The sequence below is a fragment of the Triticum aestivum genome, chromosome 1A, assembly GCF_018294505.1.
Source record: "Triticum aestivum cultivar Chinese Spring chromosome 1A, IWGSC CS RefSeq v2.1, whole genome shotgun sequence".
Classification (NCBI taxonomy): domain Eukaryota; kingdom Viridiplantae; phylum Streptophyta; class Magnoliopsida; order Poales; family Poaceae; genus Triticum; species Triticum aestivum.
The window spans coordinates 301128738-301200826 of NC_057794.1; the positions used below are offsets into that span (position 1 = coordinate 301128738).

Below are 72089 nucleotides of genomic sequence, written 5' to 3' on the forward strand. Positions count from 1 at the left end.
CCCATGTGCTCAGCCGGAATCTATCCCGCCCACATTTGGGACACCTGACATGACTGTCCTACCCCCAACCCGCAATATGTCTGAAATTTTAGATGGGGGCAAAGTTTGTAACTTTCCCCAAATTTCAAACAAGCGCGTCTCAAACCGAAACACTGTTCCCCCTTAGTTCCCCTCCTCCCTCCGTTTCCCCATTCATACTCCGTGGGCGCGAAAACGCCCTCTCCACCAGCCGCGAAACCCCAGCCTCCTCCGTCCTCCACCCCATAGCGGCCAATCCACTGCCGCCCTCCTCTAACACGCCGGAGCCGGTACCCCGACGTCGTCGTCCAACGCAACCGCAACTGCAATGCCCTCAAGGACTTAGCAACTGAAGCCGAGGCAGAGCTGCCTCCACGATGCTGAGGCAGAGCTGCCTCCATGACACCGACGGCGACGTGCGCCGTACCAGAACCAGTCCGACCACGTCGTCCTGTGCCTCACTGCTGCGGCTCCACTGTCGCAACCGTCCACCGCACCGGAGTTGTTCCCACTATGCCGTCGTTCGCTGCCTCGGATCCGCTTCCCCGCCGCCGACAGATGGCCACCGCACCACACTCAACAACTTGGCCATGGGTTCGTCCAAGGCTGCATCGTCCTCCACAACTTCTGGTTTTCGGCGAACAATAAGAAGATTGTCGGAAAAACAGAAGGAGGACACATCACTGCTAGAAGAAAGAGGTACCCCTCTTCCCTTATTCGTGCAAATCTTACGTCTCCGCTCACACCGTATTCATCCCACGAAATAAACTAGTTGAGCGCTTCTTACTGCATCTTCTTCGTGATACTAAATGGACAAGGTTTCCTCCCTTTTACTATTTCACCTTTGCTAGAGGTCAGTAGCCCGCCTAGATTTCAATTCAGGGTCAGTCGAACCGCAATTAAAAGAAGCAGCATCCGCTTAGGCGCGCGGAGCACCTAGTCCGCCTATTCCCCAGGGAAGCGGCACATCGGTGTCTATCATAGGGGTGTGGGGCGCAGGAGCTGCTTGCGCCCGATCTGGAGGTCAGAGGGGCTTGAATGGATGGTCAGGGTGGTGCCAAGCATGGCGGTCCGGTGAGGTCGAGGGGAGGGCACATGCAGGGGAGGAATACTGGGCTAGTGGTCGTTGGCGTTTCGAGGAAGATCGTCAACACTGACTGGCTGGAGGTAGATGAAGGCGATCTGCCCATTCTTTGTACATCGGACAGTGCAGAAAAAATGTACTAACCTATTTGCTTTCAGTCGACTGTTATTTTCATAGAATCCTGTAGTAATTTAGTGTGCCATGCATGTTGTAGAGCTATCATATGTCTCTCGTCATTTATTTCTCACCGACCTGCTATCTGCTACCTTTACACTGTACTAATTGTGCACACACTTCACCCATACTCACACTATTGTTTTTTATGCATGGGTATTCCAGTCTCTGATGCAGTGTTGATGAATGCAGAAAAGAAAAGACAGAAGTTGCTCCAGTGTAATTTGAAGATAAGCACTAAGCGTTTCAGCGCTCTAATGGGTGCAGTGTCAGCAGTTGAAGACAATATACGTACCCCTGCAGTTGATGATCGCAATTGCCACACACAACCATCCCAGGTGCTTGCTTTAACTTCGCGCTATCAAATGGTGTTGCATGTTGCATATGGTGTCTAGCTTGTATTGCTTCCAATTTGGTTAAATTGCATCTGCTTACTTTACACATTATACCTTTGATAATGACATGCCTTCCTGTTTTTGATACATACTACATATGTCTATTAACAATGTTCGTACATCAAACTAATGCTCTTTTGTATCCCTCGTCAATCACTTATGATGAGACAGTCACCCGAGTGGGTTACTGTGAGATGCCCTACTCGTTTAAAGAGTTCAGTGTCATCCTCCCCACATGATTCTCAAGAAACAACAAGGCTAAATGAAGATATTCAACGTAGCTCTCTAGTTGATCACCGCAATTCCCCTACACCACCATCGCAGGTGCTTGCTCTTACTTGGCAGTGTGATATGTGGTTGCATGTTGCATATGGTGTCTACCTTGTAATGCTTCTAATTAGGGTAACACATTATACCTGTGAATATGACATGCCTTCCTGTTTTTGGTACATACTATGTCTTTCTATTAACCATGTTCTTACATCAAACTACTTTTCTTGTGTATCCCTCATCAATGCTCCTAATTTGTTAAATTGCATCTCCTTAGCTTACACATTATACATGTGAATATGACACGCCTTCCTGTTTTTGGTACATACTACATCTGCCTATCACACCATGTTCTTACATCAAACTACTGTTCTTGTGTATCATGCGTCTATCGCTTATGACGAGACAGTCATGCGCGTGGGTTAATATGGGACGCAATACTCTTACAAAGAATGCAATTTCATCCTCTCCACATGATTCTCAAGAAACAACAAGCCTAAATGAAGATATTGAACGTAGCTCTGTACCTAAAGACCGCACTTCCCCTACACCACCATCATAGGTGCTTGCTCTAACTTCGCAGTGTGATATGTGGTTGCATGTTGTATACGGTGTCTAGCTTGTAATGCTTCTAATTAGGGTAAATTGCATCTGCTTAGTTTACACACTATACCTGTGAATATGACATGCCTTCCTATTTTTGGTACACACTACATCTATGTGTTAACCTTGTTCTTACATGAAACTACCTCTCTTCTATATCCTGCATCAATCACTTACGTTGAGTCACCTTTATTCGTTGCATATTGCATATTATTTCTAGCCCGTTGCCATGTATTGCTTCTAATTTGGTCAAATACATCTGTTAGGGCACCCTTTTAATTTGGCAGAGTGATATTGGTTTCATCTTTCATATGGTTTCTAGCTTGCATCGATTCTAACAAGTTCAAGCACCTTATGCTTAGTTTACACTTTATACATCATACATGTCAATATGTCACGCCGTCCTATTTTTCATACATATTCCATCCTCCTATCATGCGGCTGCCTTACATGAAAGTAGTGTTCGTCAGTATCTTGCATCAATGAGTTTTGAAGAGCAATTTTTATTCCTTTTTCTTGTGGGTTTGACTTGACAATGCAAAATCAAGAAAGAGGAAGGAAAAGATTAAGGAAGGCGATGATTGTTGTCCTCTCCAGCAACGTAAACGGAGCATCCGTACCGATTCTCCTTGTACTGATAGTGCATTACAAGGTCCAAGTCTCCGCTCCCCTACTCCACCATCCAAGGTGCTTGCTCTAACTTGGTAGTGTGATATCTCGTTGCATGTTGCATATGGTGTCTAGCTCGTATTGCTCCTAATTAGTGTAAACTGCATCTGCTTAGCTTACACATGATACATGTGAATATGACACGCTTTCCTGTTTTTGGTACATACTATATCTGTCTATCACACCATGTTCTTACATGAAACTACTCTTCTTGTGTATCCTGCATCAGTCACTTATAATGGGACACCTTTAAGTTGGCAGTGTGATATTGGTTTGCGTCTTGAATATGATTTCTAGCATGTATTGCTTCTAGTTTGATGAACGCCACCTATGACAAGACAGTTTTAACTTGGCAGAGTGATATTGATTGCACCTTCCATATGGTGTCTTGCAGTGTTTCTAATTGGTTGAAGTGCCTTCTGCTTAGTTACCACATCATAGGTGTGAATATGTCAAGCCGTCCATTTTTTCGTACATATTCCATCCTTGTATCATGACTTTGCCTTTCATCAGAGTAGTGTTCATCAGTATCATGCATGAATGAGTTCTGAAGAGCGAATGATATTCCTTTTTCTTGTCGATATGACCTCACAATGCAAAATCAATAAAGCTGAAGGAAATTGGCAAGGCATTGGATGATGGTGGTCCTTCCGAGCAACTGAAACGGAGGTTCTCTACAGATTCTACTCCGCCGTCCTCCCAACAAGATTCGCAAGACAACGCAAGGCTAGACAGTCAATGTAGCTATGTTGATGATGAGCACATCTCCCCTACTCCACCATCACAGGTGCTTGCTCTAACTTGGCACTATTATATGTGGTTGCATGTTGCATATTATGTCTAGCTTGTATTGCTTCTAACATTGTTGAATTGCATCTGCTTACTTTACACATAATGCCTGTGAATATGACATGTGTTCCTGTTTCTACATCAGACTACTATTCTTGCATAGCCAGCATCAGTCACTTATGATAAGGCATCTTTAAGTTGCCATTGTGATATTGGTTGTGTCTTGCATATGATTTCTAGCATGTACTGCTTCTAATTTGTTGAAACGCCATACAATTTGAACTTGGCAGAGTGATATTGGTTGCATCTTTCATATGGTGTCTAGCTTGCAGTGCTTCTAATTTGTTGAAATGCCTTCTGCTTAGTTTCCACATCATAGGTGTGAATATGTCACACCATCCTGTTTTTCATACATATTCCATACTCGCATCATGTGTTTTCCTTTCATCCGAGTAGTGTTCGTCAGTATCATGCATGAATGAGTTAGGAAGAGCGAATTTTATTCCTTTTTCTTATCGGTTTGACTTCACAATGCAAAATCATTACAGCTGAAGGAAATTAGTCCGGCAGTGGATGATGGTGGTCCTTCGGAGCAACTCAAATAGGGGGTCTCTACAGATTCTACTCCGCCATCTTCCCAACAATATTCACAAGACAACACAAGGCTAGACAGTCAACGTAGCTGTGTAGATGATGAGCACATCTCCCCTACTCCACCATCACAGGTGCTTGATCTAACTTGACCTTTTATATGTGGTTGCATGTTGCGTATGATGTCTAGCTTGTATTGCTTCTTACTTGAATTGCATCTGCTTACTTTACACATAATCCCTGTGAATATGACACGTGTTCCTGTTTCTAGAACATACGTGTACATGATGAGCACATCTCCCCTACTCCACCATCACAGGTGCTTGCTCTTACTTGGAACTGTTATATGTGGTTGTGTTTTCCGTATGATGTCTAGTTTGTATTGCTTCTAATTATGTTGAATTGCATGTGCGTAGCTTACAACTTATACCTGCAACGATCACTTACCCATAAGACACATTTAACTTGGGACTGTGATGTAGGTTGCATCTTGCATTGTCTTCTAGCTTGTACTGCTTCTAATTTCTTGAAATGGCACTTACGACAAGACACTTTTTACCTGATAGAGTGATATTGGTTCCATGTTCATATGGTGCCTACCTTTCATTTCTTCTAATTTTGTTGAAATGCCCTCCGCTTACTATTTTTTCATACATATTCCATCCTCCTATCGTACGTGTGAATATGAAACGCTGTCTTTTTTTGTATATATTCCATCCTCATATCATGCGCTTGCCTTACATCAAAGTAGTGTTCTTCTGTATCATGCATCAACCAGTTATGCAGAGCTAATTTTATTCATCTTCTTGTGGTTTTGACTTCATAAGGCAATATCATAAAATAGGAAGGAAAAGAGTAAGTTAGGGGATGTTGGTGCTCCTCCGCACCGACGCAAACAGAGACTCTCTAGATTTGCCACTGCTACTGCTAATGAAGTTGGAGTCCCAAGTCTACATGATGAGTTCATCTCCCGTACTCCACCATCGCAGGTGCTTGCTCTAAGTTGACAGTGTGATAATTGGTTTCATGTTGCATATGTTATCTAGCCTGTACTTCTTCTATTTTGATTAAATTGCACCTACTGAGTTTATACGTTATACATGTGCATATGACATGGCTTTCTGTGTCTAGAATACACTGCATCTATCTATCATACCATGTTCTTACATCAAAGTACTGCTGTTGTGTATCCCGCATCAGTCACTCATGATTGGACGCTTTTAACATGGCAGTTTGATAGTGGTTGCATCTTGCATTGATTTCTACGTTGTACTGCTTCTAATTTTTCGAATTGCCACTTATGACAAGACACTTTTAACTTGGCAGAGTAATATTGGTTGCATCTTTCATATGGTGTCTAGCTTGCATTACTTCTATTTTCTTGAAAATCCTTCTGCTTAGTTTGCACATTGTAGCTATGAATATGTCATGACGTCCTGTTTTTCTTACATATTCCATCCTCATATGGTTGTCTTACATCAAAGTATTGCTTGTCTGTATCATGCATCAATGAGTTCTGAAGAGTGATTTTATTCTTTTGTGTTGTGGGTACAGCTTGACATGGCAAAGTCAAAAAAGATCAAGGAAAATAATATAGTAGGGAGTGTTGTTACTCGTCGGGTGAAACGGAAAAGGTTCTGCCATCGAGATTCTGCTGGTACTTATAGTGTAGTAGAAGGTCCAAGTCCACCGCCTAAATCTACAAATACAGTATCACCTGCTCCACCAGCTGCATCATCCTCTTCAACTGTACCAGCATCTCAACCAGTTACTCGTTCGTTTGCTCCGGAACTGGCCAGTTCCCAAGCTGCCTTCACACCTAACACTACTTCCGAAGCACTGCTGATACAATAGGACTTGGCAAGATCAGATGAACCTCATGAGCATCAACACCAAGACGATACCTAACCGAGTCAAGTTGCAGTTGCATGCTCCTTTATATGTACTCTCACATTTTGATGTACACTAACACTTTCCATATTCGTTGTTGAACTAGCACCACGGCGCAAGCGGAAACAGACATCAGGGATAATGCTTGACAGATTAACAAAATCTAAAGGAGGAAGGATGGAGATCCATTTTGAGGCAGGTTTAAAAAGGCCACGTGATGCTACAGAGTCAGCCAAGTTAGTATCAAAGGCAGCCATTGCCGTTAGGTGTCATGCACGTATCCTACCAACGTGGATCCAGTACAAGAATGAGAAAGACAATACCCAGTTTAACACCTTCCTTGACCATTTATCCGTAAGTAATGTTATTCATCACAATCAGTAATATTGTCTTGCTCTGTCCCATACTTTCTAGCTTCCTCCTAATAAGACTCACATTCTTTTTTCAACAGATGCGGTTCAAGTTGGATCCAAAAGATGATGCAACTAAACAAGCATGCACTCATGTTTTTCAGTCTGCTCTGCGACAGTATCGGTACCACCTTAGAAAATCTCACTTTGAAGGCAAGGCTAACAATGAAATCGCCCAAACATCTCCAGTGGAATATATTATAGATGAAGACTGGACAGCACTCGTTAAACACTGGTCTGATCTAAAGTATCAGGTAGGCTATATGTATTTGATCAGACCACATATTGAACTTGTATTTATGTATGTGCCTTACAAGTGTATCTTCTTGTAGGCTAACTATTTGAAGAACAAAACCAACCGCTCTAAAGTGAAATTCCAATAGACAACAGGATCTCGTAGCTATATTGCACACTGCGAGGCTCTTGTAAATAGCTGCTACTTCCTTCTTTTCTGTGCCATATTATCGTATCTATATTGACTTGTTCCAAATACAGAGCAAAGCCCGTGCGGACCAAAAAGAACCTGAACCGAATGTAGTGCAAATCTTCAAGGATTGCCACACCAGCAAGATGAAGGGCATGAGCACACCAACTCAAGCCGCTCTTGTAAGTCCTTACTCCTCCTGCCTTGAACTGATTGGTATTGTGATGTGTTCATTTAACTACTTGGTTTGCAGCCAATGTCAGTTACTCTGTTCACTTTTATTCACAGTTGTCTTAACGTATCATTTTACCTTACATGGTTTAAAATAGATGAAGGATATTCTTTTGGTCTTGATCTGTAATCTAGTTGTTATGTTCACGTGCGCACACAAGGATAAAATAGCCTGTTTGTTTTATATCTGTTTGCCCATGATATGAATGATGTCATACTATGTTCATCCTACTTTAAACCATGTCTCTTGATCCTTAGATGTCAACGAATGTGAGGAAATAGACAATACAGTAGGCATGCTACATGGACATATGTTCCGAAAGTGATTTTATTATGTAGTTGGCACTACAATACATGCTAATGTATTACAGTAGTTCACCAAAATAAGTTATGTATAAACATTTAACCTACTTTGTTTGTTTCTGTCTCATTAGTAACTTATCTGGTACACTAATCTACAAGTTCAAACTTTCAGGAAGCTATGGAACAAATGATTGAACAGCCACAACCACCTGAAGGTGGCGAGGCTACTACAGGCACAATGTCACCTCTTGCTGCAGTGCGTCAGTATCTCTCCACTAACAATGCAAAAAGCACCTTCCTGCGTAATTCTGGGTTGCTTGTCAAGGTAACCTCGTCCAAATTGCCTACTGAACAAAATCTTCCTCTTAGACAGAGTGATATATCTGTGCTCCAGACACAAGTCCAATCCCTAATGGACGTTGTTTCGGAAACAAGAATAGTGGTTGAGAAATGTCGTCAAGATATGAATGGTTTTGAAACCAGACTATCAGACATTCGCTTCGTTGTTCAAGAGCAATGGCGGAAAAAGGTCGAGATCGTGCTGCTCCATCAGATTCTACAGCCTGAAACATTAGCACTCAGGTCAAATGATATGTGCTTCTATACATCTGATGGTGCTTTTATCTGGAAGGACTGTAAACTTTATGCCGACAGGCCTTTTGTTGTATGGTTGGAATTTATTTTGTTGTGATACAACATTTATGATGCTGCCTCAGACTGCAGTAATTACGGCGCTATTTTTGTATAGTGTAGGTTTATCTTAGTAATGTATTCGGCCGAAAGCTTCATAGGAGCCCAACATGCCAACATTCGTCGGGCCCATTCCAATTGGGCTAAAAACGATTACGGGCCGAAATTGGCATGTAGCCCACTAAAAATATCTGGGCCTAAATCAGCATAAGCTTTCATACTTTTCTGGTAGGCCTGTGCCCATAGTGGGCCTTTAACAGGCCTAAACATAATTAGGGCCCTCAATAAAAAATAGGCCGTTTACAGGTGTAAATATCTCAAGCCCATAAAAACATGGGCCTTTAATAGACTGAAAGTGAGATTGGGCCCTGATTGTGCCAAATAACCCACTGGACTTAGCAGGCCGAAATGGTGGCCCATTTACAATGTGGATCTTTGACAGGCCGAAATTCGGACGGGCAGTAAATGCGCTGACCTAATACACGGGCCTTTAACAGGCCGGAACTTCGGTCGGGCTAGATTATCGTCATTTTTATATGGGCCAATAATGGGCCCGATATGACGTTGGGCCACATATGGCCCATGGTTTACGTCCGGCGTTAACAGGCCGAAAATGACAACAGGCCGAAAGTGGCTCAAAGCTATAGTGGGCCTCTAACAGGCCAAATGTCAGACATGGCCGAATATGACCTAAATCCTTCACGGTCGTTTATGGGCCGAAAGTTTTGATGGCCTGTAAATGGGCCCAACTGAAGCCGGACCTTTAATAGGCCAGAAATACACCGGGCCGTAATTCGGCCCAATTACTTAGCGGACTGTTAACGGGCCAGAAGTGACCATGGGCCGCGTTGATGACAAGTTTAGGACAGGCTGTTGACAGGCCGATTTGACAGAGAATGTTGGGCCTTTAGCTGGGTCGGCCCATTATGGTCTGCAGAATCTTATGGGCCTTTAGCTGGGCTGGCCCATTGTGGTCCGCAAAATCTTGTGGGCCTTTAGCTGGGCTGGCCCATTATGGTTTGCAAAATCGTGTGGGCCTTTAGCTGGGCCGGCCCATTATGGTCCGCTAAATTTTGTGGGCCTTTAGTTGGGCCGACCCATTATGGTCCACTAAATCTAATGGGCCTTCGGTTGGGTCGGCCCATTTAAACTTTGTGGGCCACTTTTGGGCCGGTCCATGTGTCAACATATCATAGGCCCATCTCGACCGTTGGATGAGTGACACCTATGCCAACGCGGAGCTGACGCGTGGATCCGTCAGCCAATGAGAATTTTACACGTGGAAAATCGGCATTGGTCATGGCTGTTAACGGGTTATCGGATCCAAAATCCGACCCGATAGCTGAACGGCGTTCCATTACGGTGGATGCCACGTGTCAGTCACCCTTGACGAAAGCACTTCTGTGACGCGCGATTTATCGTCATGGAAGTGGACACTTCCGTGATGTTAATTTTGGCAATGTCATGGAACATTTCTACGACAGCACAGGTATGACTATCTTGATTCTATCATAAATTTGTCATGGATGTACATGCATGATAGAACACGCGACCTACTGTGACAAACACGTATCATCACGGAAGTGTATTTTTTTGTAGTGTCATTAGTTGCATTGCTTGCAAGGCTTATAGTGATGTGCATTACCGAGAGGGCCCAGAGATACCTCTCAAACAATCGGAGTGACAAATCCTAATCTCGATCTATGCCAACTCAACAAGTACCATCGGAGACACCTGTAGAGCACCTTTATAATCACCCAGTTATGTTGTGACGTTTGGTAGCACACGAAGTGTTCCTCCGGTAGTCGGGAGTTGCATAATCTTATAGTCATAGGAACATGTATAAGTCATGAAGAAAGCAATAGCAGTAAACTAAAACGATCAAGTGCTAAGCTAACGGAATGGGTCAAGTCAATCACATCATTCTCCTAATGATGTGATCCCGTTTATCAAATGACAACTCATATCTATGGTTAGGAAACATAACCATCTTTGATGAACGAGCTAGTCAAGTAGAGGCATACTAGTGACACTCTATTTGTCTATGTATTTACACATGTATTATGCTTCCGGTTAATACAATTCAAGCATGAATAATAAAAATTTATCATGAAATAAGGAAATAAATAATAACTTTATTATTGCCTCTAGGGCATATTTCCTTCAGTCTCCCACTTGCACTAGAGTCAATAATCTAGATTACACAGTAATGATTCTAACACCCATGGAGCCTTGGTGTTGATCATGTTTTGCTCGTGAGAGAGGCTTAGTCAACGGGTCTGGAACATTCAGATCCGTATGTATCTTGAAAATCTCTATGTCTCCCACCTGGACTTGATCGCAGATGGAATTGAAGCGTCTCTTGATCTGTTTGGTTCTCTTGTGAAATATGGATTCCTTTGCCAAGGCAATTCAACCAGTATTGTCACAAAAGATTTTCATTGGACCCGATGCACTAGGTATGACACCTAGATCAGATATGAACTCCTTCATTTGCTGCTTCCGAAGCAGCTATGTACTCTACTTCACACGTAGATCCTACCATGACGCTTTGTTTAGAACTGCTCCAACTAACAGGTCCACCGTTCAATATAAACATGTATCCGGTTTGCGATTTAGAATCGTCCGGATCAGTGTCAAAGCTTGCATCAATGTAACCATTTACCACGAGCTCTTTGTCACCTCCATAAACGAGAAACATATCCTTAGTCCTTTTTAGGTATTTTAGGATGTTCTTGACCGCTGTCTAGTGATCCACTCCTGGATTACTTTGGTACCTCCCTGCTAAACTAATATCAAGGCACACATCAGGTCTGGTACACAACATTGCATACATGATAGAGCCTATGGCTGAAGCATAGGGAACACTTTTCATTTCCTCTCTATCTTTTGCAGTGGTCTGGCATTGAGTCTTACTCAACTTCACACCCTGTAACACAGGCAAGAACCCTTTCTTTGCTTGACCCATTTTGAACTTCTTCAAAACTTTGTCAAGGTATGTGCTTTGTGAAACTACAATTAAGCATCTTGATCTATCTCTATAGATCTTGATGCCCAATATATAAGCAGCTTCTCTGAGGTCTTTCATTGAAAAACTCTTATTCAAGTATCCTTTTATGCTATCCAAAAATTCTATATCATTTCCAATCAACAATATGTCATCCACATATAATATTAAAAATGCTAAAGAGCTCTCACTCACTTTCTTGTAAATAATGACTTCTCCAAAAGTCTGTATAAAACCATATGCTTTGATCACACTATCAAAATGTTTATTCCAACTCCGAGAGGCTTGCACCAGTCCATAAATGGATCGATGGAGCTTGCACACTTTGTTAGCACCCTTTGGATCGACAAAACCTTGTGGTTGCATCATATACAACTATTCTTCCAGAAATCCATTCAAGAATGCAGTTTTGACATCCATTTGCCAAATTTCATAATCATAAAATGCGGCAATTGCTAACATGATTCGGACGGAACTAAGCATCGCTACGGGTGAGAAAGTCTCATCGTAGTCAACCCCTCGAACTTGTCGAAAACCTTTTGCAACAAGTTGAGCTTTGTAGACAGTAACATTACCATTAGCGTCAGTCTTCTTCTTGAAGATCCATTTATTCTCGATGGCTTGCCAATCATCGGGCAAGTCAACCAAAGTCCACACTTTGTTCTCATACATGGATCCCATCTCGGATTTCATGGCCTCAAGCCATTTTGCGGAATCTGGGCTCACCATCGCTTCTTCATAGTTCATAGGTTCATCATGGTCAAGTAACATGATTTCCAGAACAGGATTACCGTACCACTCTAGTGCGGATCTTACTCTGGTTGACCTACGAGGTTCGGTAGTAACATGATCTGAAGTTTCATGATCATCATCATTAGCTTCCTCGCTAATTGGTGTAGGTGTCACAGGAACCGGTTTCTGTGATGAACTACTATCCAATAAGGGAGCAGGTACAGTTAACTCATCAAGTTCTACTTTCCTCCCACTCACTTCTTTCGAGAGAAAATCCTTCTCTAGAAAGGATCCATTCTTAGCAACAAATGTCTTCCCTTCGGATCTGTGATAGAAGGTTTAACCAATGGTTTCCTTTGGGTATCCTATGAAGACACATTTCTCCGATTTGGGTTCGAGCTTATCAGGTTGAAGTTTTTTCACATAAGCATCGCAGGACAAACTTTAAGAAACGACAACTTTGGTTTCTTGCCAAACCATAGTTCATATGGCATCGTCTCAACAGATTTCGATGGTGCCCTATTTAACGTGAATGCAGCCGTCTCTAAAGCATAACCCCGAAAATGATAGCGGTAAATCAATAAGAGACATCATAGATCACACCATATCTAGTAAAGTATGATTATGACGTTCGCACACACCATTATGATGTGGTGTTTCGGGTGGCGTGAGTTGCGAAACTATTCTGCATTGTTTCAAATGTAGGCCAAACTCGTAACTCAAATATTGTCCTCCACGATTAGATCGTAGAAACTTTATTTTCTTGTTACGATGATTTTCCACTTCACTCTGAAATTCTTTGAACTTTTCAAATGTTTCAGACTTATGTTTCATTAAGTAGATATACCTATATCTGCTCAAATCATCTGTGAAGGTAAGAAAATAACGATACCTGTTGCGAGCCTCAATATTCATTGGACCACATACATCATTATGTATGATTTCCAATAAATCTGTTCCTCGCTCCATTGTTCCAAAGAACGGCGTTTTAGTCGTCTTGCCCATGAGTCATGGTTCGCAAGTACCAAGTGATTCATAATTAAGTGATTCCATAAGTCCATCAGTATGGAGTTTCTTCATGCGCTTTACACCAATAAGACCTAAACGGCAGTGCCACAAATAAGTTGCACTATCATTATCAACTCTGCATCTTTTGGCTTCAACATTATGAATATGTGTATTACTACTATCGAGATTCAACACAAATAGACCACTCTTCAAGGGTGCATGACCATAAAAGATATTACTCATATAAATAGAACAACAATTATTCTCAGATTTAAATGAATAACCATCTCGCATCAAACAAGATCCAGATATGATGTTCATGCTTAACACTGGCACCAAAATAACAATTATTCGGGTCTAAAATTAATCTCAAAGGTAGATGTAGAGGTAGCGTGCCGACGGTGATCACATCGACTTTGGAACCATTTCCCACACGCATCTTCACCTCGTCCTTATCTAATCTTCGCTTAATCCGTAGTCCCTGTTTCGAGTTGCAAATATTAGCAACAAAACCAGTATCAAATACCCAGGTGCTACTGTGTCACGCCCTCGATGCGGCTATATCTCCCACGTGTCGAAGCACGACTTAGAGGCATAACCGCATTGAAAGCAATGTCGTAAGTGAGGTAATCTTCACACAACCCATGTAATACATAAGGGAAAGAGATACATAGTTGGCTTACGATCGCCACTTCACACATATTACATGAATAAAGCATTACATCAACCAAATACAAAAAGGGCCCGACTACGGAGCCAAAATAAAAGAAGAACCCCAAATGCGACAAAGGTCCCCGATCGACCCCAACTGGGCTCCACAACTGATCAACTGGAAACGGGGCAACACAAAGGACAAGATCTTCATCGAGCTCCTCCTGAGCTTGGTTGCATCACCTGCACGGTTCAACGACACCTGCAAGCTGGTTTTGGAAGTATCTGTGAGCCACAGGGACTCAGCAATCTCGCACCCTCGCGATCAAGACTATTTAAGCTTATGGGTAAGGTAAAGGTATGAGGTGGAGCTGCAGCAAGCGACTAGAAAATATGGTGGCTAACATACGCAAATGAGAGCGAGAAGAGAAGGAAAAGCACAGTTGATAAAAGTATGATCAACAAGTGATCCTATAGCAACCTACGTCAAGCATAACTCCAACAACCGTGTTCACTTCCCGGACTCCACCAGAAAGAGACCATCACGGTTACACATGCTGTTGATATATTTTAATTAAGGTCAACTTCAGGTTTTCTACAACCGGACGTTAACAAATTCCCATCTGCCCATAACCGCGGGCACAGCTTTCGAAAGTTCAAATCCCTGTAGGGGTGTCCCAACTTAGCCCATGACAAGCTCTCATGGTCAACGAAGGAATAGACCTCCTCCCGAGACATTCCGATCAGACTCGGTACCTCGGTTCTTCAAGACATTTCGATAATGGTAAAACAAAACCAGCAACACTGCCCGAATGTGCTGACAAATCCCGATAGGAGCTGCACATATCTCGTTCTCAGGGCACACTCAGATGAGCTCTCCATACAACTAAAACCAAACCTCGAGTTTCCCCGAGGGGGCGCTGCACAGGACTCTAGTTTGGACCAACACTCAGAGGAGCACTGGCCCGGGGGGTGAAATAATGATGACCCTCAGGAGCACGACTCCCAAGGAAAAAGAAAAGGCTAGGTGGCAAATGGTAAAACCAATGTTGGGCATTGCTGGAGGAGTTTTATTCAAGGAGAACTGTCAAGGGGTTCCCATTATAGCCCAACCGCGTAAGGGACGCAAAATCTGGGAACATAACACCGATATGACGGAAACTAGGGCGGCAAGCGTGGAACTAAACACCAGGCATAAGGCCGAGCCTTCCACCCTTTACCAAGTATATATATGCATTAATTAAATAAGATATAATGTGATATCCCAACAAGTAAACATGTTCCAACAAGGAACAACATCTCCATGTTCCAACAAGGAACAGACTTCAATCTTCACCTGCAACTAACATGCTCTAAGAGGGGCTGAGCAAAGCGGTAACATAGCCAAACAACTATTTGCTAGGACAAGGTGGGTTAGAGGCTTGGTTCAACAATATAGGAGGCATGATAAGCAAGTGGTAGGTATCGCAGCATAGGCATAGCAAAAGAGCGAGCATCTAGCAAGCAAAGATAGAAGTGACTTCGAGGGTATGGTCATCTTGCCTGAAATCCCGCAAGGAAGAAGAACGAGTCCATGAAGAAGACAAACAGACGTAGACGAACGGTTCCTCATAACGCAACATTATCGGAACCAACCCGAAGAAGCAACACCGGAAAGAAGCAAACAATCATAGTAAAACAACCACCACATAAACATGGCATGATGCACAATCAAGCCTACAAATTAAGTGGAGCTCAATATGCAACAAGTTGCATATTGACGGAACACCACATCAATCATTTAGTTCGATCTCGTTTATATACCCAACAATATTAAATGTTGTTAAACATGGCAATAGGGTGAAACAAATGAAGACTACGTATCTAGGCAAGTTTAAATGAGGCCAGAACAACAACCAACAAGTCCGGAAACTCCTCATGTACATATTTTAGATTTGGTACTGTTCTGTCCTAAAGCATATTTTAGAGTTGTTAAACATGCAAAGTAAAGCCACCATGTTAAACTAGGCATTTTTCTACCCCATTTACATATAAAGTTTATTACATTCCGAGTTATGGTTAAATAGTTATGAATTAAATCATTTTAGCAAGTTATTTAAGCAGATTTAAACAAACAACATTTTAAACATGTTAAACATGGATGAAAGTTGGATATTATCAAACTAGATGAAATTCTAAGCAAGTTTAATATTAAGTTTGTTTTAATCCAATGCACGGTTATTTACTTGTGAGCAAATTAAAATAATGGCATCCTCCTGTAATTATGCATGCATTGGAAAGAAGAAAAAAACGCACAAACTGGAAAAAGAGCTACACGGGCTGAAACTGGATCTGGCAAGGGTTGCTCACATTGGGCCAAGCCCATCTGAGCCTGGGGCGCATGGCGCGGTGCGGGCAGGCCGCGGAGAAGGCTGGGCCCTCCTGGCGCTGGCGCGGAACTGGGCCTCGCATGGCCCGGCTAGCCCACGCGCGGAGGAGAACGGTGCTGGGGGTCGCCGTCCTCCTTTGCTCGATGCAGAGGGAGAACCAGGCGCGGCGGAGCCCACCGGCGATGTGGAACGATGGCGCGGCAGGAAAGAGCTCCGGCGAGGTCGGGGATGGATGGATCCGGCCTTGGGGCATCGGATCTGACGATGAGGACGGTCAGGGGAACAAGCGGCGAAGGTGGTGGACTCCGGCAAAGGTCAACGAGGCAAGGGCGAGTGGAACTTCGTCTGTGATGGCGCCCTGCGCGGGAGAGAGAGAGAGAGAGAGAGAGAGAGAGAGAGAGACGTGAGCGAGAGGGAGGACAGAGGAAAGGAGAGAGACGGATCTGGCCTGGGGTCACCGGCGGCGGCTCCGGGTCGCCTGAGTTCATCCCGGCGCGGTGCGAGGTGATTCCAGCGACGGGCACGAGCGGGAGGGAGCATCGGGCTCTCTCGACCCTTGTCAGGGACGGCGGCGCGGTGCGGGCTCCTCGGCCCAGAACGGCCCGAGGCGGGCCTCGAATGGGCCTGGTAGGGACCGAGGTTATGTGGGGCGTGGGAAGGTGATGTGGCGGCTTCCCGTTGGCTACGGGCGTCCTGCGTGGTGGCGGCTGGCCACCAGGATGGCGCCAAGTGGCAGGGATGAGGTGGCCGGTGGCGAAAATAGAGGAGAGGAGGTGGGAGGCGGCTGGCTGATGATTGGGGGCGCAGATTTCGAGGAGGAAGGACAAGGCCCAAAATGGCATGGAGGGGGTCTATATAAGGTAAGGGGGCTAGGGTTAGTGGGTTTGAGGCCGTTCCGAAGCCATTCGATCTCGATCGGACGACCTGGAGCAGAGGGGGTTAGATAGGTGGGCTAGTGGGTTGTGCTAGAGAGAGATGTGCTAAGAAGAGAGGAGAGAGAGGCCCGGCAACAGTTTTCGGAGACCGAAAACGTCCGACGTTAGACCGACTATAATGCCGCTATAGTTTAACGGTTGGGCTATCAAACGAGCTCCGAATGCGATGAAACTTGGCAGGTGACCTACCAACAACATAACAACACCACATGCCAACTTTCATCCCATTCCGAGAACATTTTCCGGCCACTTATAAAATACTATTTCGGACATGCCACGGGCGCGTGCAAGTGTGTCTGGGCTCAGAACGGACAATGGAGAGAACTGTGGGAACCCGGGCGGATGCAAGTTTTGAAAAACATGATGTTGCAATGCATATGATGACATGATATGGAATGCATGACACATAAGCAAAAGACAAGGCAACACAGCGAATAACTGGAGGACACCTGGCACATTAGTCTCGGGGCGTTACAACACTCCACCACTACGAGAGGATCTCGTCCCGAGATCTAGAATGGCACCGGAGGGAAAACGGAAGAGAAAGAGAAGAGGTAAAACTAAGTTGCTTCTTTGACAAACGAGTGAAACCAAAGAACCTTGAAAAGGTTAAGCCATATCGAGAAAAGAATACATCTGAGATAAATGAAGTAGAAAACACTCCGTTAGAAAAGAGAAACAAGGAAGAACGAATTCTGACAGCACTCCGATTGAAAAGAGATGAAAGACTAGATAGGAAGAAAAGAGCTTGAGCAGAGGACACGACACTCCAGTTAACTGGATAGGCACGAAAAGAACACTACCCAAGATGATGAGAGAAAAGAGAAAACATAACCATGACTCCGGAACAAAAGAATAGAATGGAATGGAATGAGCGAAGGGAAAACAGGATCTTGAGGGAGCGCGCTTACAACAAATGCTAGAACGGAGTTGTTGGAAAACCAACAACGAAAAGAATAAGCTTGATATGGTCTTATGGAATACATCTCAAATTATGAGGTGACAACCTGCCACTAACAAAATCAAAGATTGGATTGATATCAACAAGGAGACGAGAAAACTATATCGCACCGGAAAGGGTAAATGGAGAAATTGGATCATTTATGAGCACCACAATTAGCAATGATCCTTAGGGAAGGCTTTAGGTGAAATAAAATCCAATATAACTCCAATGAAGAGATTGGTGGATTTAAAATACCTCATTCTAAACAATCTGTGAATCATGAAGCATGAACTCAGATTATCAAGAATGACGTAATACCACCTCCAATGGTAAGGGAGAAAGAATTGCACTCCGGATAGCAAGATGAAAGAATACTTGAGCTCCTCTGACAAGAATGTAGATGAACACTACGAGAAGGAATTAAATCCTTAATGAACCATCATGTAGAACCTTCATGAAGAACTCCGGTAAACAAAAGATAACGAAAAGAAAGAGGAGTAGAAAACACAAGGTGAAACCTTGTAATGATTTAGATGAATCTCCGTTGTAATATAATTGAAAGAGGTTGGAACTCCGGGAAGAAAAGATGAAACAAATGAAACTGAGAATTTGATAAGCCTCCGGAATAAGGAATTAATCTCTTGGATGAAACAAGAGTAAGAATTACATTATGCTTCTCCTTCATCAATTAAATTGATGACAATCAACGGATTTGGCATATTACTTATTCTCGTAGAAAAGATTAAGATAGATATGGCGCAAACTTGAGAAAGTCTTTAACGATCCACCGGTAGGATTTGGAAACAACGAATAAATAGATATGATATACGAAGGAAGAAGACTCTTGAATGAACCACCGTAAGAACTAAAAAATGAACAAAGAAAAGATAAGGAAGACACCGGGAAGAATTAGCAAATGAATGAAGATGCTTGAGAGAATTTAGACCCATGAGAACGAAGAGATCACGAGCCGATTAAAGATCACTTGAACAAAGCACCGGTAAAATTGGGGAATGATAACTGACAGCTTAGAATGAATACACCTTAATTGATGGACTCCAGATAATCAAACTGAGAAGACTCTTGAATATCTCCTGATGGGTGAAAAGGATTCTCACAATCGAGAATAATTATGAGAGGATGGCAACAAGCTAGAATCACGAATCTTCACGAGAACGGATATGATTGAAGAGAAAATTATTCCTTGGTCTTTAAATGTTGAGAATGATGACGAGAAACACCACCATGAATTATTTAGACACTCCGAAATGACGAATGGAAAGGTTGAGCCAACGATGAAAAGAATTTTGAAAGATCTTGGAGAAAGACATTTGACTGATGATAAATCATTCTTACGTCAAACTTCGAAAAGAATTTGAGAATACCTCCGAGAAAATAAGAAGAGTCAGGTAAGATCCTGGGAAAAGACCTGTGGGTTAGGGCCCACTCAAAAGAACACCGTTGAAAAGATTTAAAAGAGAGATTGCACCGGTTGAATTAAAGACTTGAATGAGATAACAACCTCGAAAAATCTTGAACGAATGCAGAGTGGAAAACATGAATCTTCGAGATAACTTGAGCACTCCGGAACAATAGAATAGCGAGCGGTGAAAGATTATTAGGTGCACCGTTATGAGAAGGCATTTGAAACGAGGAAAAAGGTATGACCAACACCGAAAGCTTGAATTGGTTCCACCGGAGAAGAAAATGAGTGATGAGAGACGAACTTGAAGCTCCGTTAGAATCTTCATGAGAATCACCGGATAAGAATATTGATAGAAAAAGAATGGAGAGGCTTCACATCAATAAGATGGATACTCGATTGAGAAATCTGAGTCCTTCACGAAAAAGGGTGGGTGGGCGGGAAAAACAAATGCAACTTGGGATGGATGAAATGAACACCGTAGAGAAAGCTGAGATTGAAACTTGCGGATGTTGCAATGATCGGATCCACTTGAAGAGAAGCAAGCCGGTTAAAAAGGATTGACGAAAACAATCTTGATGATCAAGAAGGATTGGTATCCACATCGGAGTATGAGAACACCGCTTAGGAAAAGGTATGGAATCAACATTTGACTTCGAAGCAACTCGAATACCACAACTCAAAACAAAAACAAAGGATTGGCTTGCAGAATAAGCCAGAACAAACATATGATAGAGATTTCATCCGAAGTTTTCGTGGTGGGGCCTACACGGGCTCGATCATACAGCACCATCATGTACAAGGCAGTGCACATGACATACGAAGCGTCCCCGAGTCGGCATAGCCAAGGACTCTTTAAGACACAACGAGACCACTGTAAAACCGACCGTGAATAGGCGGACCACTAGACGTCGAACCCCAATTTCATATCATACATCTATCGAAAAGATATCCTAAGAGCTACTTGATTTCCCACTTATAAACTCCCGAAATTTTCCCAGTTATGCAATCAGGTGTTGGGGATAGAGGGGAAGCATAATATCTCACCCAAAGCTAGCAAATCCTACATCCAGTTGTATCCATCCTTCAACACATAACCAAGAAACCTTCGGAAATCATCTACCTCAACCTTCGAAAAGCATCCGTTATACAAGTTATGGCAATACTCCCGAACTCCCGCCCCAGTACTGGGTGGCGTCGAGGTTATCTCACCAACGAACTGCATAAAAGAGATTTTCGATGTCGGCGTACTAAACTCAGGTATTCCAGAACTGCAACAATAAAATTGTGACGACAACACCTCGGAGCTCAACTCCCCGGGACACTTCCACAAAACCCCTGACAGGAGGCACCAAGACAATGTTCTCGTCACAAAACCATCGGAATGATTCCAAGATACCCGCGTGATCCTAATTTTTTTTTGTGAAATTTGAGAAGAGAAGAGTCAAAACTCTACGTCAGGATGCCTTACCAGAGCGATGAGGAGACTGGGTAGTAAAAAGAATTCCTAAACTCTCCGATATATAATTCCTAAATGACTCAAAACATTTTTCTAGACACAACTCGGACGCTAAAAACGATCAAGCAATGGGGCTCCTAAGGTCGGTGAAGGCTCTGATTACCAACTTGTAACGCCCTCGATGCGGCTATATCTCCCACGTGTCGAAGCACGACTTAGAGGCATAACCACATTGAAAGCAATGTTGCAAGTGAGGTAATCTTCACACAACCCATGTAATACATAAGGGAAAGAGATACATAGTTGGCTTACGATCGCCACTTCACACATATTACATGAATAAAGCATTACATCAACCAAATACAAACAGGGCCCGACTACGGAGCCAAAATAAAAGAAGAACCCCAAATGCGACAAAGGTCCCCGATCGACCCCAACTGGGCTCCACTACTGATCAACTGGAAACGGGACAACACAAAGGACAAGATCTTCATCGAGCTCCTCCTGAGCTTGGTTGCATCACCTGCACGGTTCAACGGCACCTGCAAGCTGGTTTTGGAAGTATCTATGAGCCACAGGGACTCAGCAATCTTGCACCCTCGCGATAAGACTATTTAAGCTTATGGGTAAGGTAAAGGTATGAGGTGGAGCTGCAGAAAGCGACTAGCAAATATGATGGCTAACATACACAAATGAGAGCGAGAAGAGAAGGCAAAGCACGGTCGATAAAAGTATGATCAAGAAGTGATCCTATAGCAACCTACGTCAAGCATAACTCCAACAACCGTGTTCACTTCCCGGACTCCGCCAAAAAGAGACCATCACGGTTACACACGCTGTTGATATATTTTATTTAAGTTCAACCTCAGGTTTTCTACAACCGGATGTTAACAAATTCCCATCTGCCCATAACCGCGGGCACGGCTTTCGAAAGTTCAAATCCCTACAGGGGTGTCCCAACTTAGCCCATGACAAGCTCTCACGGTCAATGAAGGAATAGACCTCCTCCCGAGACGTTCCGATCAGACTCGGTACCTCGGTTCTTCAAGACATTTCGACAATGGTAAAACAAAACCAGCAACACCGCCTGAATGTGCCGACAAATCCCGATAGGAGTTGCACATATCTCGTTCTCAGGGCACACTCAGATGAGCTCTCCATACAACTAAAACCAAACCTCGAGTTTCCCCGAGGGGGCGCTGCACAGGACTCTAGTTTGGACCAACACTCAGAGGAGCACTGGCCCGGGGGGGCAAAATAATGATGACCCTCAGGAGCGCGACTCCCAAGGAAAAAGAAAAGGCTAGGTGGCAAATGGTAAAACCAATGTTGGGCATTGCTGGAGGAGTTTTATTCAAGGCGAACTGTCAAGGGGTTCCCATTATAGCCCAACTGCGTAAGGGACGCAAAATCCAGGAACATAACACCGGTATGACGAAAACTAGGGCGGCAAGGGTGGAACAAAACACTAGGCATAAGGCCGATCCTTCCACCCTTTACCAAGTATATAGATGCATTAATTAAATAAGATATATTGTGATATCCCAACAAGTAAACATGTTCCAACAAGGAACAACATCTCCATGTTCCAACAAGGAACAAACTTCAATCTTCACCTGCAACTAACACGCTATAAGAGGGGCTGAGCAAAGCGGTAACATAGACAAACAACGGTTTGCTAGGACAAGGTGGGTTAGAGGCTTGGTTCAACAATATAGGAGGCATGATAAGCAAAGTGATAGGTGTCGCAGCATAGGCATAGCAAAAGAGCGGGCATCTAGCAAGCAAAGATAGAAGTGACTTCGAGGGTATGGTCATCTTGCCTGAAATCCCGCAAGGAAGAAGAACGAGTCCATGAAGAAGACAAACGGACGTAGATGAACGGTTCCTCACAACGCGACGTTATCGAAACCAACCCGAAGAAGCAACACTGGAAAGAAGCAAACAATCATAGTAAAACAACCACCACATAAACATGGCATGATGCACAATCAAGCCTACAAATTAAGTGGAGCTCAATATGCAACGAGTTGCATATTGACGGAACACCACATCAATCATTTAGTTTGATCTCGTTTATGTACCTAACAATATTAAATGTTGTTAAACATGGCAATAGGGTGAAACAAATGAAAACTACGTATCTAGGCAAGTTTAAATGAGGCCGGAACAACAACCAACAAGTCTGGAAACTCCTCATGTCCATATTTTAGATTTGGTACTGTTCTGTCCTAAAGCATATTTTAGAGTTGTTAAACATGCAAAGTAAAGCCACCATGTTAAACTAGGCATTTTTCTACCCCATTTACATATAAAGTTTATTACATTCCGAGTTACGGTTAAATAGTTATGAATTAAATCATTTTAGCAAGTTATTTAAGCAAATTTAAACAAACAACATTTTAAACATGTTAAACATGGATGAAAGTTGGATATTATCAAACTAGATGAAATTCTAAGCAAGTTTCATATTAAGTTTGTTTTAATCCGATGCACGGTTATTTACTTGTGAGCAAATTAAAATAATGGCATCCTCCTGTAATTATGCATGCATTGGAAAGAAAAAAAACGCACAGACTGGAAAAAGAGCTACACGGGATGAAACTGGATCTGGCAAGGGTTGCTCACATTGGGCCAAGCCCATCTGAGCCTGGGGCGCATGGCGCGGTGCGGCAGGCCGCGGAGGAGGCTAGGCCCTCCTGGCACTGGCGCGGAACTGGGCCTCGCATGGCCCGACTGGCCCATGCGCGGAGGCGAACGGTGCTGGGGGTCGCCGTCCTCCTCTGCTCGATGCAGAGGCAGAACCAGGCGCGGCGGCGCCCGCCGGCGATGTGGAACGATGGCGCGGCAGGGAAGAGCTCCGGCGAGGTCGGGGATGGATGGATCCGGCCTTGGGGCATCGGATCTGACGACGAGGACGCGGCAAAGGTGGTGGACTCCGGCGAAGGTCAACGAGGCAAGGGCGAGTGGAACTTCGTCTGCGATGGTGCCCTGCGTGGGAGAGAGAGAGACGTGAGCGAGAGGGAGGACAGAGGAAAGGAGAGAGACGGATCTGGCCTGGGGTCACCGGCGGCGGCTCCGGGTCGCCTGAGTTCATCCCGGCGCGGTGCGAGGCGATTCCAGCGACGGGCACGAGCGGGAGGGAGCATCGGACTCTCTCGACCCTTGTCAGGGACGGCGGCGCGGTGCGGGCGCCTCGGCCCAGAATGGCCCGGTGCGGGCCTCGGATGGGCCTGGCAGGGACCGAGGCGATGTGGGGCGTGGGGAGGCGATGTGGCGGCTTCTCGTTGGCTGCGGGCGTCCTGTGTGGTGGCGGCTGGCCACCAGGATGGCGCCAAGTGGCAGGGATGAGGTGGCCGGTGGCAGAAATAGAGGAGAGGAGGTGGGAGGCGGCTGGCTGATGATTGGGGGCGCAGATTTCGAGGAGGAGGAAGGAGAAGGCCCAAAATGGCATGGAGGGGGTCTATATAAGGTAAGGGGGCTAGGGTTAGGGGGTTTGAGGCCGTTCCGAAGCCGTTCGATCTCGATCGGACGACCTGGAGCGGAGGGGGTTAGATAGGTGGGCTAGTGGGTTGTGCTAGAGAGAGATGGGCTAAGAAGAGAGGAGAGAGAGGCCCGACAACAGTTTTCGGAGACCGAAAACATCCAACGTTAGACCGACTATAATGCCGCTATAGTTTAACGGCTGGGCTATCAAACGAGCTCCGAATGCGATGAAACTTGGCAGGCGACCTACCAACAACATAACAACACCACATGCCAACTTTCATCCCATTCCGAGAACATTTTCTGGCCACTTATAAAATACTATTTCGGACATGCCGCGGGCGCGTGCAAGTGTGTTTGGGCTCAGAATGGACAATGGAGAGAATTGTGGGAACCCGGGCGGATGCAAGTTTTGAAAAACTTGATGATGCAATGCATATGATGACATGATATGGAATGCATGACACATAAGAAAAAGACAAGGCAACGCAGCGAATCACTGGAGGACACCTGGCACATCAGTCTCGGGGCATTACATACTGCGAGCTGTAGTAAGGTACACATCAGTAACATGTATATCACATATACCTTTGTTCACCTTGCCATCCTTCTTATCCGCCAAATACTTTGGGCAGGTCCGCTTCCAGTGACCAGTCTGTTTGCACTAGAAGCACTCAGTCTCAGGCTTAGGTCCAAACTTGGGTTTCTTCTCCTGAGCAGCAACTTGTTTGCCGTTCTTTTTGAAGTTCCCCTTCTTCTTACCTTTACCTATTTTCTTGAAACTGGTGGTCTTGTTGACCATCAACACCTCATGCTCCTTCTTGATTTCTACCTCCGCAGCTTTTACCATTGCGAAGAGCTCGGGAATCGTCTTATCCATCCCTTGCATATTATAGTTCATCACGAAGCTCTTGTAGCTTGGTGATAGTGATTGAAGAACTCTGTCAATGACACTATCAATAGGAAGATTAACTCCCAGTTGAGTCAAGTGGTTATGGTACCCAGACATTCTGAGTATATGTTCACTGACAGAACTATTCTCCTCCATTTGCAGGTGTAGAACTTATTGGAGACTCATATCTCTCAATCCAGGCATTTGCTTGAAATATTAACTTCAACTCCTGGAATATCTCATATGCTCCATGACGTTCAAAACATCGTTGAAGTCCCGGTTCTAAGTCGTAAAGCATGGCACACTGAACTATCGAGTAGTCATCAGATTTGCTCTGCCAGACGTTCGTAACGTCATCAGTAGCATCAGCAGCAGGCCTGGCACCCAGCGGTGCTTCAAGGACGTAATTCTTCTATGCAGCAATGAGGATAATCCTCAAGTTATGGACCCAGTCCGTGTAATTTCTACCATCATCTTTCAACTTTGCTTTCTCAAGAAACGCATTAAAATTTAATAGAACAATAGCCCGGGCCATCTATCTACAATAACATAGACAAGCAAAATACTATCAGGTACTCAGTTCATGATAAATTTAAGTTCAATTTAATCATATTACTTAAGAACTCCCACTTAGATAGACATTCCTCTAATCATCTAAGTGATCACGTGACCCAAATCAACTAAACCATAACCGATCATCACGTGAAATGGAGTAGTTTTCAATGGTGAACATCACTATGTTGATCATATCTACTATATGATTCACACTTGACCTTTCGGTCTCAATGTTCCAAGGCCATATCTATATATGCTAGGCTTGTCAAGTTTAACCTGAGTATTCTATGTGTGCAAAAACTGGCTTGCGCCCGTTGTATAAGAACGTTGAGCTTATCACACCCGATCATCACGTGGTGTCTTGGCACGACGATCTTTTGCAACGGTCCATACTTAGGGAGAACACTTGTACCTTGAAATTTTTAGTGAGAGATCATCTTATAATGCTACCGTCAATCAAAGCAAAATAAGATGCATAAAGGATAAACATCACATGCAATCAATATAAGTGGTATGATATGGCCATCATCATCTTGTGCCTTTGATCTCCATCTCCAAAGCACCGTCATGATCACCATCGTCACCGGCGCGGCACCTTGATCTCCATCATAGCATCATTGTCGTCTCACCAACTATTGCTTCTACGACTATCGCTACCGCTTAGTGATAAAGTAAAGCAATTACATGGCGATTGCATTTCATACAATAAAGCAACAACCATATGGCTCCTGCCACTTGTCGATAACTCTGTTACAAAACATGATCATCTCATACAATAAAATTTAGCATCATGCCTTGACCATATCACATCACAACATGCCTTGCAAAAACAAGTTAGACGTCCTCTACTTTGTTGTTGCAAGTTTTACGTGGCTGCTATGGGCTGAGCAAGAACCGTTCTTACCTACGCATCAAAACCACAACGATAGTTCATCAAGTTAGTGTTGTTTTAACCTTCAACAAGGACCGGGCATAGTCACACTCTGTTCAACTAAAGTTGGAGAAACTGACACCCGCCAGCCACCTGTGTGCGAAGCACGTTGGTAGAACCAGTCTCGCGTAAGCGTACGCGTAATGTCGGTCCGGGCCGCTTCATCCAACAATACCGCCGAACCAAAGTATCACATGCTGGTAAGTAGTATGACTTGTATCGCCCACAACTCACTTGTGTTCTACTCGTGCATATAACATCTATGCATAAACCTGGCTCTGATACCACTGTTGGGGAACGTAGTAATTTCAAAAGAATTCCTATGCACACGCAAGATCATGGTGATGCATAGCAATGAGAGGGGAGAGTGTCGTCTACGTACCCTCGTAGACCGTAAGCGAAGCGTTATGATAACATGGTTGATGTAGTTGTGCGTCTTCACAATTGACCGATCCTCAGTACCGAACGTACGGCACCTCCGCGTTCAGCACACGTTCAACTTGGTGACGTCCCGCGAACTCACGATCCAGTAGAGCTTTCGGGAAGAGCTTCGTCAGCACGACGGCGTGGTGATGGTGTTGATGAAGCTACCAACGCATGGCTTCGCCTAAGCACCACTACGACATGACTGAGGTGGATTATGGTGGAGGGGGCACCGCACACGGCTAAAAGATCAATGATCAATTGTTGTGTCTCCAAGGGGTGCCCCCCTCCCCGTACATAAAGGAGTGGAGGAGGGGGAGGGGGCCGGCCTCCTATGGCGCGCCCCATGAGGATTCCTGCTCCCACCGGGAGTAGGACTCCCCCTTCCAAGTAGGAGTAGGAGTAGGAGAGGAAGGGAGAGAAGAAGACAAGGAAAGGAGGGTGCCGCCCCCCTCCTTGTCCAATTCGTACTAGAGGGGGAGGGGCGCGCGGCTGCCCTGGCCGCTCCTCCTCTTCTCCCACTAAGGCCCATTAGGCCCAATATACTCCTCGGGGGGTTCCGGTAACCCCCGGTACTCCGGTATATGTCCAAAACCTCCTGAAACACTTCCGGTGTCCAAACATAGTCGTCCAATATATCGATCTTTACGTCTCAGTCATTTTGGGACTCCTTGTCATGTCCGTGATCATATCCGGGACTCCCAACTACCTTTGGTACATCAAAACACAAAAACTCATAATACCGAAAGTCAGAGAACTTTAAGCGTGCGGACCCTATGAGTTCGAGAACTATGTAGATATGACCGAGACACGTCTCCGGTCAATAACCAATAGTGGAACCTGGATGCTCATATTGGTTCCTACATATTCTACGAAGATCTTTATCGGTCAAACTGCATAACAACATACATTGTTCCCTTTGTCATCGGTATGTTACTTGCCCGAGATTCGGTATCTCAATACCTAGTTCAATCTCGTTACTGCAAGTCTCTTTACTCGTTTCCGTAATGCATCATCCCACAACTAACTCATTAGTTGCATTGCTTGCAAGGCTTATAGTGATGTGCATTACCGAGAGGGCCCGGAGATACCTCTCCGATAATCAGAGTGACAAATCCTAATCTCGATCTATGCCAACTCAATAAGTACCATCGGAGACACTTGTAGAGCATCTTTATAATCACCCAGTTATGTTGTGACGTTTGGTAGCACACAGAGTGTTCCTCCGGTAGTCGGGAGTTGCATAATCTCATAGTCATAGGAACATGTATAAGTCATGAAGAAAGCAATAGCAGTAAACTAAAACGATCAAGTGCTAGGCTAACGGAATGGGTCAAGTCAATCACATCATTCTACTAATGATGTGATCCCATTTATCAAATGACAACTCATGTCTATGGTTAGGAAACATAACCATCTTTGATCAAAGAGCTAGTCAAGTAGAGGCATACTAGTGACACTCTGTTTGTCTATGTATTCACACATGTATTAGTTTTCTGGTTAATACAGTTCTAGCATGAATAGTAAACATTTATCATGAAATAAGGAAATAAATAATAACTTTATTATTGCCTCTAGGGCATATTTCCTTCAGTTTTGTGTTTTAATTAGTGTTTGTGCCAAGTAAGACCTTTAGAATGGCTTACGGTGATAGTTGATTTGATCTTGCTGAAAAACAGAAACTTTTACGCTCAGGAAAAAAGTTCTCATTTTTAACGGAAACATGATAAAATACTGATTCTTTTTGCAGAAGATTTATAAACAAATTTCTCAGGTTGTCCTAATTTTCATAATTTTTGGAGTTATAGAAGTATTCGGGAGTTACAGATTACTACAGACTGTTCTGTTTTTGACAGATTCTGTTTTAAATGTGTTGTTTGCTTATTTTGATAAATATATGGGTAATATCGGGGGTATGAACCATGGAAAAGTTGGAATAAAATAGATATTACACCAATATAAATAAATAATGAGTTCACAACAATACCAAAAGTGGTGATTTATTTTCTTATACTAACAAAGCTTATGAGATTTTCTGTTGAGTTTTGTGTTGTGAAGTTTTCAAGTTTTGGGTAAGGATTTTATGAACTATGGAATAAGGAGTGGCAAGAGCCTAAGCTTGGGGATTCCCAAGGCACCCCAAGGTACTATTTAAGTACAACCAAGAGCCTAAGTTTGGGGATGCCCCGGAAGGCATCCCTCTTTCGTCTTCGTCTATCGGTAACTTTACTTGAGGCGATATTTTTATTCACCACTTGATATGTGTTTTGCTTGGAGCGTCTTGTATGATTTGAGTCTTTGCTTTTTAGTATGCCACAATCATCCTTGTTGTACACACCTTTTGAGAGGGACACACATGAATCGTGATTTATTAGAATACTCTATGTGCTGCACTTATATCTTTTGAGCTAGGCAATTTTGCTCTAGTGCTTCACTTATATCTTTTTAGAGCACGGCGGTGGCTTTATTTTGTAGAAATCATTGAACTCTCATGCTTCACTTATATTATTTTTAGATTCTTTAACAGCATGGTAATTTGCTTTGGTTATGAATTTAGTCCTAATATGATAGGCATCCAAGAGGGATATAATAAAAACTTTCATATAAAGTGCATTGAATACTATGAAAAGTTTGATTCCTTATGACTGTTTTGAGATATAGAGATGGTGATATTAGAGTCATGCTAGTGAGTAATTGTGAATTTGAGAAATACTTGTGTTAAGGTTTGTGAGTCCCGTAGCATGCATGTATGGTGAACCGTTATGTAACGAAGTTGGAGCATGAGATATTTTTTGATTATCTTCCTTCTAAGTGGCGGTCGGGGATGAGAGATGGTCTTTTCCTACCAATCTATCCCCCTAGGAGCATGCATGTAGTACTTTGTTTCGATGACTAATATATTTTTGCAATAAGTATGTGAGTTCTTTATGTCTAATGTTGAGTCCATGGATTATACGCACTCTCACCTTTCCACCATTGCTAGCCTCTCTAGTGCCGCACAACTTTCGCCGGTAACATACACCCACCATATACCTTCCTCGAAATAGCCACCATACCTACCTATTATGGCATTTCCATAGCCATTCTGAGATATATTGCCATGCAACTTTCCACCGTTCCGTTTATTATCACATGTTCCATCATTTGTCATAATGCTTTGCATGCTCATGTAGTTGACATCGTATTTGTGGCAAAGCCACCTTATGCATGTCGCTCTTGAGTCATTGCACATCCCGGTACACCGCCGGAGGCATTCATATAGAGTCATATTTTGTTCTAGTATCGGGTTGTAATTTTTGAGTTGTAATTAAATAAAAGTGTGATGATCTTCATTTTTAGAGCATTGTCCCATGCGAGAAAAAAATAAAAGTGGCCAAAGAAGCCAACGAAAAAAAGAGAAGCCAAAGAAGCCAAACAAAAAAATGAGAGAAAAAGAGAGAAGGGGTAATGTTACTATCCTTTTTCCACACTTGTGCTTTAAAGTAGCACCATGATCTTCATGATAGAGAGTCTCCTATGCTGTCACTTTCATATGCTAGTGGGAAAATTTTCATTATGGAACTTGGCTTGTATATTCCAACGATGGGCTTCCTCAAACTGCCCTAGGTCTTCATGAGTAAGCAAGTTGGATGCACACCCACTTAGTTTTCTTTTTGAGCTTTCATACACTTATAGCTCTAGTGCATCTATTGCATGGCAATGCCTACTCACTCACATTGAGATCTATTGATAGGCATCTTCATAGCCCGTTGATATGCCTAGTTGATGTGAGACTATCTCCCTTTTTTGTCTTCTCCACAACCACCATATTCTATTCCATCTATAGTGTTATGTCCATGGCTCACACTCTGTATTGCGTGAAAGTTGAAAAGTTTGAGAACACCAAGAGTATGTAACAATTGCTTGACTTGTCATCGGAGTTGTGCAAGATTTGAATATTTTGTGTGATGAAGATGGAGCATAGACAGACTATATGATTTTATAGGGATAAGCTTTCTTTGGTCATGTTATTTTGAGAAGACATAATTGCCTTGTTAGTATGCTTGAAGTATTATTGTTTTTATGTCAATATTAAACTTTTGTTTTGAATCTTATGGATCTAAACATTCATGCCACAATAAATAAAATTACATGGATAAATATGATAGGTAGCATTCCACATCAAAAATTCTGTTTTTATCATTTACCTACTTGAGGACGAGCGGGAATTAAGCTTGGGGATGCTTGATACATCTCCAACGCATCTATAATTTTGTATCATTCAATGCTATTATATTATCTGTTTTGGATGTTTTATATGCATTAATATGTTATTTTATATTATTTTTGGGACCAACCTATTAACCTAGAGCCCAGTGCCAGTTTCTGTTTTTTCCTTGTTTTTGAGCTTCGCAGAAAAGGAATACCAAACGGAATAAAACATTCGCGATGATTTTTCTTGGACCAGAAGACACCCAGGAGACTTGGAGATCAAGTCGGAAGAGCCACGAGGCGACCACAAGGGGGTAGGGCGCGCCCCATGACTTGTGGGCCCCCCCGTGACTCCCCTAACCTAATTCTTTCGCCTATATATTCCCAAACCACCAAAGGCATCCATGAAAACACTTCTCCGCTGCCGCAACCTTCTGTACCCGTGAGATCTCATCTAGGGTCCTGTTCCGGCACCCTGCCAGATGGAGATTCGATCATGGAGGGCTTCTACATAAACTCTATTGCCCTTCCGATGAAGCGTGGGTAGTTTACCACAGACCTACGAGTCCATAGCTAGTAGCTAGATTGCTTCTTCCCTCTCTTTGGTTCCCAATACCATGTTCTCCTCGATGTTCTTGGAGATCTATCCGATGTACTATTCTTTTGCGGTGTGTTTGTCAAGATCTGATGAATTGTGGATTTATGATCAGCTTATCTATGAATATTATTTGAATCTTCTCTGAATTCTTATATGCATGATTTGATATCTTTGTAATTCTCTTCAAACTATCTGTTTACTTTGGCCAACTAGATTGGTTTTTCTTGCAATGGGAGAAGTGCTTAGCTTTGGGTTCAATCTTGCGATGTCCTCACCCAATGATAGTAGGGGTAGCGATGCATGCATTGTATTGTTGCCATCGAGGATAAAAAGATGGGGTTTACATCATATTGCTTGAGTTTATTCCTCTACATCATGTCATCTTACTTCATGCATTACTCTGTTCTTCATGAACTTAATACTCTAGATGCAGGCAGGAGTAGGTCGATGTGTGGAGTAATAGTAGTAGATACAGGCAGGAGTCAGTCTACTTGACACGAATTTGATGCCTATATTTCATAATCATTGTCTTAGATATCATCATAAATTTGTGCTTTTCTATCAATTGCTCGACAGTAATTTGTTCACCCACCGTATTATTTGCTATCATGAGAGAAGCCTCTAGTGAAACCTATGGCCCCCGGGTCCATTTTCCACCATAGAAGTTTCCGATCTACAGTATTAGTCTCTGGTATACTATTTTGCAATATTTTACTTTTTGATCTATAAACCAAAAATACCAAAAATATTTACTTTACCTTTTGTTTAGTTTCATCTATCTCTATTAGATCTCACTTTTGCAAGTAACCGTGAAGGTATTGACAACCCCTTTATCGTGTTGGGTGCAAGTTGTTTGATTGTTTGTGCGGGTATTAGGTGATTTGTGCGTTGTCTCCTACTGGATTGATACCTTGATTCTCAAACTGAGAGAAATACTTATCTCTACTTTGTTGCATCACCCTTTCATATTTAAGGGAAAAACCAACGCAAGCTCAAGAAGTATAGCATCGTTCTACGACTACGTGAGGTGCAGTTTGACATGGGTAGATGACCAAATGGTCACCGGAGCATCATCATGAGCTCGTGCGTGCTCGGGAAAGGGGGCTCACGGTTAATGGCACTATGGCACGTAAACGTTCACAAGGAGGGAGGGAAAATCTATGGAGCTCACGGTAAGGTTGTACAGCACAATATCGAGCTCGGGGATGGATAGTAGGTGACAAATCGACAGCGGTGATGCCAGCTATAGACAGTGAAAAAGGCCACGACGGCGACGATTCAGGGCGTCCGGTCTTGCGATCTTTGCCGGATAGGTTCACGTCGTTGATGCGAAGCTAAAGGACATGGTGGTGCGTCGATGATAGCACTTAGGCTGCGTCGATGGTGTTCTCGGTCATGGTTAGAGATCAAGCAAGAGGAGGGGAATGTGATGGAAAGTAGATAGATTCGCACTCGTGGTATCGTAACTGTCTCTTGGCGTAGAGTTGTGGATGAAGAAGACCTCGACAGCGTGTAGCAGGAGCAGGCGCTCTCGGACGCGCCCTCCTGTGACACTAGGGGCGAGGTTTAAGACAGGGTTGCCCCAAGGTGGGCCAGGCTGCACAGTGTTGGCCCTCTATGTAAGTTTTCTTCTCTCTGAATGCGCCTCACCCAAGCGTACTCCCCATGAAACCAAGGGAACCAAACATACAAATTGATGCAGTTTAGTCCCACATCGCCGTGTGAAAGGCTCACGGACCATCTTAAATAGCATCTTTGTCATTCAGATGCACTAAACAACTTCTATTATAATAAAATCATCAACACTTGCTTTCTGAAGGAGATGATTTAATTCATGATCACCTCGTTCACAAAGTAAGCATGGATGGACTTACTATAATAGAATGTTTTTTGTTCAATTCGCAACATTTTTAACATTTATTTGACCAAAGTAGAACACACTAATTTTTTTTTATTTTTCAAGTGCTAACATGCTCATTTTGGCACAACCATTGGCGTTGCTACTATGAGCAATGTTGGCACAAAAATAATTTCTGTTAGTAAAAAATATTATTTCCATTTTTTAAGTGCCAGAAATGAATTTTTTGTGAAGAAAGTGTCTGAAATAAGATGTAACTTTGAGTCTTCTCATTTTTTTTCTCTAAAGTGGACCACATTGGAAGCCCACTGGCCAAGTTTCATGAATTTCAGAGTATTATTGCTATATTTCGTCGATTTAGTGGATTTATAGTGAATTATGGCGAATTGCTCAAATTTGAACTACAAGTGTGATGTAGTTTGGTCATGAGAATTGGACTAAATCATTTTAAGCTTTTGCATTGGTGGTGTATACAATGGACACAACCAAAGTTCAAATTCCAAACCATTTGGTATGAATGGTCAACATTGCAAGTTTGACCCAAGTTGAAGAAATTCAAAGAAAATGAGGAAACCTCAAAAATTAAAATCCTTGGGTATGGGGCCCTTTGTCTCAACTAGTTTATTGGAAAATCATAAACTTGCAATACCACAAGTTTTAGAAAAACCTTCACAAAATGGGTTATCTAGTATGAAGTTGGATGGATTTGAATGCATATGCCTATGGCCCTGGCCACTTCCATTGGATCTGAGCAGCTAACATGCTCATTTTTGGCACACCATTCGTGTTGCTAGTGTGAAAATGTTGGCACGCATTTTTTGTTGATAAAAAAATATTATTTCCATTTTTCAAGTGCCAGAAATGAAATTTTTGTGAAGGAAGTGCCTGAAATAAGATGTAACATTGGGTCTTCTCATTTTTCCTCTAAAGTGGACAATATTGGAAGCCCACTGACCAATTTTCATGAATTTCAGAATATTATTGCTATATTCATAAATTTACTAGATTTATAGTGAATTGCTCAAATGTGAACTACATGTGTGATTTGGTCCTGAAAATTGGATAAAATCATTTTAAGCTTTTGCATTGGTGGTGTATGCAGTGGGCACAACCAAAGTTCAAATTCCAAGCCATTGGGTATGAATGATCAACCTTGTAAGTTTGACCCAAGATTGAAGAAATTAAAAGAAAATGAAAAAGGCCTAAAAAATTAAAATCCTCGGGCATGGGGCCCTTTTGTGTCAACTAGTTTATGGGAAAAATCATAAACTTGCAATACCACAAGTTTTCAAAAAGTCAACATTGCAAGTTTGACCCCATTTTAAGTAAGTTTTGAATGATGTTGTTTTTGGTAAGTTCTGCATGTTGCTATTTTGGCAAGTTCTACAAATGGCACTATGTTTGAACATGCAAAACCCACTCAACGTAGGAGATCCAAAACATAGCTTTCAACAGCTGATTAAACACCTCGACATAACACTGTTTGTTGTTTAACGTGCATCCACATGTCGGACCGTGAGAACTAGCTAGGTGGGGGTTGGAGACGCTTAAGATGATGAGCCAGGTGGCGGTGAGAGCATTCAGCATTTTGCTTAAAATGCGCCGAGAACTCATACTGCTCCACCTCTATTGCGGCATTCTGGGAGCCAGCATGGGCGTCCACGGTAACTAGCACCAGATCATTGCCGGCATCAGCCTCCAAGTGCTCCTGATCAACCATCTGCTCATCCTCGTCGTCCAAATTAATCGCTAGATTCATGTCTTCATGAGCAGGATGAGTGATGATCTCCCAACCCCCGTGATCGCCCTCCTCTTTGTGCACCGCCCTGTGCGATAATCTGCAACCCTCCCTGGTAGCTCTCCTCTTCGTCATCATCCTCCTCGTCACTATACTCCTCATCCATCACCTCGTCGACATCCCGGATAATACGCAAATTCACCGGCCCTTCCGCCTCCAGATCCGGCGAGGACGGGTGGGAGGGGTACTCATACCAGCGGGCTCGTTGTCGACGGTATGGAGACTCTATCGCCTCTGCCATTGCCCACATGAGAATCTTAATTGGGACCGCCTCCTTGCCTTTAGGAAGTCACTGTTTCCGCTCGTCTGTCGTCAGTTCCAACGCTAGGCCCAGTGAGTGCATCACGAGAGATTTCGCGCTCGGAAACCAGGTGCATATCTCCTGGCACTTGGCCAGCAAAAGCTCATTCCCGACGCAAAACAAATCCATCGCCCTCTTCCAGCTTCGACCTACTTGTCATCAATGAAACACCAATTGCAAATCAAAGAATTAAAAACGAATTCGATTATTGGAATCAAATTCATCACAAAACAATCTAAAAAATGGGATGCATTCAACAAAACCTAATTTATAAGGTTTTCTATTTCAAAACTAGCTGCCACTAGCTAGTACATACGATGAATTTGTATCCAACACTAGTACAGTCAGAGTTGATCCAGTTTGTGGGCCATAACATGCTGCATGTCTTCACTGTCTAGTTCTACAAATATAGGACAAAAAATCGTGGTACGCAGAGCGGTTTTGAATCCACCCATCCAAGCATGTTGTGCGCAAACAGCTTTAAAACTTTCCAAGTCCAAACAACCTTTTGTTTTTTCTAGAAAACCGATTACAACACGCACACACTCACACCACCACACAAACGCACTCACGTATCGCCAACTTAAGACTACTAGTAGCATGTAACTCAAAGTCGATTTCGAATTAGTGAAATCGTTTATTTATCTTTCACTACAGAGCGTAAGGGACATGTTCTGTTGATCATTTCAGTATATGGTGTGTTATGCCATCACACATGTCTTATTCGAAGTAGTGCGTTATGCCATCACACCGTGAAGGACCCATCAACTTATGGTGCGTTCAGCCTCTAAACTTGGCTTTGTAGTCCTTCCACAGCTGCTGCACGTTCTTCCCGAGAATCCGCGCGAAGAAGTCGTCGGTGTACCCACTCTTCATCTTGGCGTTGAGCTGCGCGACGAACCCGGGCTTGAGCGAGTCGCAGTAGTCAAGGAACCTCGCCGTGACGTCGTACCCCTGATCCCACCGGTCGCCCTGCCCCGGCTTCACCCAGTGCCCCGGCGCGAACCCGGCCTTGAGCCGCACGTAGTCGGCGATCCCCTCGATGAGCCCGCCGTTCGCCCTGCCCTGCCCGTTCCACTGCCACACGTGCGTCGCCTCGTGGTACAGCACGCCGGTCACCTCCTTCTTGACGTCGCCGGAGATGCCGCCGACGTACTGGGCGCTGAGGTGGATGCCGTTGGCGCTGGTGAAGGCGACGCCGCTGATGTCCTCGACGACGAGGGTGACGGCATCGACAGTCTTGCGGTCGCCGACGGCGCGCTGGTTGAAGGTTTTCCAGATGAAGGCGGAGGCGTCAGAGAGGACCTTCTTGGAGTATGGGAGGCCTACGGCCTGGTTGAACCGCCGGCCGCCGGAGGTGCCCGACGCCTTGTTCGACGCGTCGAACGTCACGGCCTGGGCCGCCGCGGCCAAGGCCACCAGGACGAAGGAGGCGACTGTGGCTACCTGAAGCTTCATTTTGTAGCGAGTGTTGCAGGCTTGCAGGCCTGTGTCGCTGAGCTAGTGGTGTGGATGTGATTTGCTACCTGTGCTACGGGATTATATATAGGGTGCCGATGCCTGATGGTAGGGTGAGTTCAGTCAAAATAATTGACTTGACTTCGTCTACTTTTTTTCTTGAACCATGGACTGTAGAACAATCGTTCTACTGTGTATTTTATAAAATATAAAGAAATATATAAAAAATGTGATGCAAGAAAATTCGGAGGATCACGTTGTCTTCAAATGAAAAAGTCGCACATACTTGTCCGTTTGTCTTCTGATTTCTTCAAGCACGAATGCACTACAAGCCTTATCTGCACTACAAGCCATATCTTTGTTTATCCATCAGATCCTGGAAAACACTGATATCTCGCCGCGCAAGCCGCCTCTGTTGCGTGACACGTGCACCTGTGGGGGTTGCCAAATGCCACCGCTCTTCTCCTGCCTTATCCCAACTTCTTTTTTTCGCGAATACGCAAAGCTTGCGTATCATTCATTGATAGAAGAAGTTAGAATGAATACAGTGAAGTACAACCCATGACACGAACGCAAGAGGCGTGAACAGGGTTGCCGAAACAAAGAGACATGAGAAGCTCGACCCAAACAAAGAAAAACACAGCTAAACTCGCCAACCTGGGAAGCAACCCAAGCAACAACTAGACGACCAACATCTTCACATCTAGCACCGAGGACACCGCGAGCAAACAAGACAACGCCTTCACGAAAAAAAATGACACTAAGACGCCGTCGTCGTCCGATCCGAAAAACCGGACCTAGGGTCGTCCGATCCTTATCCCAACTTAGGCTATCTTTGGTTCATAGCATAAGAATTGCATAAGAATAGAAAAGATATAGGAAATAAGGTACATGTATCTTGAATCTTATAAGTGCTCAGACCATAGGAATAGAAAATAAAATATCATTTGATTCACAGGATAAGAACACATATAAAAAACATAAAGAAATACTCTTTCAAAGTTTGAAGCAACTAGCAGTTAGTAAAATATGTACTGTTACTTTTTCAAAGTTTGGAGTAACTAGACATATAATGGGACATGTGAGATGGTAAAATTTGTACTGTTACTTGTTACTCCCTCCGTTTCAAAATAAATGACTCAATATATTAAACTAACTTAGTACTAAATTTAATACAATGTTTAGTCATTTATTTTAAGACGAATGGAGTACTTTATTATGAAGTAGAGGTTATATAAACAGTGAGTAGAAAATTCACCTTTGACTCTTTGAGACAAAAAATAAAGTGTGAGGAAAGGTGAACATTCTGCTCATAAGAAAAAGAGTTTGAATCCATCCAATTTTTTGTACTTCTGAGTGAGCATCGATTGCTTCTTTTACCATCTTTTACCTCAATACATCACATTTCCAAGAAAATAGAGCGAAGAGACTAAAGACTCAAGATACGGGAAATTGCTTGGGGCAACTCATACCGGCAAGCTAGACTGGACTATTTCTCCATTAATTAACATCAGGTCTGAATATTAAGAGATATGATCTAAATCTAAAGAGATTTGCAGCAGATTGATGCCGCTGGAGATTGAGGGCTAGCAGGTCGGCGGTAGATGCTCTCTAGCTTGCCGGTGTTTGCTGGCCACCGTCCGCATGTGGCCGCGTCGCTCGGCCGTCCGTTGCGCCGTTCTGTGTGAGAGAAGGGGATGGATGGATGTGGGCCCGATTTTGTTTCTTAGTGGGTGAGAGCGAGGGAACAGTTGCACACTTACGCGTCATTTGCGCCAGGGAAGTTTTTCAAGAAGTTGGACCTCTTTTTTTTTCTTGTGAAACATGAAGGAAAGAAAGAAATTCTGTACAGGAATAGAATTTCATTCCTTTAAACCAAAGGTCACCAAAGAATTTTTCCTACAAAAATCTTATTCTCTAAATTCCTCTAGAAATCTTGTGAATCAAAGGATGCCTTATTCATCTCCACCACACATCTTCTCCGCCCCTCTTAGCTAACTCCGCTCGTCGCTGTCATCTCCATGGACGAATCTCGCGGCTGCACACCAGACTCAAGTGCGTGCCACTCCATGCTGCTCTCTGCACCCTTTCCATACTAGTCGTCGCCCTTGCCTTATCTCCGTCACCCCACATGTAGGTTGAGGATTCGACAGGGCACCACCACACACCGGTGGCCACCACTTCAGATGAGGGAGGGGCTGTGAGCGGGCGGCACAACAACGATGACCGGTGATGCGCAGGGGTCACGGTGTTGCGAGCCTCCCCGTCGAGATGCAGAGCAACACCACGACGACGGTGCTGCACGGCGTTGTTCCAGGAGAGCTACAACAACCATCGTGTTGGGCCGCATGAGCGTTGGCGTTGTTGCGAAGCATCATTGACTACAAGCCAGAAGGGTAGCGTGGTCACCGTTGCAGACCTCTCACGCTCAACATCCGCCGTGTTGTAGTCACCAGTCCGGAGGGATTGTCACGACGTTACAAAGCAGCACCGGATGTAAGACAGAATGGCCACCACGGCCATGTTGCGCACCCCTCACAGGCAACAACTGTTGCGCTGCAATCGTTGGTGATGAGGGAGCGGCGGCGATGTTGCAAAGTGGCATGGGCTGCCATCTGGAGAGGCCACCACGGCTACCGTTGTGCATCCCTCATTGGCAACATCTGCCGCGCTGCAGTTGCTGGTGACGTGGGAGTGGCGACTACAAGCAGGAGAGGGCTTTGCGGCCACCGTTATGCATCCCTCACACGCAATGTCCGTCGCGCTACAATCTTTGTCCTATAGGCAGTGGCGGCGATGTTGCAAAGAAGCATCAATGCATGCGGGATCCTACGAGGTGAGGTACCGGCGATAGGAGCAGAAGCTCGCGGGGCGCTGCCGCTGTTGCTGCAAATGAGTGGCAGTTATGGCGGGGGTTGACTGCAACACATGGGATGAAGGTATAGGGCCCACACAAGGGTAGGCCTTGTTGGGGAACGCAGTATTCAAAAAATTTCCTATGATCACGCAAGATCTATCTAGGAGGTTCATAGCAACGAGAGGGGGAGAGTGTGTCTACGTACCCTCGTAGACTGAAAGCGGAAGCGTTTAGTAACACGGTTGATGTAGAAAACGTCTTCGTGATCCAACCAATCAAGTACCGAACACACGGCACCTCCGCGATCTACACACGTTCAGCTCGGTGACGTCCCTCGAACTCTTGATCTAGTTGAGGCCGAGGGAGAGTTTCGTCAGCACGACGGCGTGGTGACGGTGATGATGAAGTTACCGACGCAGGGCTTCACCTAAGCACTACGACAATATGACCAAGGTGGAAAACTGTGGAGGGGGGTACCGCACACGGCTAAAGATCAACTTGTGTGTCTATGGTGTGCCCCCCTCCCCCGTATATAAAGGATGGGAGGAGGAGGGCCGGCCACAAGGGTCGCGCCCAAGGGGGGGGGAATCCTACTCCTAGTAGGAGTAGGTTCCCCCCTTTCCTAGTCCTAGTAGGAGAAGAAGGAATGAGAGGAAGAAGAGAAGGAAAGTGGGGGTCGACCCCCCTAGCCTTAGTCCAATTCGGTTTGGGCTAGGGGGCGCGCGCCACACCTTGGCCTGCCTCCTCTCTTCCACCATTAGGCCCATGAGGCCCAATGTCGGTGTCAAAACCGGCGGATCTCGGGTAGGGGGTCCCGAACTGTGCGTCTAGGCCGGATGGTAACAGGAGGCAAGGGACACGAAGTTTTACCCAGGTTCGGGCCCTCTCGATGGAGGTAAAACCCTACGTCCTGCTTGATTAATATTGATGATATGGGTAGTACAAGAGTAGATCTACCACGAGATCAGAGAGGCTAAACCCTAGAAGCTAGCCTATGGTATGATTGTTGTTGTCTATGTTGTCCTACGGACTAAAACCCTCCGGTTTATATAGACACCGGAGAGGGTTAGGGTTACACAAAGTCGGTTACAATGGTAGGAGATCCGAATATCCGTATCGCCTAAGCTTGCCTTCCACGCCAAGGAAAGTCCCTTCTGGACACGGGACGAAGTCTTCAATCTTGCATCTTCATAGTCCAGGAGTCCGGCTGAAGGTATAGTCCGGCTATCCGAACACCCCCTAATCTAGGACTCCCTCAGTAGCCCCTGAACCAGGCTTCAATGACGACGAGTCCGCCGTGCAGATTGTCTTCGGCATTGCAAGGCGGGTTCCTCCTCCAAGTACTTCATAGAAGATTTTGAACACAAAGATAGTGTCCGGCTCTGCAAAATAAGTTTCCACATAGAGAGAATAATATTTACACAAGTCTAATCTGCTGACGTACGCCGTAGCATGACACACCACGGCCAAGACTTTATCCGAGTCGTTTCATTGTCCCACCTCAGCGCGTTATGCGAGGCGGTTTCCTTGGCACGTCTTGTCAAAGCAGAGATCGTGTCCCCTTATTCCGGGATTCTCATCAATACGGGCGTGGGTAACCCAAACGCTTCTGGGACTCCTAAATCATAGGCAAGTCCAAACGGACACAGAGAGGACGCTTGATATTCACCCTCTTTATAAAGGGACAAGGCTTTTATTTTTCTCTCCCGTGCTCAATCGAATCCTTCCCCCGCCTCAAGCTCAAACGCCCAAAGCTCAAGTCAGGTGCTCCGAACCTTTAGTCATGTCCGGATCTAGCCTTCAAGGCCGATGGGTGCCTTCCTCCGTCATGGAAGAAGACATCAAAAAGTTGAGGGAGGCCAGATATCTGACCACCGAGATTTCGCATCGGCTGCCTCCCCGGGGGCAGGCCATCCCCTCCCCCGAGCCCAACGAGAGCGTCGTGTTCGTCTCCCACTTCCTCCGAGGTCTAGGCCTTGCTTTGGATCCTTTCGTCAGGGGCTTGATGTTTTACTACGGGCTAGATTTCCATGATCTGGCTCCGGACTCCTTTCTTCATATCACGACATTTATTGTCGTGTGCGAGGCCTTCCTCCGAGTTACCCCTCACTTTGGCCTATGGCTCAAGACCTTTGAAGTAAAGCCGAAGATGATCGAGGGGAGACATGCGGCGTGCGGAGGTGCCTCAATATGCAAGATGACGGGAGCTTCATGGCCCAAAGGTTCCATTCCAGAGGTGTCTGAATTGTGGCAACAGGAGTGGTTCTACATCACGGCCCCTAGAAGTGCCAAGTGGGCGGCCGCCCCTGTTTTCCGCCCGGGCCCTCCACCACAACTGATGTCATGGATTAGCAGATGATTGAGCTGGGGTCCAGCCAAGGACGTAACTATACTGCAAAGCCGCATTCAAGATCTCTTCAATGGAGATTTCAGTTTCGTTGCGGTAACACAAGTTATGCTGGTTCGTCAAGTCCAGCCTTGCAAACGCCGGCCCCTTCGCTTGTGGGAGTTTAATCCCGAGGGACCGCGGGCCATTCAAAATTTCCTCAACCTCACGCACGAGGAGATGTACAAGTCATTCTTCAGACCTCAGGTAGAGTGTCCGGAAATCACCGAAGACGTGGGCCTGAGCAGTAACCGCGCCGCCGAACAGGTAAGAAATCTTCCGGCCGAACATACCGTCTCTCATTTATCACGAAGTTACTTCTGAGAGTTCGCTTTTTGATTAGGACTGGCTAGCAAAGGCGAAGTTGATTCAGTGTTTGTCCCCCCTCCCTGAGGGTTTGGAAAATCCGGTACTGGAAAAGATGCTCCAGATCGCACCTTGCCCGGAGCCCTTGAAGGAAGATACTGCGGAGGACAATAAGGGCGATCACGGGCCCCCAACGCTTCCCATTCTTACCGAGGGAGCGGGCGTCTCCATGAAGGAAGACGACCGGACGAGGAAAAGGACCGCGCCCGGGGATTCGGAAGCCGAAGCTTCCAAACGAGAGAAGAAGTCTCCCACCGAGGGTCCTTCCTTGGGGGTGCTGTTGCCGCACAAAATTTGCGGGGGGGTCAATTCTCCCCCGAGTCGTAAGTGACCCGAAGTACTTTATCAGTATAGATATGCCATCTTTTCCTTCTGAGAGAATAACCACCGCATATATCTTTGCAGTTCGGGCCTTAGCCCCTCTCAAATGAGTTCGTCTTCGAGGGATCTTCTTCCAGAGATGATGGAGAGCGAAACGCCTCCTCTGGACTCCTCCGCTCCGGAAGCGGGCAACCCTGAAGTGTCGTCGCGGAGGGCCTCTCCGAGTCCGGCGAGGCCAGAAGATAATCCCGTCGACCCCCGAAGCTCCCAGTGTCTGGCTCCCGAAGAGAGCAGACAAAAGAGTCCGGCACCGTCTAGTGTGTGATCGGATGTTTTGAGGGAGTTGGTGGGGCGAGCGGCCATCTCAGATGAACACCGTATGCTGATGGATACGGTGGTGGAGAGAATTGCGTCCACCGAAAGCGGATTGCATGAAGCTTTTATGAGTCTACTGACAGGCTTTGAGGTACGTAAAAATAATGTATGATAGTCCTGCACATGCTAGGTGTGCCCTGTGTAGATAGTAGCCCCTGAGACTCTGGTTGTCGTCGGAAATGATGACGAACAGAGGATCGTATTCTCGGGTAATGATCGCACTGCCTTTATGTGCAGGTGATGGAAACTCCGGTGGCTGGCCGGACTGGCGAGTTTGCCCATTTAAAACGGCAGTTGGATGCGGCAGACACCAACATTGAGCTTGTTAACAAAAGTCTTGACGAGGCACAGGGTAAGCGTTATTATCTGGTAAACGCCACATAGGAAGAGCAGCATGATGCCAGTATCTTTACCATGTTGTGACTGCAGATGGAGCTGCCACTGTTGAAGCCTTGCGGGCAGAACTTGCCCAAGCCAAGGAACAAGCGAGCTTGGGTAATGCGGCTGCTTTGAAGGCGGCCGAAGAGTTGCGGGCCGAGAAGGTCGCGCATGGCGAGAGCCGAGAAAAGATGGCCAAAATGGCTATAGAATTAAAAGCTGCTGCCAACCGTTGCCGGGTTCTCGAAAAGGAAAACCAGGCGAAGGCATCGGACCTTGAGAAGGCTGCGGCGATGAGAAAAGACCTCCGCTCTGCTATGAGGGCGAAGACGGAGGAACTGCGGGAAGCCGGGGAAATTGTAGCTAGGAAATCCTTTATGTTGCGGAGGAAGTTCGGAGATCCACGGTATGCCCCTCTGGATCGGTTGTGGAGTTTGGAGGATGTGTATATGGATTTGGCAGCGAGCGCTGCCGATGCGGCCAAGTACTTCTGGGGTCAGACGGACCGTGAAGTAGACCAGCTGTTTTGGAGACAATTCCATTCTCCCGAGCGTCCGCTTTCGTTGACTGATCAATTAGCAGAATGGGCCGAACTAAACAGGTTGTCCGGACTCTCCGTGAGGTCTGTTGTGGATCAGCTATGGCCGGAAGGGTCACAACCGAACAGCTATTTCAGCTTGGTGCGGCGGTTCCTTGACATGGTGCCGCGCATTGATACGATGAAGAGGTCGGCGTGCATAGAGGGCGCACGGATGGCCTTTGCCTGTGTGAAAGCACACTGGGTGGAGATGGATGGTACCACTGTTGCAGCGCGGGATTCGGCCATAGGTCGAAGGGCTGCTGAGCACAACTTTGAAGAAGTTCTTGAGGGTGCTCGTTTGATAGAGACCCAGTGTTCAAAAAATATTATTTTTGAGTGATATGTAATCTCATTGTAAGCGAAATGCTTTTATAAATTCCCATAAGGCTATTTTTATACTTTTGCCTGAAAGTAATATGATGCCTCCTGGGCGGCCGTTTATGTATACATGTGTATAACCTGAAAGATTGCAGTCGTCGGCTTCAACCCCCACGCATATAATGCGGAGGTGTTCGCAGAAACACGCGTTCACACTTAACCCAACGTGTTGGTCCTATTAAGGAGGTGATAGCGGAGCGAGCGAGGCAACCGGACTATAACGCTTTAACACTTTCACTTAGCCATAGGAGTTTGACAGTGGGGCTACTAGATAGCCCCTGGTGGCTCCGCACTCTCCCAATTCCGGGGTGCGTACATGCCTGGCCGGAAAACGGCCCTTCGTTAAGGCGGAGGAATTCTAACATTCCCATAGGTCATCGAGTGGTTGACCAGTCTCACGCTATATCATGACAGTCAGTTTTCGGCTTTCTCTACTGAGGTGCTCGTCCGGATGAACCAGGGCACAATCGCAGTAGTTCTCCTGGTGCTACCTTAGCCGGTAAAGCGGAATGTAAGGCACCAAAACACAGGAGCCGGGCAAACCCAACATTTGACCAAAGACAATGATTCGGAGCTGATGCATATATGGCCAAACTCGCGACGTCGAACACTCCCTAAGGTATTCGGTCTTTGTGGTATAAACCGGGCCTAAATAATGGCCTTTGTAAGAAGCCCCTTGTGTCCAGGTACGTGCATTGTTCTGGCGTGGCCACATGCCAAGACGTCAGCATCCTTCTCAACGGTGGATATGTATCAACAAGAGACAGTAAAAATGGTTTACGTAGGGTCTTAATCTAAAAAGAATCCTTGGAGCGGGTCCCTGCTGCACGTCTGCGCCTGTGTATCCGTTGTGCCGTATCCTGGATGGGTGTAGCACGATGATCGTCTGTAAAAGAGAGGAATTTAGGTGAAAAAGGTTGTCGTGCAAAAAGATAGTTTGTTAAAGAAACCATGCATAATTCAAGATGAGGAGAAATTGCCACATGTCCGCGCGCGTTGAGCCCCTTGTATTGACGAATAGGTGTGTGACCATTTATTCGGTATAAGTAGCGGCGCCGGACTCGATTAGTTGTGTCTGAGGTCTTGACGACCTATTGGATGCTTTCGCTGGTCCGGGCGCTTTTAGTGTGCGGTTGCCAAGGCCGCCTCACTCTCTTCGGCATGCAGAGATCACTTGATAGTTCCATGCACTCTAATGATGCCACGTGAACCGGGCATCTTGAGTGTGAGGGAGGCGTAGTGTGGTATTGCATTAAAGCGAGCAAAAGCTTCGCGTCCGAGCAGTGTTTGGTAGCCACTTTGAAACGGAGCGAGGTGGAAAGTTAAATGCTCGCAACGGAAGTTATCGGGGGAGCCGAATATAACTTGTAGTAGGAGGGAGCCCGTACAACGAGCCCCTGGGCCTGGCGTTACTCATTTAAAGGTAGTATTGCTATGGCGAATTTGTGTTGGGTCTAACCCCATCCCGCTGATTGTATCCTGATATATTAGGTTTAGGCTATTGCCGCCGTCCATTAAGACTCGTGTGAAGTGATATCCGCCAATTACTGGGTCTAATACCAGGGCAGCCCACCCTGCGTGTCGGATACTTGCGGAGTAATCGCGATGGTCGAAAGTGATCGGTTGAGACGACCAGTGGCAGGACTTCGCGGTGATAGGCACTTGGGTATATTTTCCTGGGAGTGTCGCATTGTTTTTCCCTTGATTACGTGTAGCACGTTTACTGTTTTGACTTCTGGTGGAAATTTCTTTTCCCCCGTGTCTTTCTTGGGAGGCTCGTCCTCGTCTTCACTTGGTGTATCCTCCCCCTTGTGTACGGCGTTGAGCTTGCCGGACTGCTTGAAGACACAACATTCTCTGTGGGTACGATTAGCAGGTTTACCAGGGGTACTATGGATCTAACATACTTGGTCCAGAATTTTGTTGCGGCTGGACAGTTCATCCCTGGTGCCTTTAGGGGGCGGCTTTTGACCTGGCCGAGAACTTTTGAATCCGGCATTTACTGCCGTGCCCTTCGTGATATCTTCTTTATTCCGGCATTTGTTATTGCTATTGCGCCGTGATTTCCCTTTTCCATCTCTAACTTCAGATGTACTGGGGTCGCTGGTGCTGCGTCTGGCGAGCCAGTTGTCCTCACCCGCGCAAAAGCGGGTCATGAGATTTGTTAATGCGGCCATCGTTCTCGGCTTATTTTGGCGAGGTGTCTGGCGAGCCATTCGTCACGGATGCTATGCTTGAAAGCCGCTAAGGCTTCGGCGTCCAGACAGTCGACAATCTGGTTCTTTTTGGTAAGAAACATGTTCCAAAGCTTTCGGGCTGACTCTCCGGGCTGTTGAGTTATATGACTCAAATCGTCCGCATCCGGAGGTCGAACATAAGTCACATGAAAATTTTCCTGAAAGGCGTCTTCGAGCTCTTCCCAGCTTCCAATGGAGCTTTCGGGGAGGCCTTTGAGCTAGTGACGAGCTGGCCCTTTGAGCTTGAGGGGTAAGTATTTGATGGCGTGGAGATCATCTCCTCGAGCCATATGGATGTGAAGGATATAGTCCTTAATCCAACCCCCAGGGTCTGTTGTTCCATCGTATTCCTACGCACACGCAAGATCATGGTGATGCATAGTAACGAGAGGGGGAGAGTGTGATCTACGTACCCTTGTAGATCGACAACGGAAGCGTTTGGTTGATGTAGTCGTACGTCTCCACGGCCCGACCGATCAAGCACCGAAACTACGACACCTCCGAGTTCTAGCACACGTTCAGCTCGATGACGATCCCCGGACTCCGATCCAGCAAAGTGTCAGGGAAGAGTTCCGTCAGCACGACGGTGTGGTGACGATCTTGATGTACTACCATCGCAGGGCTTCGCCTAAGCACTGCTACAATATTATCGAGGACTATGGTGGAAGGGGGCACCGCACACGGCTAAGAATATGATCACGTGGATCAACTTGTGTGTCTAGGGGTGCCCCTTGCCTCCGTATATAAAGGATCCAAGGGGGGGTGCGGCCGGCCCTAGTAGGAGGCGCGCAGGAGGAGTCCTACTCCTACCGGGAGTAGGACTCCCCTCCCTTTCCTTGTCCAAGTAGGAGAGGGGGAAGGAGAGAAGGAAAAGGGGGGGCGCCGCCCCTCCCTCCTTGTCCAATTCGGACTAGGGGAGAGGGGGTGTGCGGCCTGCCCTGGCAGCCCCTCCTCTTCTCCACTTTAGGCCCATGAGGCCCATTAACCCCCCCGGGGGGGAGTTCCGGTAACCCTCCGGCTCTCCGGTTTTGTCCGAAATCACCCGGAACACTTCCGGTGTCCGAATATAGCCGTCCAATATATCAATCTTTATGTCTCGACCATTTCGAGACTCCTCGTCATGTCCGTGATCACATCCGGGACTCCGAACTAACTTCGGTACATCAAAACTCATAAACTCATAATATAACTGTCATCGAAACCTTAAGCGTGCGGACCCTACGGGTTCGAGAACAATGTAGACATGACCGAGACACGTCTCCGATCAATAACCAATAGCGGAACCTGGATGCTCATATTGGCTCCTACATATTCTACGAAGATCTTTTATCGGTCAGACCGCATAACAACATATGTTGTTCCCTTTGTCATCGATATGTTACTTGCCCGAGATTCGATCGTCGGTATCCCATACCTAGTTCAATCTCGTTACTGGCAAGTCTCTTTACTCGTTCCGTAATACATCCTCACAACTAACTCATTAGTTGCAATGCTTGCAAGGCTTATGTGATGTGTATTACCGAGAGGGCCCAGAGATACCTCTCCGACAATCGGAGTGACAAATCCTAATCTCGAAATACGCCAACCCAACATGTACCTTTGGAGACACCTGTAGAGCACCTTTATAATCACCCATTTACGTTGTGACGTTTGGTAGCACACAAAGTGTTCCTCCGGCAAACGGGAGTTGCATAATCTCATAGTCATAGGAACATGTATAAGTCATGAAGAAAGCAATAGCAACATATTAAATGATCGGGTGCTAAGCTAATGGAATGGGTCATGTCAATCAGATCATTCACCTAATGATGTGATCCCGTTAATCAAATAACAACTCCTTGTTCATGGTTAGGAAACATAACCATCTTTGATTAACGAGCTAGTCAAGTAGAGGCATACTAGTGACACTCTGTTTGTCTATGTATTCACACATGTATTATGTTTCCGGTTAATACAATTCTAGCATGAATAATAAACATTTATCATGATATAAGGAAATAAATAATAACTTTATTATTGCCTCTAGGGCATATTTCCTTCAGTCTCCCACTTGCACTAGAGTCAATAATCTAGATTACATAGTAATGATTCTAACACCCATGGAGCCTTGGTGCTGATCATGTTTTGCTCGTGGAAGAGGCTTAGTTAACGGGTCTGCAACATTCAGATCCGTATGTATCTTGCAAATCTCTATGTCTCCCACCTAGACTAGATCCCGGATGGAATTGAAGCGTCTCTTGATGTGCTTGGTTCTCTTGTGAAATTTGGATTCCTTTGCCAAGGCAATTGCACCAGTATTGTCACAAAAGATTTTCATTGGACCCGATGCACTAGGTATGACACCTAGATCGGATATGAACTCCTTCATCCAGAATCCTTCATTTGCTGCTTCCGAAGCAGCTATGTACTCCGCTTCACATGTAGATCCCGCTACAACGCTTTGTTTAGAACTGCACCAACTGACAGCTCCACCGTTTAATGTAAACACGTATCCGGTTTGCGATTTAGAATCGTCCAGATCAGTGTCAAAGCTTGCATCAACGTAACCTTTTACGATGATCTCTTTGTCACCTCCATATATGAGAAACATATCCTTAGTCCTTTTCAGGTATTTCAGGATGTTCCTGACCGCTGTCCAGTAATCCACTCCTGGATCACTTTGGTACCTTCCTGCTAGACTTATAGCAAGGCACACATCAGGTCTGGTACACAACATTGCATACATGATAGAGCCTATGGCTGAAGCATAGGGAACATCTTTCATTTTCTCTCTATCTTCTACAGTGGTCGGGCATTGAGTCTTACTCAACTTCACACCTTGTAACACAGGCAAGAACCCTTTCTTTGCTTGATCCATTTTGAACTTCTTCAAAATTTTGTCAAGGTATGTGCTTTGTGAAGTCCAATTAAGCGTCTTGATCTATCTCTATAGATCTTAATGCCTAATATGTAAGCAGCTTCACCAAGGTCTTTCATTGAAAAACTCTTATTCAAGTATCCCTTTATGCTATCCAGAAATTCTATATCATTTCCAATTAGTAATATGTCATCCACATATAATATCAGAAATGCTACAGAGCTCCCACTCACTTTCTTGTAAATACAGGCTTCTCCAAAAGTCTGTATAAAACCAAATGCTTTGATCACACTATCAAAGCATTTACTCCAACTCCAAGAGGCTTGCACCAGTCCATAAATGGATCGCTGGAGCTTGCACACTTTATTAGCTCCCTTTGGATCGACAAAACCTTCTGGTTGCATCATATACAACTCTTCTTCCAAAAATCCATTCAGGAATGCAGTTTTGACATCCATCTGCCAAATTTCATAATCATAAAATGCGGCAATTGCTAACATGATTCAGACAGACTTAAGCATCGCTACGGGTGAGAAGGTCTCATCGTAGTCAATCCCTTGAACTTGCCGAAAACCTTTTGCGACAAGTCAAGCTTTGTAGAAAGTAATATTACTGTCAGCGTCAGTCTTCTTCTTGAAGATCCATTTATTCTCAATTGCTTGCCGATCATCGGGCAAGTCAACAAAAGTCCATACTTTGTTCTCATACATGGATCCCATCTCAGATTTCATGGCTTCAAGCCATTTTGCAGAATCTGGGCTCACCATCGCTTCTTCATAGTTCGTAGGTTCATCATGATCTAGTAGCATGACTTCCAGAACAGGATTACCGTACCACTCTGGCGCGGATCTCACTCTGGTTGATCTACGAGGTTCAGCAGTATCTTGTTCTGAAGTTTCATGATCATCATCATTAGCTTCCTCAGTAACTGGTGTAGGTGTCACAGAAACAGTTTTTTGTGATGCACTACTTTCCAATAAGGGAGCAGGTACAGTTACCTCGTCAAGTTCTACTTTCCTCCCACTCACTTCTTTCGAGAGAAGATCCTTCTCTAGAAAGTTTCCGAATTTAGCAACAAAAGTCTTGCCTTTGGATCTGTGATAGAAGATGTATCCAATAGTCTCCTTTGGATATCCTATGAAGACACATTTCTCCGATTTGGGTTCGAGATTATCAGGTTGAAGCTTTTTCACATAAGCATTGCAACCCCAAACTTTCAGAAACGACAACTTTGGTTTCTTGCCAAACCACAGTTCATAAGGCGTCGTCTCAACGGATTTTGATGGTTCCCTATTTAACGTGAATGCAGCCGTCTCTAGAGCGTATCCCCAAAACGATAGTGGTAAATTAGTAAGAGACATCATAGATCGCACCATATCTAGTAAAGTACGATTACAACATTCGACACACCATTACGCTGTGGTGTTCTGGGTGGCATGAGTTGCAAAACTATTCCACAATTTTTCAAATGTACACCAAACTCGTAACTCAAATATTCTCCTCCACGATCAGATAGTAGGAATTTTATTTTCTTGTTACGATGATTTTCTACTTCACTCTGAAATTCTTTGAACTTTTCAAATGTTTCAGACTTGTGTTTCATTAAGTAGATATACCCATATCTGCTTAAGTCATCTGTGAAGGTGAGAAAATAACGATATCCGCCACGAGCCTCAATATTCATCGGACCACATACATCTGTATGTATGATTTCCAACAAATCTGTTGCTCTCTCCATAGTACCGGAGAACGGTGTTTTAGTCATCTTGCCCATGAGGCACGGTCGCAAGTACCAAGTGATTCATAATCAAGTGGTTCCAAAAGTCCATCAATATGGAGTTTCTTCATGCGCTTTACACTGATAAGACCTAAACGGCAGTGCCACAAATAAGTTGCACTATCATTATCAACTCTGCATCTTTTGGCTTCAACACTATGAATATGTGTGTCACTACTATCGAGATTCAATAAAAATAGACCACTCTTTAAGGGTGCATGACCATAAAAGATATTACTCATATAAATAGAACAACCATTATTCTCAGATTTAAATGAATAACCGTCTCGCATCAAACAAGATCCAGATATAATGTTCATGCTTAACGCTGGCACCAAATAACAATTATTTAGGTCTAATATTAATCCCGAAGGTAGATGTAGAGGTAGCGTGCTGACTGCGATCACATCGACTTTGGAACCGTTTCCCACGCGCATCGTCACCTCGTCCTTAGCCAATCTTCGCTTAATCCGTAGTCCCTGTTTCGAGTTGCAAATATTAGCAACAGAACTAGTATCAAATACCGAGGTGCTACTGCGAGCATTAGTAAGGTACACATCAATAACATGTATATCACATATACCTTTGTTCACCTTGCCATCCTTCTTATCCGCCAAATACTTGGGGCAGTTCCGCTTCCAGTGACCAGTCTGCTTGCAGTAGAAGCACTCAGTTTCAGGCTTAGGTCCAGGTTTGGGTTTCTTCTCTTGAGTAGCAACTTGCTTGCTGTTCTTTTTGAAGTTTCCCTTCTTCTTCCATTTGCCCTTTTTCTTGAAACTAGTGGTCTTGTTGACCATCAACACTTGATGCTCCTTCTTGATTTCTACCTCCGTAGCTTTCAGCATTGTGAAGAGCTCGGGAATAGTCTTATTCATCCCATGCATATTATAGTTCATCACGAAGCTCTTGTAGCTTGGTGGCAGTGATTGGAGAATTCTGTCAATGACACAATCATCTGGAAGATTAACTCCCAATTGAATCAAGTGATTATTATACCCAGACATTTTGAGTATATGCTCACTGACAGAACTGTTCTCCTCCATCTTGCAGCTATAGAACTTATTGGAGACTTCATATCTCTCAATCCGGGCATTTGCTTGAAATATTAACTTCAACTCCTGGAATATCTCATATGCTCCATGACGTTCAAAACGTCGTTGAAGTCCCGATTCTAAGCCGTAAAGCATGGCACACTGAACTATTGAGTAGTCATCAGCTTTGCTCTGCCAGACGTTCATAACATCTGGTGTTGCTCCAGCAGCAGGCCTGGCACCCAGCGGTGCTTCCAAGACGTAATTCTTCTGTGCAGCAATGAGGATAATCCTCAAGTTACGGACCCAGTCCGTGTAATTGCTACCATCATCTTTCAACTTTGCTTTCTCAAGGAACGCATTAAAATTCAACGGAACAACAGCACGGGCCATCTATCTACAATCAAACATAAACAAGCAAGATACTATCAGGTACTAAGTTCATGGTAAATTTAGGTTCAATTAATCATATTTAAAGAACTCCCACTTAGATAGACATCCCTCTAATCTTCTAAGTGATTCCGTGATCCAAATCAACTAAACCATGTCCGATCATCACGTGAGATGGAGTAGTTTCATTGGTGAACATCACTATGTTGATCATATCTACTATATGATTCACGCTCGACCTTTCAGTCTCTGTGCCCCGAGGCCATATCTGTATATGCTTGGCTCGTCAAGTATAACCTGAGTATTCTGCGTGTGCAACTGTTTTGCACCCGTTGTATTTGAACATAGAGCCTATCACACCCGATCATCACGTGGTGTCTCAGCACGAAGAACTTTCGCAACGGTGCATACTCAGGGAGAACACTTCTTGATAATTAGTGAGAGATCATCTTTATAATGCTACCGTCAATCAAAGCAAGATAAGATGCATAAAAGATAAACATCACATGCAATCAATATAAGTGATATGATATGGCCATCATCTTCTTGTACTTGTGATCTCCATCTCTGAAGTACCGTCATGATCACCATCATCACCGGCGCGACACCTTGATCACCATCGTAGCATCGTTGTCGTCTCGCCAATCTTATGCTTCCACGACTATTGCTACCGCTTAGTGATAAAGTAAAGCATTATAGCGCAGTTGCATTGCATACAATAAAGCGACAACCATATGGCTCCTACCAGTTGCCGATAACTCGGTTACAAAACATGATCATCTCATACAATAAAATTTAACATCATGTCTTGACCATATCACATCACAACATGCCCTGCAAAAACAAGTTAGACGTCCTCTACTTTGTTGTTGCAAGTTTTACGTGGCTGCTACGGGCTTAAGCAAGAACCAATCTTACCTACGCATCGAAACCACAACGATAGTTTGTCAAGTTGGTGCTGTTTTAACCTTCGCAAGGACCGGGCGTAGCCACACTCGGTTCAACTAAAGTTGGAGAAACTGTCACCTGCAAGCCACCTATGTGCAAAGCACGTCGGGAGAACCGGTCTCGCGTAAGCGTACGCGTAATGTCGGTCCGGGCCGCTTCGTCCAACAATACCGCCGAACCAAAGTATGACATGTTGGTAAGCAGTATGACTTATATCGCCCATAACTCACTTGTGTTCTACTCGTGCATATAACATCAACATATAAAACCTAGGCTCGGATGCCACTGTTGGGGAACGTAGTAATTTCAAAAAAAATCCTACGCACATGCAAGATCATGGTGATGCATAGCAACGAGAGGGGGAGAGTGTGATCTACGTACCCTTGTAGATCGACAACGGAAGCGTTTGGTTGATGTAGTCGTACGTCTCCATGGCCCGACCGATCAAGCACTGAAACTACGGCACCTCCGAGTTCTAGCACACGTTCAGCTCGATGACGATCCCCGGACTCCGATCCAGCAAAGTGTCGGGGAAGAGTTCCGTCAGCACGACGGTGTGGTGACGATCTTGATGTACTACCGTCGCAGGGCTTCACGTAAGCACCGCTACAATATTATCAAGGACTATGGTGGAAGCGGGCACCACACACGGCTAAGAATATGATCACGTGGATCAACTTGTGTGTCTAGGGGTGCCCCTTGCCTCCGTATATAAAGGATCCAAGGGGGGGTGCGGCCGGCCCTAGTAGGAGGCGCGCAGGAGGAGTCCTACTCCTACCGGGAGTAGGACTCCCCTCCCTTTCCTTGTCCAAGTAGGAGAGGGGGAAGGAGAGAAGGAAAAGGGGGGGCGCCGCCCCTCCCTCCTTTTCCAATTCGGACTAGGGGGAGAGGGGGCACGCGGCCTGCCCTGGCAGCCCCTCCTCTTCTCCACTTTAGGCCCATGAGGCCCATTAACCCCCCGGGGGGGTTTCGGTAACCCTCCGGCTCTCCGGTTTTGTCCGAAATCACCCGGAACACTTCCGGTGTCTGAATATAGCCGTCCAATATATCAATCTTTATGTCTCGACCATTTCGAGACTCCTCGTCATGTCCGTGATCACATCCGGGACTCCGAACTAACTTCGGTACATCAAAACTCATAAACTCATAATATAACTGTCATCGAAACCTTAAGCGTGCGGACCCTACGGGTTCGAGAACAATGTAGACATGACCGAGACACGTCTCCGGTCAATAACCAATAGCGTAACCTGGATGCTCATATTGGCTCCTACATATTCTACGAAGATCTTTTATCAGTCAGACCGCATAACAACATACGTTGTTCCCTTTGTCTTCGGTATGTTACTTGCCCGAGATTCGATCGTCGGTATCCCATACCTAGTTCAATCTCGTTACCGGCAAGTCTCTTTACTCGTTCCGTAATACATCATCTCGCAACTAACTCATTAGTTGCAATGCTTGCAAGGCTTATGTGATGTGTATTACCGAGAGGGCCCAGAGATACCTCTCCAACAATAGGAGTGACAAATTCTAATCTCGAAATACGCCAACCCAACATGTACCTTTGGAGACACCTGTAGAGCACCTTTATAATCACCCATTTACGTTGTGACGTTTGGTAGCACACAAAGTGTTCCTCCGGCAAACGGGAGTTGCATAATCTCATAGTCATAGGAACATGTATAAGTCATGAAGAAAGCAATAGCAACATATTAAACGATCGGGTGCTAAGCTAATGGAATTGGTCATGTCAATCAGATCATCCACCTAATGATGTGATCCCGTTAATCGAATAACAACTCCTTGTTCATGGTTAGGAAACATAACCATCTTTGATTAACGAGCTAGTCAAGTAGAGGCATACTAGTGACACTCTGTTTGTCTATGTATTCACACATGTATTATGTTTCCGGTTAATACAATTCTAGCATGAATAATAAACATTTATCATGATATAAGGAAATAAATAATAACTTTATTATTGCCTCTAGGGCATATTTCCTTCACTAAATCCCTCTGGAAATTCATTGTCCAGCACCTCGTCGGTGAAACATAGGGGGTGTGCAGCACCCCTGTAGCTGGGTGTACCGTGTTGTTCGGATGTTTGTTGTGTTGCATTGTATGCTGGGGCGCTCTTGCGTGGTCCATAGATGGATCTTGTTGCGCCGTCCTTTGGGTGCGAAACCTCGCCTGGGTCGCGTGTTGTATTGTGAGCGGCGTTGTATGCCGCTTTGTGTTGGTAGAGGGGTCGTCTATCCGACCAGGTGACTGCTTTGATTAGTTGTGGGGGGTCTAAGGCCTCCTCATCGAATTCGGGTAGCAGCTTCCGCTTTGGGTAGCTCTTGGAGGTCCGATTGTCGCCGTACCTTGCTGCAGTGTTGAGTATTTTGCTCCATCTGAATTGGAGTGTGTCTTGCGCGGCGTTGAGCCTTCGCTTCTGCTTTTAAGGTTCCTCGCGGTGGCAACAAGCCTTTTACGGGTGTTCTGCTGCTCCGGCTGCCTGTCCGGCGTTATGTCGTCCGGACCATTATCCTTGATAGGATTTGTTTGTTCGGTTTGATTATCCGGATTACCGTTGTCCGGCAGTGGTTCGCCCTGCTCCAGCGCTGGGTCTGTGTGATCGCTATTTCTGTCGAGGCGGGATTTGGGGCGGTGCTTGCGTCGCCGTTTTGACTGCTTTTCGAGGGAACAAGCCTTCGGTGCGTCCTTCCGCTCCTCGTCGTCATCTTTTGGTGCATCCACCATGTATACGTCGTATGACGAGGTGGCATTCCAGGGCTCAGTAGGCACTGGTTCTTCATCGTCTCCTTCATCGGTGTCTATACCGTCAATGTCATCGGAGTCGAGGTCGAGCATATCGGTTAAATCGTCGACAGTGGCTACAAAGTGGGTGGTGGGTGGGTTTTGAATTTCTTCATCATCCGTACCCCAACCTTGCTGACCGTAGTCCGGCCAGGGCTCTCCTGATAAAGAGAGAGACTCCAGTGTCTTCAGAATATCGCCAAAAGGCGAGTGCTGAAAGATGTCCGCGGTAGTGAACTCCATGATCGACGCCCAATCGGATTCGATCGGCAGGGGCGCGGAGGGTTCGGAGTCTGGAGAGGAGTTCGGCTCCTTGGAGCCACGAGTCTCGCGGAGTGCGGGGCTAGTGTTCGGCTCAATCGCCGTTGGGATCGCAGCCCTCGAGGTGGCAACAAACCGCCCATCCTCGAGCGCAGTTGGCTCTGAATTAAAGGTCGAAGCTGATGCGGGTGTGGCCTTCAGGGCACTGTTCGGTGGCAGAGCTAGATCATGCTCGTCGTGACAGTGCGGCGCGCTCGGCAGTGGCTCGAATCCGTCGAAGATCAAGTCCCCGCGGATGTCAACCGTGTAGTTTAAACTTCCAAACCTGACCTAACGGCCAGGGGCGTAGCTTTCGATCTGCTCTAGATGGCCAAGTGAATTGGCCCGCAGTGCGAAGCCGCCGAAGACGAAGATCTGTCCGGGGATGAAGGTCTCACCCTGGACTGCATCGCCATCGATGATCGTAGGAGCCATCGAGCCTGACGGCGATGACATAGAGGAACTGTCAATGAAAGCACCAATGTCGGTGTCAAAACCGGCGGATCTCGGGTAGGGGGTCCCGAACTGTGCGTCTAGGCCGGATGGTAACAGGAGGCAAGGGACACGAAGTTTTACCCAGGTTCGGGCCCTCTCGATGGAGGTAAAACCCTATGTCTTGCTTGATTAATATTTATGATATGGGTAGTACAAGAGTAGATCTACCACGAGATCAGAGAGGCTAAACCCTAGAAGCTAGCCTATGGTATGATTGTTGTTGTCTATGTTGTCCTACGGACTAAAACCCTCCGGTTTATATAGACATTGGAGAGGGTTAGGGTTACACAAAGTCGGTTACAATGGTAGGAGATCCGAATATCCGTATCGCCTAAGATTGCCTTCCACGCCAAGGAAAGTCCCTTCCGGACACGGGACGAAGTCTTCAATCTTGTATCTTCATAGTCCAGGAGTCCGGCTATCCTAACACCCCCTAATCCAGGACTCCCTCACCCAATAACTTTCTGGAGGGGGGTTCTGGTAACCCCCGGTACTCCGAAACTTATCCGAAACGACCCGAACCATTCCGGTGTCCGAATGTAGCCTTCCAATTTATGAATCTTTATGTCTCGACCATTTCGAGACTCCTCATCATGTCCTTGATCTCATCCGGGACTCCGAACAACCTTCGGTACATCAAATCACATAACTCATAATACATATCGTCATCGAACATTAAGCGTGCGGACCCTACGGGTTTGAGAACAATGTAGACATGACCAAGACACATGTGCAATCAATAACCAATAGCGGAACCTGGATGCTCATATTGGTTCCTACATATTCTGCGAAGATCTGTATCGGTCAAACCGCACAACAACATACGCTGTTCCCTTTGTCATCGATATGTTACTTGCCCGAGATTCGATCGTCGGTATCATCATACCTAGTTCAATCTCGTCGCCGGCAAGTCTCTTTACTTGTTCCGTCATCATCCTGCAACTAACTCATTAGTCACATTGCTTGCAAGGCTTATAGTGATGAGCATTACCGAGAGGGCCCAGAGATACCTCTCCGATACACAGAGTGACAAATCCTAATCTCGATCTATGTCAACTCAAAAAACACCATTGGAGACACCTGCAGAGCATCTTTATAATCACCCAGTTACGTTGTGACGTCTGATAGCACACAAGGTGTTCCTCCGGTATTCGGGAGTTGCATAATCTCATAATCAGAGGAACATGTATAAGTCATGATGAAAGCAATAGCAATAAAACTAAACGATCATTATGCTAAGCTAACGGATGGGTCTTGTCCATCCCATCATTCTCTAATGATGTGATCCCATTGATCAAATGACAACACATGTCTATGGTCAGGAAACTTAACCATCTTTGATTAATGAGCTAGTCTAGTAGAGGCATACTAGGGGTACTCTGTTTATCTATGTATTCACACATGTACTAAGTTTCCGGTTAATACAATTCTAGCATGAATAATAAACATTTATCATGATATAAGGAAATATAAATAACAACTTTATTATTGCATAGGGCATATTTTCTTCAGTCTCCCACTTGCACTAGAGTCAATAATCTAGTTCACATTGTCATGTGATTTAATACCAATAGTTCACATCTTTATGTGATTAGTTCACATCGCCATGTGACTAATACCCAAAGGATTTTACTAGAGTCAACAATCTAGTTCACATCGCTATGTGATTAACACCCAAAGAGTACTAAGGTGTGATCATGTTTTGCTTGTGAGAGAAGCTTAGTCAATGGGTCTGTCACATTCAGAGCCGTATGTATTTTGCAAAAAATTGTATCTACAATGCTCTGCATGGAGCTACTCTAGCTAATTGCTCCCACTTTCAATATGTATCCAGATTGAGACTCAGAGTCATCCGGATCGGTGTAAAAGCTTGCATCGATACAACTCTTTATCACCTCTATAACCAAGAAATATCTCCTTAGTCTTCTAAGGATAATTTTAACCGCTGTCCGGTGATCCACTCCTGGATCAATATCGTACCTCCTTGCCAAATTTATGGCAAGGTACACAATAGGTTTGGTACACAACATAGCATACTTTATAGAACCTGTAGCTGAGTGATACGTCTCCAACGTATCTACTTTTCCAAACACTTTTGACCTTGTTTTGGACACTAACTTGCATTATTTGAAAGGAACTAACCCGGACTGACGCTGTTTTCAGTAGAATTGCCATGGTGTTATTTTTGTGCAGAAATAAAAGTTCTCGGAATGAGCTGGAAATTTACGGAGACACGTTTTGGAATTTATAAAAAATACTGGCGAAAGAATCAACACCAGGTGGCCCACACCCTGTCCACGAGGGTGCAGGGCGCACCCCCCCTGGGGCGTGCCCCTGCCTCGTGGGCCCCCTGAGGCTCCACCGACGTCAACTCCAACTCTATATATTCATGTTCGGGGAGAAAAAATACATAGAGAAGGATTCATTGCATTTTACGACACAGAGTCGCCGCCAAGCCCTAATCTTCATCGGGAAGGCTGATGTGGAGTCCATTCGGGGCACCGGAGAGGGGAATCCATCGCCATCGTCATCATCAACCTTCCTCCATCACCAATTTCATGATGCTCACCACCGTGCATGAGTAATTCCATCGTAGGCTTGCTGGAGGGTGATGGGTTGGATGAGATTTACCATGTAATCGAGTTAGTTTTGTTAGGGTTTGATCCCTAGTATCCATTATGTTCTAAGATTGATGTTACTATGACTTTGCTATGCCTAATGCTTGTCACTAGGGCCCGAGTGCCATGATTTCAGATCTGAACCTATTATGTTTTCATGAATATATGTGAGTTCTTGATCCTATTTTGCAAGTCAATAGTCACCTACTATGTGTTATGATCCGGTAACCCCGAAGTGACAATAATAGGGACCACTCCCAGTGATGACCATAGTTTGAGGAGTTCATGTATTCACTAAGTGTTAATGCTTTGTTCCGGTACTCTATTAAAAGGAGGCCTTAATATCCCTTAGTTTCCAATAGGACCCCGTTGCCACGGGAGGGTCGGACAAAAGATGCCATGCAAGTCCTTTTCCATAAGCATGTATGACTATATTCGGAATACATGCCTACATTACATTGATGAACTTGAGCTAGTTCTGTGTCACCCTATGTTATAACCGGTTGAACTGACAACTCAACTGTTTATACTTGAGAATATTATTTGGCTCCCCTTGTGTCGAATCAATAAATTTGGGTTGAATACTCTACCCTCGAAAACTGTTGTGATCCCCTATACTTGTGGGTTATCAAGACTATTTTCTGGCGCCGTTGCCGGGGAGCATAGCTCTATTCTTTGAGTCACTTGGGATTTATATCTGTTGATCACTATGAGGAACTTGAAAGATGAAAGAACCAAGATTTTTCCCACAACTATGAGGGGAGGTAAGGAACTACCATCTAGCTCTGCACTTGATTCACCTTCTGTTTTGAGTAAACTTGCAACACCTACACTTGTTATTGATTCTGATATGTCACATGTTATTGATGATGCCACTTCTGCTATGCATGATGCCTATGATGAAACTACTTCTATGCTTGAGAATACTTTGCCATTAGGTGAATTTCTTGATGAACAACTTGCTAGGGTTAGAGAGAATGAAATTATTGAAACTGATAATATTGACAAAAGTGATGATGAAGATTCTCCCCCTAGATATGAATTGCCTGATGTGCCTGAGGGTTATGTTATGGATGAAGAAACTGCTAGAGATCTTTTTGCTTGCAAAGATAGATATTATCTTAAGAAATTGTTAGCTAAGCTGAAAGAAAAATCTTTGAATGCAAGAATGAAATATGACCCTGCTTTTGCTACTTCATCTATCTGTATTTCTGATAAGGATTATGATTTTTCTGTCGATCCTGAGTTAATTACTTTGGTTGAATCTGATCCTTTTTGTGGCTATGAATCTGAAACTATTGTGGCACATCTTACTAAATTGAATGATATAGCCACCCTATTCACTAATGAGGAAAAAATTCATTACTACTATATCCTTAAGTTATTTCCATTCTCATTAAAGGGTGATGCTAAAACATGGTGTAATTATCTTGATCCTGATTGTGTGCGTAGTCCCCAGGATATGATTTATTACTTCTCTGCTAAATATTTCCCTGCTCATAAGAAACAAGCTGCCTTAAGGGAAATATATAATTTTGTGCAAATTGAAGAAGAGAGTCTCCCATGAGCTTGGGGGAGGCTTCTCCGATTACTTAATCCTTTGCTTGATCATCCTCTCAAGAAAACTGAAATACTTGATATCTTTTATAATGGACTAACCGATGCTTTCAGAGACCACCTGGATAGTTGTGATGGTTGTGTTTTCAGGGAAAGAACTGTTGATCAATCTGAATTGCTATTGAATAATATGTTGAGTAATGATAATGATTGGACACTTCCTGAACCAACTCCTAAGCCAACTCCGAAGAAAAGGGGTGTTCTATTTCTCAGTCCTGAAGATATGCAAGAGGCAAAGAAATCTATGAAAGAAAAGGGTATTAAAGCTGAAGATGTTAAGAATTTACCACCTATTGAAGAAATACATGGTCTTGATAACCCGACACAGGTAGTAAAGGTAAATTCTCTCTATAGATTTGATGAAGGTGATATCCCTCATTATAAGTCTGCTAGCCAATGCTTGGATGAGTTTGGTAATTTTATTGTTAAAGAAGAAAACTTCAATGCTTATGTTGGTAGACAATTGAAACGTAATGCTTATATGATTGAACACTTGAGTGATTATATGTCTAGAGTTAAAGGTGGACTTAAACTTATTAGTAAACATGCTTCTATGGTTACCACTCAAGTAGAACAAGTGCTTAAAGCACAAGATGATTTTATAAATGAATTAAATAATAATAAAAATGACAATGTTGTTAGAGTTGTGACTAGAGGGGGTAAAATGACTTAGGAACCTTTGTATCCTGAGGGCCGCCCTAAGAGAGTTGAGCAAGATTCTCCGAGAACTAATGTTGATGCACCTAGTCCTTCTAAAAAGAAGAAGAAAATGATAGGACTTTGCATGCTTCTAGTGAACCTGTTGTTGACACACCTGAGAATCCCAATGATATTTCTATTTTGATGCTGAAACACAATCTGGTAATGAACATGAACCTAGAGATAATATTAATGATGATGTTCATGTTGATGCTCAACCTAGCAATAACAATGCTTATCTTGATAACCCACAATCAAAGAATCAATGTTATGATAAGAGAGACTTCAATGCTAGGAAGCACGGTAAAGAAAGAGAACCATGGGTTCAGAAACCCATGCCTTTTCCTCCTAAACCATCCAATAAAAAGGATGATGAGGATTTTGAGCACTTTGCTGAAATGATTAGACCTGTCTATTTGCGTATGCGTTTGACTGATATGCTTAAAATAAATCCTTATGCTAAGTATATGAAAGATATTGTTACAAATAAAAGAAAGATACTGGAAGCTGGAATTTCCACCATGCTTGCCAATTATACTTTAAAAGGTGGAATTCCAAAGAAACTAGGAGATCCCGGAGTACCAACTATACCATGCTCCATTAAAAGAAACTATGTTAAAACTGCCTTATGTGATCTTGGAGCCGGTGTTAGTGTTATGCCTCTCTCTTTATATCGTAGACTTGATTTGAATAAGTTGACACCTACTGAAATATCTAATGATTGATAAATCAACTGCCATACATGTCGGTATTTGTGAGGATGTGCCTGTTGTGGTTGCAAACATTACTATTTTAACAGACTTTGTTATTCTTGATATTCCCGAGGACGATAGTATGTCGATTATCCTTGGTACACCCTTTTTGAATACTGCAGGAGCTGTTATTGATTGCAACAAAGGCAATGTCACTTTTCATGTTAATGGTAATGAGCATACGGTACACTTTCCGAGGAAACAACCTCAAGTCAACAGTATCAATTCTATTGGAAAATTTTCAACGATAACTATTGGAGGTTTTGAATTTCCTCTCCCTACTGTCAAGAAGAAATATGATATTATTATTGTTGGGGACATGCATATCCCCGTTGAGGTAACTTAGTGTTATTCGAAAATTCTTCGGTTTCATGTTATTCGGAAAGAGTTTGTTAACAAGACTTGATCAACCTTGTTAGTGGATTCCTTTTGATGAGCATGAGATGGATGAAGTTAGAAAGCACAACTCTTTATACCCTCCTTTTACTTTCTGTAATTTAGATTAAATAAAGCAAAAATAATGTTTTTTGTCTGTTTTCTGAATTATCCTTGCAATAAAAATACCCCGAAAATAAAGTTCTCCAAATGTCCTGAAAATGATATATGATTTTTTGTAGAATATTTTAGAATTATTGGCACTGAGAACACACTAGGGGACCCACCATCTGGCCACGAGGGTCCAGGGCGTGCCCCTGCCTCGTGGACTGCATGTGGACCCCCTCCACTTATTCCAGCACCCACACACTTCGTCTTCCTCCAGAAAAAACCCCCCCACAACTCAAACCCGTGTTCTAGCTCATCTTGCTGCCATTTTCGATAACCTTGCTTAAAGCTTCATTCACAAAACTGCTTTGGGGGATTGTTCTTCGGTATGTGACTCCTCCAATGGTCCAATTAGTTTTTGTTCTAGTGCTTTATTTATTGCAAATTTTTGCTACTAAGGTGACCCTGTTCTTGAGCTTGCATGTCAAATTTATGCGGTCAAAAGTAGTTTTAATGCATGATATGTCCTTTAGGCACTTGTAGGAGTAGTTACTATCAATCTTGTTGGGTGTGGTTCACTTATATTTTTAGTCACTAAAAATTTAAGAAATTTTTCAGAGGAAGAATAATGTTTAGGAAAATGTACCAAGATGGTTCCTCAAGGAAGCAAGGACCAAGGCTCGCGATACGTGAGCAAGATGATGAACCACCAAGGGAAGCTCAAGTGCGGCCTTGTGAATGGCTGTCAGAGGAGTCTATGGTCCAGGCAGGCATCAAGGATGAATTTGGCGCATATATGCGTAATGATGATCTTGAGGACTTCATGTCAGATAAGTGGCGCCAATACTACTATTTAACTGATTCCTTTGTGAGAAGGTTTAAATTTACGTCCTCGCGCAATTCTCACACTACTTTATTTGATCTTTATGATAAATCATAAACCAAGTACCTAGAAGATTTTAACACTGCTTGTAAACTCCCGCACTGGGGCAATGTCAGTGAACCTCGCAAATCTGAATATAAAGACTTTCTTGCTAGTATCACTATAGGGGAATATAGGGAAATCACACAAGCTACCATAGGGAGCATTCATTTCCCTTCCATACATTATTTTGCTCTTTTCATTGGTAGATGCATTAACGGTAAAGATGAGGCTTGTCACATGTGCGTTCCAGATCTTAGTGTTCTCAAGAGTGTGGTATTAGGTGATAAACAATATAACTTGGGGGCCATTGTTGCACGAAGGTTGCATCTTAATGGTATAAGTGGAGATTTGTTTGGTGGAATTTATGAAACTCGTGTAGCTAATTATCTTAATATACCCATACATGGAAATGATATGGAGTTGCCTCCTGCTTATCTAGATTATGATGCTATGGTTCGCCATCAGTTTCTTGAGAGGAATGATCAGTTCCTCCAGTACCGACTAATCTTTGATAGACGGCGCACTGTCCATGTTGCCCTCCATGCTCCTACTTTCTTTGACTTTCAGGCAAAAAGGAGATATGTTATAACCAGGGAGGAAGCGAACGAATATGAGAGGAGGACGGAGGCAGCTCGCCTCCAAGCTGCAGCTCGTCAGGGAGTAGCCGCTGCATCTCAGTACGACCCCAGCTACAACTTTGGATATCCACCACGCCAGCAATGGCCATAGACCAACTTAGGCCAAAAGCCTAAGCTTGGGGGAGTACGTATTTCTCACCGACATTACATTCATGTTCACACACTCATTCTAGTTGTCGGTGCTCATACTTTTTCATTGTACTATCCATGCTAGTTTAATTTCTTTTTAAGCCTTCTTCTTGTGTGTTTGAAAAACCGTAAGAAAAACCCAAAAAATTAGCTGTAGCTTTTAACTAGTTTACTTTCCATGCACGTAGTAGTAGTAATTAAAAGAAAACCCAAAAAGATTTCTAGTTCTTCTTTTGCTTGTTGGGAGCTTTCCCGTGTAAATAGTTTTATTTCTTTTCTTTGAGGGTCGAGGGGAGAAGACCATGATAAAAATGTTGAGTGGCTCTCATATGCATTATTGTTGATCTAACCAAGAGCCCATATTACCTTGTCTTCTCCCTTGTATTAAATGCTTACATATTCCAGCTTAGTCCAATGCACGTGCACTATTATTATTATCCACACCCTTCGGTCGTGCAAGTGAAAGGCAATGATGACGATATATGATGGACCGATTGAGATGAGAGAAGCTGGTATGAACTCGACTTATCTTGTTCTTGTAAATATGATTAGTTCATCGTTCCTGATTCAGCCTATTATGAATGAAACATGTTTGCAATGACAATTAGAGGTTATAGTTGCTCACGTCATGCTTAATTAGCTAGGAGTTTATCATGGTTTACTTTGCGTGCCAACATGCTATTAAAATGGTTGTGATGTGGTATGATAGGGTGGTATCCTCCTTTGAACGATTCGAGTGGCTTGACTTGGCACATGTTCACGCATGTAGTTGAAACAAAATCAACATAGCCTCCACGATATTTATGTTCATGGTGAATTATATCCTACTCATGCTTGCACTCAGTGTTGATTAATTTTAATGCATGTTCATGACTATTGTCGCTGTCTTGTTGGTCGCTTCCCGGTCTTTTTCTAGCCTTCACTTGTACTAAGCGGGAATATTGCTTGTGCATCCACTTCCATAAACCCCAAAGTTATTCCATATGATTCCACCATACCTTCCTATAAGCGGTATATACCTGCCATTCCAAGTAAATTTGTATGTGTCAAACTCTAAACCTTCAAATGAAATTCTGTTTTGTATGCTCGAATAGCTCATGTATCAACTAGGGTTGTCTATATCTTCCATGCTAGGTGGGTTATTCTCAAGATGAGTGGACTCCGCTCATCATTCACGAGAAAATGGCTGGTAACCCGGATGCCCAGTCCCATGCTTAAATTAAAATAATTGCAAACAAAACTCCCCTAGGATTGTTGTTAGTTGGAGGCACCCGTTGTTTCGGACAAGCCATGGATTGATGTTTGTTGGTGGTGGGGGAGTATAAACTTTACCATTCTGTTTGGGAACAGCCTATAATGTGTGTAGCATGGAAGATATCAAGATCTCTTGGTTGTTATGTTGACAATGAAAGTATGCCACTCAAAATATTATTTATCTCTGTTTCAAAACTCGAGCTCTGGCACCTCTACAAATCCCTGCTTCCCTCTGAGAAGGGCTTATCTATTTACTTTTATGTTGAGTCACCGTCCTCTTATTAAAAGCACCAGTTGGAGAGCACCGCTGTCATGTGCATGCATTACTATTAATTTACATTGAGTATGACTGTGACTTGATCTCTTTTACCATGAATTACAATGTTTAGTCAATCCTTGATCTTCAGGGGTGTTCTCCATTTATGTTTTGCGGTCTCAGAAATGGCTAGCGAGATACCATCTTGTTATATCATATCATGATTTTTTTGAGAAAGTGTTGTCATCCGAGATTTATTATTATTGCTCGCTAGTTGATTATGCCATTGATATGAGTAAACATGAGACCTAAATGTTATTGTGAATATGGTTAGTTCATAATCTTTGCTGAAAACTTGAATGTTGGCTTTACATATTTGCAACAACAAGATCAAACAAAGTTTGTAAAAGTTTGTCTTTATCACTTTTAGTTTGTCAACTGAATTGCTTGAGGACAAGCAAAGGTTTAAGCTTGGGGGAGTTGATATGTCTCCAACGTATCTAATTTTCCAAACACTTTTGACCTTTTTTTGGACTCTAACTTCAATGACTTGAATGGAACTAACCCGGACTGACGACGTTCTCAGCAGAATTGCCATGGTGTTATTTTTGTGCAGAAATAAAAGTTCTCGGAATGACCTGGAAATTTACAGAGACACGTTTTGGAATTTATAAAAAATACTGCCGAAAGAATCAACACCAGGGGGCCCACACCCTGTCCACGAGGGTGCAGGGCACCCCCCTGGGGCGTGCCCCCTGCCTCGTGGGCCCTCTGAGGCTCCACCGACGTCAACTCCAACTCTATATATTCACGTTCGGGGAGAAAAAAATCAGAGAGAAGGATTCATCACGATTTACGACATAGAGCCGCCGCCAAGCCCTAATCTTCATCGGGAGGGCTGATCTGGAGTCCGTTCGGGGCTCCGGAGAGGGGAATGGGAATCCATCGCCATCGTCATCAATAACCTTCCTCCATCACCAATTTCATGATGCTCACCGCCGTGCGTGAGTAATTCCATCATAGGCTTGCTGGACAGTGATGGGTTGGATGAGATTTACCATGTAATCGAGTTAGTTTTGTTAGGGTTTGATCCCTAGTATCCATTATGTTCTTAGATTGATGTTGCTATGACTTTGCTATGCCTAATGCTTGTCACTAGGGCCCGAGTGACATGATTTCAGATCTGAACCTATTATGTTTTCATGAATATATGTGAGTTCTTGATCCTATATTTCAAGTCAATAGTCACCTACTATGTGTTATGATCCGGTAACCCCGAAGTGACAATAATCGGGACAACTCCCAGTGATGACCATAGTTTGAGGAGTTCATGTATTCACTATGTGTTAATGCTTTGTTCCGGTACTCTATTAAAAGGAGGCCTTAATATACCTTAGTTTCCAATAGGACTCCGCTGCCACGGGAAGGTAGGACAAAAGATGTCATGCAAGTTCTTTTCCATAAGCACGTATGACTATATTCGGAATACATGCCTACATTACATTGATGAACTGGAGCTAGTTCTGTGTCACCCTATGTTATAACTGTTGCATGAGGAATCGCATCTGACATAATTATCCATCACTGATCCATTGCCTATGAGCTTTTCACATATTGATCTTTGCTTAGTTACTTTTCCGTTGCCACTGTTACAATCACTACATAAACTACTACTGTCACTTTTGCCACCATTACCGCTACTTCCATATTACTTTGCTACTAAATACTTTGATGTAGATATTAAGTCTTTCAGGTGCGGTTGAATTGACAAGTCAACTGTTAATACTTGAGAATATTCTTTGGCTCCCCTTGTGTCAAATCAGTAAATTTGGGTTGAATACTCTACCCTCGAAAACTGTTGTGATCCCCTATACTTATGGGTTATCACTGAGGCATAGGGAATTACTTTCATTCTCTTTCTATTTTCTGTCGTGGTCATATTTTGAGTCTTACTCAACTTTACAACTTGCAATACAGGCAAGAACTCCTTCTTTAACTGTTCCATTTTGAACTACTTCAAAATCTTGTCAAGGTATGTACTCATTGAAAAATCTTATCAAGCGTCTTGATCTATCTCTATAGATCTTGATGCCCAATATGTAGACCGACAGCGGAAGCGTTAGCACAACGCGGTTGATGTAGTCGTACGTCTTCATGGCTCGACCGATCAAGCACGGAAACTACGGCACCTCCGAGTTTTAGCACACGTTCAGCTCGATGACGATCCCCGGACTCCGATCCAGCAAAGCGTCGGGGAAGAGTTCCGTCAGCACGACAGCGTGGTGACGATCTTGATGTTCTACCATCGCAGGGCTTCGCCTAAGCACCGCTACAATATTATCGAGGATTATGGTGGAAGGGGGCACCGCAAACGTCTAAGAAAACAATCACGTGGATCAACTTGTGTGTCTAGGGGTGCCCCCTGCCCCCGTATATAAAGGAGCAAGGGGAGGAGGCCGGCCGGCCCTATAGGCGCGCCAAGGAGGAGTCCTCCTCCTAGTAGGAGTAGGACTCCTACTAGGAGGGGAAAGAAGTGGGGAGGGAGAAGGAAAGGGGGGCGCTGCCCCCCCCCCCCTCTCCTAGTCCAATTCGGACCAGGGGGAGGAGGCGCGCGGCCCACCCTGGCGCCCTTCTCTCTCTCCACTAAGGCCCATATGGCCCATTACTTCTCCCGGGGGGTTCCGGTAACCCTACGGTACTCCGGTTTTCTCCGAAATCACCCGGAACACTTTGGGTGTCTGAGTATAGCCGTCCAATATATCAATCTTTATGTCTCGACCATTTCGAGACTCCTCATTATGTCCGTGATCACATCCGGGACTCCGAACTAACTTTGGTACATCAAAACTCATAAACTCATAATATAAGTGTCATCGAAACCTTAAGCGTGCGGACCCTACGGGTTCGAGAACAATGTAGACATGACCGAGACATGTCTCCGGTCAATAACCAATAGCGGAACCTGGATGCTCATATTGGCTCCCACATATTCTACGAAGATCTTTATCGGTCAGACCGCATAACAACATACGTTGTTCCCTTTGTCATCGGTATGTTACTTGCCCGAGATTCGATCGTCGGTATCCCAATACTTAGTTCAATCTCATTACCGGCAAGTCTCTTTACTCGTTTCGTAATACATCATCTCGCAACCAACTCATTAGTTGCAATGCTTATGTGATGTGCATTACCGAGAGGGCCTAGAGATACCTCTCCGACAATCGGAGTGACAAATCCTAATCTCAAAATACGCCAACCCAACATTTACCTTTGGAGACACCTATAGAGCTCCTTTATAATCACCCAGTTACGTTGTGACGTTTGGTAGCACACAAAGTGTCCCTTCGGCAAACGGGAGTTGCATAATCTCATAGTCATAGGAACATGTATAAGTCATGAAGAAAGCAATAGCAACATACTAAACGATCGGGTGCTAAGCTAATGGAATGGGTCATGTCAATCACATCATTCTTCTAATAATGTGATCCCATTGATCAAATGACAACACATGTCTATGGTTAGGAAACATAACCATCTTTGATTAACAAGCTAGTCAAGTAGAGGCATACTAGTGACGTTTAGTTTGTCTATGTATTCACACAAGTATTATGTTTCCGGATAATACAATTCTAGCATGAATAATAAACATTTATCATGATATAAGGAAATAAAATAATAACATTATTATTGCCTCTAGGGCATATTTCCTTCAGTCTCCCACTTGCAGTAGAGTCAATAATCTAGATTACACAGTAACGATTCTAACACCCATGGAGCTTTGGTGCTGATCATGTTTTGCTCGTGGAAGAGGCTTAGTCAACGGGTCTGCAACATTCAGATCCGTATGTATCTTGCAAATCTCTATGTCTCCCACCTGGACTAGATCCCGGATGGAATTGAAGCGTCTCTTGATGTGCTTGGTTCTCTTGTGAAATCTGGATTCCTTTGCTAAGGCAATTACACCAGTATTGTCACAAAAGATTTTCATTGGACCCGATGCACTAGGTATGACACCTAGATCGGATATGAACTCCTTCATCCAGACTCCTTCGTTTGCTGCTTCCGAAGCAGCTGTGTACTCCACTTCACATGTAGATCCCGCCACAATGCTTTGTTTAGAACTGCACCAACTGACAGCTCCACCGTTTAATGTAAACATGTATCCGGTTTGCGATTTAGAATCGTCCGGATCAGTGTCAAATCTTGCATCAACGTAACCATTTACGATGAGCTCTTTGTTACCTCCATATATAAGAAACATATCCTTAGTCCTTTTCAGGTATTTCAGGATGTTCTTGACCGCTGTCCAGTGATCCACTCCTGGATTACTTTGGTACCTCCCTGCTAGACTTATAGCAAGACACACATCAGGTCTGGTACACAGCATTGCATACATGATAGAGCTTATGGCTGAAGCATAGGGAACATCTTTCATTTTCTCTCTATCTTCTGCATTGGTCGGGCATTGAGTCTTACTCAATTTCACACCTCGTAACACAAGCAAGAATCCTTTCTTTGCTTGATCCATTTCGAACTTCTTCAAAATTTTGTCAAGGTATGTGCTTTGTGAAAGTCCAATTAAGCGTCTTGATCTATCTCTATAGATTTTAATGCCTAATATGTAAGCAGCTTCACCGAGGTCTTTCATTGAAAAACTCTTATTCAAGTATCCCTTTAT

The 72089-nt window shown here is 44.4% G+C and overlaps 1 protein-coding gene across 1 annotated transcript; it reads right to left on the reverse strand.

Annotated features, from left to right (window-relative positions):
- Window positions 1-36580: 36580 nt before the first annotated feature.
- LOC542830 (uncharacterized) lies at window positions 36581-37614 on the reverse strand. Its single transcript, XM_044470545.1, has one exon. The coding sequence runs from the start codon at window positions 37557-37559 to the stop codon at window positions 36882-36884; it is 678 nt and encodes a 225-aa protein (XP_044326480.1). The 5' UTR covers window positions 37560-37614; the 3' UTR covers window positions 36581-36881.
- Between the last annotated feature and the right edge of the window lie 34475 nt (window positions 37615-72089).

What these genes read in the sequence shown, in the direction of transcription:
- LOC542830 (XM_044470545.1), bottom strand. Translation starts at nt 37,559, where the DNA reads ATGAAGCTTCAGGTAGCCACAGTCGCCTCCTTCGTCCTGGTGGCCTTG.